Source organism: Neltuma alba, unplaced genomic scaffold (genome assembly GCF_004799145.2).
Source record: "Neltuma alba isolate B1F8T4 unplaced genomic scaffold, ASM479914v2 tig00007123_pilon, whole genome shotgun sequence".
In the NCBI taxonomy this organism is placed as follows: Eukaryota; Viridiplantae; Streptophyta; class Magnoliopsida; order Fabales; family Fabaceae; genus Neltuma; species Neltuma alba.
Genome location: NW_021634680.1, coordinates 1 through 51,730, shown reverse-complemented (window position 1 = coordinate 51,730; position 51,730 = coordinate 1). Strand labels below are relative to the sequence as shown.

The following is a 51,730-nucleotide window of genomic DNA, read 5'->3' as shown; positions in this document are numbered from 1 at the left end:
TTATATATATAGCCAGCTGTTTGGTAATAGACAATCAAGGGAGCTAATGAAGACTATATAATGAAATGAGGATCTTTTATGATCACTTGAACCTTAATTCGATTAAAACCTCATTTTAATTACATTAAAAAATTTTTGTATGTTTTTCAATTTTCATTCTCTAGACAATAATTAATGGTTTTTTGAATACCTAGTTATATTGATTAGCATACTTACAGATGATAATCTTAGACTAAAATATGTTTAAAAAAAATTATGTGACAAGTCATAAGGACGTACCCGTGTATTATAAAAAATAGAAAACAAGAATATGGATGGGACTCAAGTGCCTATACACGAGTAATTTTACATTTACATGTCAGCCACTATATATGCAGCACGCGAAGTTGTTGCCTAGTGACGTTGGCTTAATTAAAAAGAAAGAAAGAAAAGAAAAATTGCATAAACAAAGCATGTGCAAGAAATGACCAGTGACAAAGAATTGAAGAAAAAACAACAACATAAATACGCCACTATTTTTTACCCCTGAGCTGACTGTAGATGAGGCCACATGTTCATATAGATGTGTGTGTGTATATTATCTTGATGCTTATAATATATAAGAATTAGATAACTAATTTTTTAATATTAAAAAAATTAAATTAGTTATTTATAACAAATATGTGTTAATTTTTCTAAAGCACTTTCTTCAATCATATATGTTGAAACTCACATTGATAAAGGGGAGAATGGTCATGAAATCCCAATGAAAGAATATAATTATTAAAAAGTTTCAATGACAACAAAGCAGCCTGCAAAGACAAGCTTCAATATAGAAAATGACAATTGCTCACTTGTTATTGAGACTTACCGGTAATTTTTTTTCTTGAGATCTCATTGTAATTCTTTCTTAATAAAAACTCTTTAATATGTGCAATTAATGAGGATATTCTTAAAAAATAATTATGAATTTGAAAAAGAAAATGGATTGAGGTCTTTTATATACATATATACATATATGTTTGTGTGTGTGAAGAAAGTAAACTCCTTGTCTAGATTTCATATTTATGATTGGAAAGAATATTATTTTAATTGATATGTTTTACGCAATAAATTATATTTATCATTATCATAAAAAATAGTTACACGTCTCATTATTGAATTAAAAATAAAAATAAAAAGGTTAATATAATTTTTGACCCTTTAAGTTTGCTCTCATTTTGGTTTTAATCCCTGAAATTTCAAATTATAGGTTTTGGTCCCTCAAATTTCTTTTCACTTATAATATTAGTATCTATAATCTAATAAAAACAATGACTATTTTGCCTTTTAAAAGACCAAAACCTATGATTTAAAACTTGAGAGACTAAAACCAAAATAAGAAAAAATTTAAAGAAGTAAAGATTATATTTATTCAAAATAAAAAATAAAGAAGGTGGGCCCATTCGGCTCATCAACCCACCACTAAAAGGGTGGCAGGTTAAGAAAATTTCAACCCACGCTCCTTGTGGGCCATCCCTTTTGTGACGGGCTGGATCACTTTCTATGGCTAGTGTGAACTTTCAAAACAAAATTTGAGAATTTTGGAATTTAAGAGATACACGCAAAATGTGACATGTTTAAAATTGCGCCAGTCAAAGATGTGAAGCTCGATTCAAAATAAAGTCTACTCAATTGAGTTATATCCTTAATTATTTACTTAGCATGAACAGAAGTGAAAACATGAAATTCCAGATTGCTTTTATATTTTATTCTTGCCTTTTGGCTAGTACTAATATCCTAGCTTCGGCTTGAAAAAAAAAAAAGTACTAATATGCTAGTGGGTTGTTAAAGATGGACTATAAGCCGGTGAACAGTGAAGAGGGACGTATAGATAATCATGTGAAAAAACAAGCGAAAAAAAAAAAGAACAAAAGAAAGAAACAAACGCAGGTTTAATATGAAACAATTTATTAAAAAAAAACCCACAAATTTCTGCGATTCTGTCTTTAAGATTAGAACCACTGCAGTTCTGCAAAATGTATATAATTTTGAATTTTTTTTTAAAAAAAAGATGATCAATAATCACAGATTGAAATGTGATTTTTTTTTTTATGTTCATACTTTTGTTATCCCCATTTTAAGTACATAAATACATGTACCTTAGAAGTTTTATTTGAAAAAAGGTGGTTGTATTGCAATATCACATGGAAAAATTTATGTATTAGTTTATAAGAAAACCAAATAGAGTGGGATTTAGTTAAAGAAATTAAAAAAAAATGGGAACTGAAAAAAAAAGTAAAAATATAAAAGAAACAGAGTAATAATAATAGATTAATAGTTACGGATTGGTAACAAATTGTAACACAACAAAAAGTTGATATTATTTTTAAGCCATTCTAGAATAACTGAGACTTCCTGTTGACCTCTGCAGTATAAGTATTGGAACTTGGCAACCTTCTTTATAGAGTTATCAGCTGTATCCCAGTCTACGAGTTTTTCAAAAGTTTTATTTTATTACAACTAAAAAGAATTTCTACCACCAATTACTTTTGTCAGGTCAAAAAAAATATCAATTACTTTTGTCTTTTGTTGACTATCGATTGTTCTTTTGGTGACAAAACCTATAGTCTATTATAGACTATTGACCTTTTTTTTGGGCCACATTTTGTTAATTAGTGAGCAGTAGTGTGACTAATGCTGGCTACTTCTAGTGAACTTTTTGAGTCACCCTTATAAGAAAATTTAATCCTTTACTATTTATTTATTTGTATATCCTTGCATTTTATATCGATTTTTAAGTTCTATACTTCAGCCAATTAATGATCAATCACTACAAAAAAATTGACTTTCAGCGGCGACAAAAGTCGCCGCTGAAAGTACAAAAGTCGCCGCCGAAAGTTTTTTGCGGCGACAAGTCGCCGTTGAAAAGTCGTTGCCGTAGCAGCTGTGGCTGAAAACTTTCAGTGGCGACTAAAAAGGTCGCCGCTAAAAGATACTTTCAGCGGCGACTTTTAGAAGTTTCAGCGGCGACTAGTGTTGCCGCCGAAAACACTTTCAGCGGCGTCAGTGGCGACAAAAAAGTCGCCGTAGAAAACACTTTCGGCGGCGACAAATGTCGCCGCAGAAAACACTTTCGGCGGCGACAAATGTCGCCGCAGAAAACACTTTCGGCGGCGACAAATGTCGCCGCCGAAAGTGTTTTCTGCGGCGACTTTTTTGTCGCCGCTGAAAGTAATGCCTAAGAAGAATTGGCTTTACCAATGCCACGTCATCGCCGTCGGTGCCACGTCATCGTCTCCGGCCACCACGTCATCACCGTCGACCTCCACGTCATCGCCATCGGCGGCCACATAAATGTGTCTTCTTCCAGATTCGAACTCGTGACCGCCTCCTTTCGTGTCCAACCTTCTTGCCGCTGAGCCAGATTGAATTTGTTTATTAATATTGTAAAATAAAATATATATTATTATATTATACTTTCAGCAGCGACAAAAAAAGTCGCTGCTGAAGGTCCACTTTCAGCGGCGACAAAAAAAGTCGCCGCTGAAAGTCTTGGTTTCAATGGCGAACTTTCAGTGGCAACAAAAAAAGTCGCCGCTGAAGGTCCACTTTCGGCGGCGACCAAAAAAGTCGCCGCTAAAAGCCTTGGTTTCAATGGCGAACTTTCGGCGGCGACCAAAAAAGTCGCCGCTGAAAGTCTTGGTTTCAATGGCAAACTTCTAGCGGCGACTTTTTTTGTTGCCGCCGAAAGTCGTTGCCTAAAGTCTGTTTTTTTGTAGTGAATAATGCCCTCTCTCACAATATTTTTGGTAGGTTAAATGGGCAACACATGTTCTTAAGTGGGGTTTAATTTTTGTTATAATCAGAAGAATAAAAACGGTAACGAAACTTTCATCAGTCTTTTAAGTTAGGAACTGGATTGAAACCTTATTAATGGGCATGTGTCGGCAAGCAATTTATAATTACTTATTTGACCCTCTTCCTCTAGGTAGCATTTGAACCAATAACATTATATTCAACTATCAAGGGCTCACAATGGACATCCCAACTTTGTCAATATTTTTAGATGTTTCTTTTTATCTAAATAATTAGTCAACGGATCCAAATTCAACTAAATATTCCGACATATAAAAAGTTTAATTTAATTGTAAGTAAGTGGGTGGAAATTTATATAGTCTAATGTGTGATCAATTAAGATGATAATAATGTGAGCACAACGATGAGAGGCTGATCTGATTTGGCCACTACATACACACACGTATGTGGTCAATGCAGATTCTGATCCATGCACAGTTAGTGCCACGTTCATTCTCTATCATTGTTTGTGTTTCCAAAACAATGTATATATGGATTAGACAAATTAAAGAAGATGAATTAAGCCAATCAAATGATCTCATGTAACAACCAAATTAAATTACTGTACTCAGAAGACTCCTGAAAAATGACCAGATTCAATGTTTCATGTGGCAAAATGAAAACGTGTCTCCTTGTGGATCGTGTTAATTGCTCACCATATATACACTTCATTAATTAATATTCTCATTTAAAAAAGAAAGTTGGAATTTTACCTTAAATATTGCAAAAGAAGCAATGATCTATGAGCCCATTCAGCTTAACGCACAAGATAATTAATCAGAATAAGTTGAACAAATATTTTCTTTTTGAATTTTCTAAAAGATTATTTAGTGACCTTCAAATAGAATTAAAGACTACTTTTGGAAGTTATATACGAATTATTATTCAGATAAGAAAAGAAAAAGAGAGAGAGAGAGAGAGAAAATGGTCAGAAAAAGAATAATTTCAAGATAATGATGACTACTCACTGTAGTACCTCGGGTCTCTTGATAAGAGCAACATCTCCTCTTAGAATTTGTTTGTCTTTCTTGTTTAAGAATAATGCATAATTTGTATGGATAGATAAAAAGTGTAAATTTTTAAATCAGTCATGGGAAGATAATTTAATTTTGATTTGAAACTCCGCGAAGGCATTTCTGAAGTTAAATTAAAATTAAAATTACATCCGTCCTATTACAAATAATATTTAGAAAACTAGGGATTCTTAATTATCATTACATATATATATAGAAAAAACAAATGGATAACAATAATCTGTTAGGCGAAATGGTAAGTAATCTCACCCTATAAAAAGAAAAACATAAATTCAAATCCTAAAAAGCGCATTAGTTGGGAAGGTTTTAACATTAACGCTCCCAACCCGATAAAGATTAGTCTCAAGCCAAAATAACTTAAGGGTACTTTGAGTTATATCAAAAAAGAAAAAAAAAAAACAAGAGAAAACACAAATGGGTTATCAATTATTCCAATATATATATATATATTGGATTCAGGTTGAAGAGTCATAACGCACAAGGTTCGCCACAAAAACTCCACCTTTCCACTTTGTGATGATGAGATTCTTTAATTAAATAAATGAAAGAGACAAGAAATCAGTAGTTAAAGTTAAGTCTCTGTTTTTTACATACTTTTTTAGGATAAACTACCAGTTTAATTAATTTGGAATATATACTATTTCCATTGCACTTATCTCCATTCAACAGCAGGATATGGCTGTCAAATTAATCCACCAAAGATATATATTGCATACCCTGTTAACTTATTTGTCTTTTTCATTATTTGTCTTTTTCATTATTTGCCCCCTTAAATCATACGAAGTTCATTATCAAGTTTACAAGTTAAACAGCGCGCGCACATATACATGACATGAAATTAAAGAAATTTTTTCTAATTTAATTAAATTTATTATTATATGCTCTCTGGGAAGATTTTCTGCTTCGAATGTTGGGGGAAAAAGTGGCAGCCTACTATTGTTATTTGAGCTAATTAACGGTGCCATGAACACAAATGCAAGAGAGCCCATTTTACAAGAAAGCTTGATGAAAAGAACAACTTTTTAAATTCATAAACCCCACCTTTTTTGTGAGGTTTTTTAACGTAGGACTTATAATAAAGCTGACGCATAGGATAATTAGACTTTTCAAATAATACTTTTTTTAATAGTAATTATTATCAAAACTAACGTGCTTCTAATTTTCTTTTGGTTGGTATGGATATATATAATAAATAGCCGCCTAGCTTTGCTTTCCTAGGATCCACAGTATATCATGAAACAACAACAATAATAATAAAAAAGCTGATTATATAAATATATATATTTATATATCTGCAAATCATTGAGTCCCCAACTTCACTTTAAGCAATAGCCTAGAGACGGACAAATTCAGGATCTTATCTATGCATTGAGTTCCATTTTGAAAAGGCAGGAAACTAATTTTTTGTATTAAATTTAAATGGCAATGAAAAAGAAACCTAGTTGCATTGCATCTAAAAAAGAATTACAAAAAATCATGATTGAGTCTGAGCTTTAAAAATTGTTTTAGGATCGATCCTATTCTCAACAATGGAACATATGAATAATTCTCTCACTCACTCACTCTAGTATATATCGACGGGCTTGTCCCCCATAATTAAACGCTGTTTCCTACACCATGTAATTAAGCTGCAAAATTTAGGGGGGGAAATGTAAGAAGGCAAAGAATATTTTGAAAATCATTTGACGGAATTGATTGCCGAATAATAATAATAATAATAATAATAATAATAATAAACAGAAATAAAAGATGGATGACGATATATATAACCACAACATTAGTTTTTACTATTAAGTATTCATCATAGATTTAGATTTTTCTTTTTCAAGACCTTCTCCTAGTTCTCTTATATTTCATATCTTTTGAAGTGTTTCCCATAAAAAATCAAAACATTTCATCTATTACTTCTCAGGATTTGAAATATAAGGGTGGTTCTAAATTTTTGTTTAGTTTCAAAATTCAAACTGTGGCAGCACTATTATATTCAAATACTAAAAAAATAATTCCTTGTTTTTTAGTGCCAAAAAGTTTTGGGTAAGTTAAGTTCTAAGATCTTATCAGCTTAGTATAAGATTTTTGCAGGTCTTATTGTTAGAAAACATTTATAAACATACTTACATACTATTCCACTAATAATCTGTATAAATCTGTTTTATACATAATGGACTTACACACACGTATATGTGGGCAGTTCTTATCCAAGTCTAAACGAATCTTGAGCAGTATAGGGAGAGGACAATCAATCGTATCATATTCGGTCCGAATAACTTTAAATTTCTCTGCCCTGAACGGTTCAACGGAATGTGTAAACACGAATTTTTTTTTCCCCCGGTTGAAGGTAAAACGTTTCCTAAAATCATATTTATATATATATATATATATATATATATTCATGTGATAACACAATTGGAAAACTCCACTACACAAATCATGTTCATGCAGGAACTGATCTAGAAGTTACCTAACATTCGTGACAGATGTCACAGCATTTGAACAAACAGAAGAGAGAGATAGAGATCGATAGAGAGAGAGAGAGAATTGCCAGGTAGGATTCTTATCCAAATCTACTTTTATAAATCTTCTACCCACAATGGGGTACAGTGGAAGCAAATTTTCAGTATAAAAAGGGCACGCAGGCCTCTGGTTCTTAACATCTAGTAATCCAAGTGTCTCTCTCTGAGACTTGTAATATGGATATTCTATTAAAAGTGAAAATTTTCTGCACATTGGCTATTGTTCTTGGGCTAATATGTGCGAAGCATGTTGCATGTTCGAGGCACAGGCAATATCATCCTGGAAGGAAAATGAGTTCTGGGGATAATAATAACGAGGATCTTGTAACCAGCTTTCCTGGTCAGCCTCATGCAGATTTCCAGCACTTTGCTGGCTATGTCACTGTGAACGAAACTAATGGAAGAGCACTCTTTTACTGGTTCTACGAGGCCATCACCAACCCTCAGGAGAAACCCTTAGTCCTTTGGCTTAATGGAGGTAAGAGGTAGTCCTTCATTAATCCTTTTTCTTGCCCCAGATTTGGATCGCCCCGTCATATATAGTCTCGTGAAGAAAGAGATAATATCATATCCCTCTCTTTTCGTGATAATCATGTCACATGAGATATGCGAGGCGTAACAGTATTGGAGTTGTGTCTCTGGCTAGAGATTGGAGTTCGAATCAGAGTTAGAGCCGAACTAATAGACCAAATTAAGAAAACATAATGACAAAGATGCTTTTCCTTAAAGAGAGACTCGTTGGTTGCTTTTTCTCATGTGTGTTCTTGGCTGAGGTGACAAGATGCCTTTTTGTTGCAGGACCTGGGTGCTCTTCTGTGGGATATGGAGCAACGCAGGAGATTGGTCCTTTTTTAGTGGACAGTGATGGCCAGGGTCTTAAATATAATAACTTCTCATGGAACAGAGGTATTATGACTTGTGAGGACCACCACACACACAACATAATTAACACAATTCACACTTTCTGGTGCAGACCCATCTCACTACTTTCCATGTAAAATTCTGATGATGCACCACGTTGTTAATTATTGTATATAGTGCTCCATTATTTGTCCCCACAACAATTATTAACATTTGGTGCTGCTGAGTATTCTTGACGTGTGTGTTGATGCAGAAGCCAATGTTTTATTCGTGGAATCTCCTGTTGGTGTCGGCTTTTCCTACTCAAACACAACCAGTGATTATGAACATCTCGGAGATGACTTAACAGGTTACAAATCAATTAACCTTAACATTACATATTTTGTTCCGTCCATTAATTAAGCTTCCGTCTTATCATTCACTTCTAATTAATGAAGGTTGACATTTCATTTGTCTCTGAGACAGCGAATGATGCTTACAATTTTCTGCACAAGTGGTTTCTCAAGTTTCCATCTTACAGAACCAGGACATTTTACATAGCAGGAGAGAGTTATGCAGGTATATATATTTATCTACATTGAAATCTTTAAACTACGCAACACTCATTATTCTTAAGTTTGATATATGTGGATTATCTGATAATTAATGGAATATATTTTCAGGAAAGTATGTTCCTGAGCTTGCTGAGCTCATCGTTGATAGGAATATGGAGCCTTCGCTTCATATTGATCTTAAGGGTATCCTGGTATGGTCCTACATAATTTGAAAAGTATTCTCTGGCTAGTCAGGTGCTAGCTAATTAACATAAGCTAAAGCAAAAGGAATCTTTCTTTAAGAGATACATGACTGTTAGTATAGTTCCTATATGTAGGTTTTAAATATTATATCTGTTACGCACACATCACATCCCACTAACACAATCAAACTAGCTTGAGTTCTAAATTGCAAGGCAAAGTTTCCACATTTCATCATTATTTTCTTTCAAGAAAAATCTTAAATCTTATGGACTTTTTCAGAGGCGTAATTTGTCAAAAGTACTAAAATATGTATATTATTTGTTGACAGCTGGGTAATCCAGAAACATCTGACGCTGAGGATTGGATGGGTATTGTGGATTATGCTTGGAGCCACGCCGTGATATCAGATGAGACACACAGAGAAATCAGAGAAAGTTGTGACTTCAAAAGCAGTAACCCATGGATTAACCAAACTTGTTGTGATGCTGTGGATGAATTGCTTGCTCAGTACCACAAGATTGATATGTATAGTCTCTATACTCCTGTCTGCTTTGCCACTGCTGCTCGTTCCAATGATCAATCTACAAAAAGCGTCATGAGTTATAAGCGCACATTGAAAATGGTGAGTGAAGAAAAATTTTTAAATAGGCCATCAACTTTTTCTATATCTACTGTCTAGAGATTATTACTTGTCAGATTTTAAAAACATGCGGACCAGTTTTAAAAGCTCAAGTGGATTTGCTTGAGCAGATGCCTAGGATCATGGGTGGTTTCGATCCATGTTTGGATGATTATGCCACAGCTTTCTATAACAGACCAGATGTTCAGAAGGCGCTTCATGCCAGCGATGGTCATAGCCTTAAGAATTGGAGTATTTGCAAGTATATAAAATATGCTGTTCCTCTAATAATTGATGATCACTTTCTTTTCCCATGCTATTATCGTTTATTAGATATAATACTGTAATTATTACATGCATGCAGCTACAAGATATTCAACAACTGGGAAGATTCAAAGCCATCTGTTATCCCAATTTACAAGAAGCTTATTTCGGCAGGACTTAGAATCTGGGTTTACAGGTAACTAATAATTACTCTTAAAGGTGGTGGTGTTTACTGTTTAGAGTTGATAAACATAATATCTTGCATATATGGGTCCCACTCTTAGACATTTTCTATATTTCTTGGATCAAAATCTATGCCTCAGCGGAGACACCGATGGTAGAGTGCCGGTACTGTCCACAAGATACAGCTTAAGCACTCTGAATTTGCGTATCACCAAGCCATGGAGACCATGGTATCACGAGAAAGAGGTGATTAACCTTGAGAATATCAGGAGTAATTAATTACCATATGCTATTCATATATATATAAACTACTTCCTTATGCCCTTAATATGAGAGCTAGTTAACTAATTTGAGTAGATTAAAAAAATTAGTTAAGTTAGTCATTTGTAATAAATAGGTGTTGTCTTTTCTAAAGTATCCTTACTAATCAAGTGTATTGGCTATAATTACTATTATTACAAGGATTATCATGGGAAAAAATGAATAAATATAATAAGGTCTTATATTTAGGATCAAAATAAAGTCAAACGAACTCTTATATCAAGGACCGGATATAGTATTTCATAATTAATTGACATGGGCTTGTTTGTGTGGTTGGAACAGGTAAGCGGGTGGTTTCAAGAATACGAGGGGCTTACTTTTGCCACATTTCGAGGAGCTGGACATGATGTGCCTAGTTTCAAACCAAGCGGTTCGCTTGCATTCTTCTCCTCCTTTCTGCTCGGACAGTCCCCGCCAGAAACTAAATAAGACCCAACACTGATCCATAATTACATACATATATATATTTATATGGAGCGGATGACTATATATATAGGTTTTGTAACTTCATATAAGAAGATTTTGGCCCATAATTATATAGAACTAGCATGCTAGCAGGACGTCTTGAGTATCCCATATACATGGACTTGGAATTTATATGGCTTCAATTTTGAGAACAAGTCTTTATTACGAGGAAGGAGAAAGAAGCAGAGAGGAGAGGCGGCGGGAATGAAATTCATCAGCTTTTGAATCTTGGAATTAGCCAAAGGAAAGCCCATAGCCGTTTTCCAAACAAAAGATAGATGAAATATATATATACATATATCAATTCTCATGAAATTAAACCCAATTGACAACGGTAAGTCGGTAATTATTATATTTACATTGCAAGTACATGGCTAAAACTCACAATACAGATTTATCTCCATAACTAGTTAAAATTTAAAATATACACCTTCACACCTTATCTCAAGTATAATCCATACTTCAACTTTGTCTAGCACAGAAAAAAATGACAACACATCACTTCCCAAGAACGTACGTTTATGCATATGCTGATAAGCAAGTACACAAATATATATCAGATATGGGCACACATGATATATAGACACACATGATATGCAACTTTGTTTAGCCTTCTCTATATGAAGCCTCCCACCAGTTTTGGTGCCATCCCAAATATTCCATTTCTGAAGGTATACTGAGGAACTTGGTTAGCAACAACTCTTAAGCACTTGGATCTACGACGCCATTTGAGGTTGGAGTTTAACTTTATTGTTGCATATTTCTTGTTTAGCCCCGAATGAACAGTTTCAACGTTGATGTGCTTCTTCAACGAATTTCTGCTCAAAGGAAGATAGATTGCTTTATCAATATCTTCCAGCAGGTCTGTGTTTGAGTCATAACTATTGCTCGAGTTGAAGAACATCTGAAAGGCTTTCAAGCATGACAGATGAAATTGCTTGAGAGGCTTAGGCCAATCACACATTTCATCCATTAGAACATACTCCATGAACTCTTTCTTCTTTTTCCCTATTATCTCTCTCACAAAAGCTATTGAATCTTCTATATCCACTTCAGGATTCTCGATCAAGTTTATCAGAACAGAGTTCACTTTCCCCTCCATCTTTTCCTTCTGCACTTATACAGCAAGTCAGTAGCAATGTGTTAGCTAGGTTCCCTCAAATTGGCTATATAAATACGGTTTTTTTTAAATACCTGGTAGCTTTGTAAATCATTCAAAAAACGACAAATAACCATAAGCAATTTTGTTATGGTTTCGTAATTGGGTGGCCTGAGCTTGTCAATAGGTAAATTGGGCTTCAGAAAGCACAAAGCTGCTGGAAGAACAATGGTGTGTACGGCAATGGAGATCATGCCAGTCTTAATATAATCATCAATGGAGGGTGTCTGTCCGTTTCTGCTCCACTTTGCTTCCTCCAGCCACGAACTAAATGTTTCGCACCACTTTACAGATTTCATTAATTAACACAATGAGATATGTTATGTTTTGCTCCTCGATTCAGCTGGATATTAAACTCTTAAAATTGACTCATTGATTTATGTAACTTACTATCTGTCGGAGATTACTAGTTATATCAGATCCTTCTTGTTGACGATATCTTTGAGCAGCTTCACTCATAAGATCATCAAGAGCTTCGAATATTACCTTGCTGTGGCTGCTTAAGCCCCCACTATCCCATCTATAAAGTATATATGAATTAATCAGTAAAAAGAACACTTTTTTAGTCAAAACTGATAGTTATGGTCTCCCAAAAAAAAAAGACACCCACTTCTTCTTTTTTTTAATTGGGTTTTACCTTCCTATTGCATCTACGAGGTATTCGAGTTCAGGAAGAGAAGCTTCCATGTCAAAGAAATCATCAGCTACAGTGACGATGATGGCACTTTTTGCAACTAACATTCTGACCCAAGAATCATGGGGTAGAGACGATGCGGTGGCTGCAGCAACAGCGAAGTAACAGTATATGGTTTTCTCTCTGCCAAATCCCATACTTCTCAAGCCAAAGTCTTCAGACCACCTATTAATTAATTACATACTAATTATTAGTGCTAAGATGAAGCAATTATGAAAGTTTGTATTCGTGTGGTCTTTAAAAAAAAAAAGAAGAAGAAGAAGAAAACCTTTTCAGCTCCTCCAACTCATTTTTGAACAGCGATTGCCTGAACTCAAAGTCTTGCGCAGCAAGTTGTAGCAGTTCGTCGCTGCAAACGCATGACATTCTGCGTATATAAGAGAATAGCCGCCAGAGTATATAAGCCAATCATTCAATTTCATATGGAAAGCAAACAAAACGAATTATCTTTATTTTATTAGCAGAAATTATAAGAAGAACAGAGTGAACAAATCAAATACCTATTATATGAGGCCTTTCCTTTCCACAGAGCATTGGCTTCATTCTCTTCTATAAACTTTCGATGTTCCAAATGATCCAGGCGAGCAAGCCATGGAAGATTCAACTCGTGCTCAATCTACAAGGCAAACAAAATAAAAGTGCGAATAGTCAATGCCTTTTCCGAAAGAAACCTGGTACATACAATGAGTACGAATGGGCGGATTTGGGGCACATTTTAAGAGACATGCACCATACACATCTCACCAAGATCCAGATGAGATGTGTGACTGGCGATGTTGACAGTTTGACCTGTCGGTTATTTCATTAGTTGATAGTGATAAGACCTCATATGATTATTATAGACAACGTTAAAATACTTTCTGTCAATCTTAGATATTCTATATCCATGGGAACGTTGACAGTTTGACCTGTGGCCGGTGGTCTCTATCAGCGGAAGTCATTTTCTCAAGCTGTTTCCAAGCAAAGGACCTTGCTTCCTCAAGTTGATCCTCTCCACAGAAGATAACGTCTGTGGCTCTGTACACACTTATCATCGCAAATGTGAAATACTCAGGATGTTTCTCTACATGACCTCGGATCTCTTTGTTATGTAAAAACCAGCAAAAGCTTACTGCAGTAATAATTAATTAGGTGGGAAAAAAAGTTAATAAGTAATTACAAAATAAAACCCTGTGACGGAGGTCAATTAGTCAGCAATTAGCCATATATCAAAATAATTAATCAATCTATATATTATATAATGACGTACATGGCGATACTTTATATCCGTGCATCCGAAGAAGCTGAAATGCCAGAGAGTCTTTGTGAAGTTGTGATGCAATCATATTGTGTGATCTCACCCACGATTCTGGATCTACGAAATTCCTGCAAATCAAATCAAGTAGGAAGCTTATCTGTTATGTATACCCATTGGTAGCGACAATTATTTATATCTTATTGATCTTGGGGTAAGATTTTACTTGTTAATTTGAGCCAAGGTCTCTTTGATCTCGTCTACAAAATACTGAGCCAAGCCTAACTTCTCTATCTGATTCACCATGCACAGCTTTATGAGGTCCTCATCCATGGGAAATGTTTGTGGAACTATACCAGTTAAATCCAATTATTTGTAAAGATCGAAAAGAAATATAATAGAAAGTTGGTTTGGTTATTAATTATTAAAAAATAATCGGGAACCTCCATTGGGGCATCTTTGAGCTAAAGACTGCAAGTAAACGAGGCACTCTTTCTTTCCTGTAACTATAAATGCTTTTGCTGTAGCAGAAGGTGATTGGAATAATGATCCATCAACACTCAAGTTTTTTGATATCTCTTCTGTGCTTATGGCAAATGACGGAGGCAAAGCTTCAAGATATAACAACAGTGGAGGGAAATGGTGTCCCACAAGCCTCTCCCTGCATTTTCATTCAACCACAAGGTTCTTTTAGTGAATTCTTCAAATTGAAAAAAACTTATAAAAAGATTCGTGCGTGTGTGTGAAATCATATACGATAAAAAGAGTACTTGTTAATAAACTTTTGCCGACAGCTAAAGATGTACGATATTGTCTCGTTCACTGATTCTGGGAGGACGTCATGTAAACCATTTGTCTCTGCAAGCTCAAGCATGGCAGGTAGAACAATGGCAAACCAATGAGGACAATAGCTTTTCACGTCCTTCAGTAGTTTCTCAGCATTTGCTTCAATAAATGACAAGCCTGAAACCGAAGAAGCCAATAGTTCGTTGTCAAATCTTAATTTAACCGAAATCGGAGAAGCCAGTAGTTCATTGTCAGATCCTTTAAACTACATATTAGCAACTATGTAATATATTTAGGGATGGAGAGAGTGTATGTATTAAGACTTATTCGCTCTATTTTTGTCTAAATATTATATTTATATATATAATAATTTCTTGCAGATATCAAAATATAAGAGATTGATGTCTTTATATATGTATATATATAAACTAGTATAATCTACTTGCGTTACATGAATCTGAAAAACGAGCGGCATTATTCAGAACTTATAAATAGCAGCATATCTTGCTAATCAGATCTTACATCTATAAATAGATAAGAAGAAGGGGAAAAAAAGTATGGATAAACCAAAAATGCTTGGGATACCTTTATCTACAAGCAGCGGTCCAGAATTCCACATTTTGAGGGCAACAATGGAAGAAAGAGTTGCAGGAAGGGCTTCAATGGTGGGGTTGCCAAATGCATCACAGTCTCCCCAGAACCCTTGTTCTTTCTGATTGTTCATCAGCCAGTTCAAGCAATTCCTGAACTTGGGCTTCGAACTTTGATCATCAGATTCATCAGAAAAAGAATCAGGGATCATAGCTAACCATGCAGTGTCGTACGCAGAAGGGCTCACAAACGAGTAAGGATCAAAGTTTGGTGAGAACATCGTCCCCTTAATCTTTTGGGCTCTGCGATTCATCACGCCGGATAAAGAGGAATCCATCATTGAATTTAAAATCAATAGATGTGATAATGAGAGGGAAGAAGAAAGCAATGTGAGATGATATTGTCTTTGTTGCTGTGATAAGTTCACGAAGCGAACTACTTTATTTATAGTACTTTGCATGAAAGTCACTGTAACATTGCCTCGTGTTTTACGTTCGTACGGAATCTGACGCACCACCCGTGTGGATTAGTTTGACAAAGACTATAATTTGTGTCTCTGGACGTGGAAATTGGAAAAAGCAACTATTTATAATTTTGATTAATTAGTATTTGACCTTGACTTAGGTTTAAATGAGAAATCTAGGCACTAGCAAGCATGCCGTATAAAGAGAGGGAGAAGGCCAAAAAAAAAAAAAAAAAGAAGGGTTGTACTCACTCTTATCCGCAAAATATGTTTTTTTAACTATCTCACACACACAATATTCTCTATGATCCTTAATATATAAGTTAAATGATGAATTGAATTTGGTTATAAATATAATATTTCAATCTATTCTATCTTCTATATTTATAAATTTTAAGAAAGTTTTCTTCAAAATTCAATGCAAATAATAAAATAGAATATTTTAGAAACACAACATTTAGTTTTTTTATAAATAACTAGATTAATTATTTTTTTAGGATTTATTTGGGATCACAATTATAAGCATTTATAAACATATTTCACGTAAGTCGAGACCAAATTTTTTTTACATACTTACTTTGTATCTGTAAGTAAAAAAATTGCTTATAAACTATTCTAAACGAACCATTAATCTTTCTAAAATAGTTACCAAACTCTTATATTGATTATATTATTGTATCTGGCAAACAATTTCAACAGCTTTTACAATTATCTTTATCAGTTACGCCAATTGCAAACTGATAAGGAAAGAAATGAAAACAAAAAATAATTAATGTAACGGAATAACTTTTCAAAGTATTTTTTATTTGAGACAGAGAAAAAGGAAACTTTCATGAAACATGTAGGACTAAGGACCACAGGAAACCCGGAAGGAGAAGGACCATCTCCAGTGTGTACTCCAATTTTTTGCGGCTGGGAGAAATTTCATAGGAAAATTCCTAGATAGCTACATCTTTCCATCGCGTGGCTGTGTTTCCCTCCCTTGATTCAATAATTCATCACCAAATCATAAAACCCGAATTACTATGTATGATTGTGTGATTATATTTATACGTTGCAGATTATTATGTATGATTGTGTGATTATATTTACATGTTGCAGATTATCATTTTTGTTGGAAAAAACGAGTTTTTGGTCATTTATTTCTATATCAGCTGTAAGTTATGACTGTATGGATAGCAATTTCAGTTTACTTAAAAATTTAAAATGAGTCCATTTTTATTTTTGCAAAAAAAAAGAAGGTGAGTTGGCAAATTCGGTCCACAAGTCTCCCCTGGTGGGCTGGATTGAGAAAATTCTAGCCCTAATAATAATAATAAATGCTCTGAGACTTGTAGCCGAAAATAAATACTCTGAGACAATTTTTAAAATTCCAGAACACTTTAGAAATATAAATTCGGATTTTATTGCCAGTCAAAACATTCTTTAATTTAGTTGGCCGGTCTTAAGGCTTGTGATGTTAAGTAGCAAAATAAAACGAAACAAGGTGGCAAAAAAGCCCTGAACATTTCATTTCCAAGTCTTCTTATACTTTATTTCAATATTATTCCTTCATTTATTTGATTTTATTTTTATTATAAATTATAGGTACGTGTATCTTAATAGGTAAAATAAAAACTATATTTGTCTTGGTTTAATCTGCTGTGACATATTTCTGTTTGTGTGACTTTTTGCCTTTGTTTTGTGCCTTCATGCTTACAGCCGTTTCTGCAACAATACACATTTAATGTAGATCTAGATGAGGTAAGAAAAAATTTTGATACTGCAAACTTGTGGGGCATGACTTATCAACTACATGATCATAATTCACAAGTGGGCCTTTGGACATGATACAAGGTACTGTTCAACTACTGTATATAAGGTAACTGTTCAGATACTGTATACCCTACTCCTCTAGTCCTAAATGTAAGACCCTTATACACACTAGTATAAGGGTCTTACATTTAGGACCGGAGGAGTACAATGTAGCTGATCGATAAATGGATGGTTATCGGTGTGCTTGTGCAAAATGAGGTTGACAGTTTCAATGAAGTCACAATGTATACATCGAACTAAGATAAATTATGTCAAATTTGAATCAGCCTGATTTAATTAATTAGGTTGAACTTAGATAAATTGTGTCCACTTTGAACCAGCCTGGTTTAATTAATTAGGCTGAACTTAGATAAATTGCGTCCAATCTGAACCAGCCTGGTTTAATTAATTAGGTGGCCACTATCGAATCTGGAGTGCATATTCCCTACATACCTTGGAGAATTAAGTTAATCGATCATCCTTGCCTTCAATTTAATATTATTGATGATAAAACTCAAGTGTAACCTATTACCAATCGGTATAACTCTTCTTGAACATGTAGCTAAAAATGAATTACACAAAATTAAAGAAAAGTACTTAACACATTTTTTTACAGAATTGATTTTTTAATAAGAGACTGAATTTTTTCTGAAGTATATTATTGTTGTTTTTGTTATTAATATTGATGATTATATCACAATACGTGCATGGTGTAGGTCAACCGAAGCACCGGCTTTTTCCGGAGGGGTAGTACGGGTTGGCTCCACTACGCTGGATAAGACCTGCGGGAGAGAACAAAACAAATTGGATTCTTTTTCAGACGTTTTTTTTTTTTTTGGTGGTGGATAATACGCTTTCATACGTTTTTCATTATATAAGCCAAACCAGAATTTTGTTGGAATGATGTGTCTTTGTGGTCGGTCATATGCACGTCAGATTAAAAGTATTATTTCTAACTGAATATTTATTTATTATCATGTAAAACATTAATTTTTGAAATAAAACTCAACATTTGAGGAGATGCGTGTAAATATTGACAATGTATGGCTGTATATTTTTTAATTAAGCATAAATAAAGTAACCTATTTGAAATTAAAACTTTATAAGGTTGATGGATGTAATTGTATTGAAATTAATATGTAAAAATTGGGATCATATTTGCAATTTGGGAGAATCCCAATTAAATCTAACTAAAGTACTTAAATCTAAATTCAGGCATACACTTTTATCAAATTTCTAATTTAGCTATGAAGCCTTATTAGAGATTTTTAGATGATCATTGAATGACCAAAATAACCTCTTTGATTAAAAAGAAAAATTAATTATTTTATTCATTCTAATGATCTCTTGTGATTATTTTTTAGGACTAAAAAATATATATAAGTAATTTCATAGTATTTAAATTTGTATATATAACTAATAACCTCTCAAAATTCCTACTAAGTTAAGCTGCTTTAGTGCTCTTTTATTGGGTTTGAAAGTTAATTTTGCAGGAAACAAAGCTTGAGGAGAGTAAAGAAAGGACAAAAGCTGAAAAGAAGTCATGTGCTACGGCATCTGGGAGAAAACGCCGTGGCGGCTCAAACAGAAAGGGAGGAGTGCGTCTCTGTAAAAGGCGCCACGGCACCTTACTGAATCCGCCGCGGCGCCTGGCCCCTCGCAGCTGTGCGTTTTACTTGGTAACTTAAAAAATTAGGGCATATAGAGGTGGATACTAGGTTTTTCTGTGGGGACTTCGACTTTGGAGCAATTTTGGAGGCTGGCTCTACTAGGGTTTGGAGTTTTAGAAGCTTGGAACCTTTGGGCTTGAAGCTAGAAGAGATTCGAAGCTTGTAACTTGAATTTTCTGGGTTTTCTTCTTTGCTTCTTGTTTCTGCTATGACTACTAGCTACTCATATAGTTGTAGTTCTTTACTCGATATGTATAGCTAAATCCGTTTTTCTAGGGTTATTTTGATCTATTGTATGGATTGAGACTTGGTTTTACTATCTCTTGAGTGTTAATGATAATATTCAGTTGTTTTTACTTTGAGCTTAATGCTTCTTTTTGTCTGGCCATCATTTGGATTGATTAATTGATTAGTCTAACTTGAGAAAGTTAAACTAATTCGTAAACTTTGGTAAAAACATGCTAGTCCAGAAATTTAATTGAGTAAACAGATGGTTTGTCGATAGAGCATAGATGTATTTGTTGACCTAGCATAGACTAAATGGGTTTTGGTTTTTAAAGTGCAACATTTTCAAACAAGTGCAAGATATTGCTGTGTTTTAATCGTGATTGCAAACATTTGGTTTTGACTTGAGAAAGCTTAATCAATTCTGCAAACCCGGGCTAACTGAACTTATTGTAAAGCACTACTTGAGAAGTAATTAATTCAGTTTCATGAAGTACTTTAGTGAAGAATAACCCTAGTCTCTTAATTGTTTCAAGGTCAGGTTGATTTTATACTGCTTTAAATTATTGTTTTTCCTAATTTCATTTCACAAACTCTTTTACAACAATTGTTTCACTTAACCTAATCAAGTACACAATTATGATTTTCAACTCATCTAGCCTTAGTCTCTGAGGGAACGATACTTTTTATATTACTTGCGACCCGTCCACTTGCGGTTAAGATATTCAGTGAACAATAACTAAAACCTTTAAATGAAAATACAAAAGATTTAGCTAAAGAGTACTTATAATGTTATAATGTACTTTAAAATATTTTATTGGAATATTTTTTTAAGCTTTTAATTATGCATACAAATTTTAACCACTATAAAATGACTTGTGTTTTTTTGTGTCCTAAAAATAATCATAAGAGATAAGATATTATCTGAGAGGAGTAAAATAATCAATTTTTATTTTTAGTCAAAGAAGATTATTTTAGTCATTTAACAACACCAAAAAAATTCTAAATCAGGCCTCATAGCCTAATCAAGAATTTATTAAAAGTGTAGAAATTAATTTAAATTTAAGTATTCTAACCAGATTTTATTGGGATTTTTCCTTGTAACTTTGTTAAGAAGGTTAAATTGAAAATATCACAAACTTAAATTTATAAATAGCGATTGTAGCTCCCAAATTGAAATGAATGGATTACTAGAAACGTTCTCTAACCCCTTTCTTAAAAATATTTGATGTGAGTAATAATTTAATTTAAAAGCCATGTATTGAAACCCGGACCAGATCTACCGGTTCAGACCAGAAACCAGTGAACCAGCCTGATAACAAGTCCAGTCAAGCATTTTATCTGGAAATGAACCAACTCGGTGTGACCCAGATCAACCCAGGGCAAACCGATAATAACTCAGGTAACCCACCGGGTTTGGTGGGTTAACCTGGTTGCTTTTTTCTTTAAAAAAAATATTTTAATGATTTTTTTTAAAGCTATTGATAATTAGGACTTAGTGATTAAATAACTATAGGGAAGAATATTTTATTATCATATATTTATTTTGATATTTTGTTGCAATGAATATTTAGTTATTTTAATAGTGTGATACTATAAGAAATTGTAAGTATATAATTATTTTATTAGTGATTCAAGATATTAAATTGATCTCTAGTTCTTAGTGAAAATTGAAATTATTTTTTATTGTTTTTTATTTCTCATCAGTTTGACTCCCGGTTTGACTCTGGTTTGATTCGCGAATCTTTGACCCACTAGTACCTTGACCATTCAATTGCCGGTCCAGTTTTAATACCTTGTTTAAAAGAGCATAGCTGTTCAAGATTTCAAAGATAGTTACGAAACGATATATTTAGATAGATATCATTATTTCATCTTTATTTCTTAAAATTAATATAGCTATATAGGAGTGATGTATTGAGATTCTAACTTTGATTCCTGTGACTAGCAAACGTATTTAGTGATTCTGAGTAACTATCCATCAATAATTTCATATATCGTTTACCTCTTGATTCCTTTTCTTAGTGAATAATTTTTGCAAAGCAAACACGTCATATATTCATTGGGCAAGACTGTATAAATATAAATATATACTGTTAAATCTGATAAATCACAAGTTATTTTTTATTTTCAGTAACAAATTTCTTGTTTACAAATCATGTTAAATTGCCAAAAGTATCACGGTTTCATAATTGAAACCACAGTGATAATCACTGTGTGCTTCACTGTAGTAGTGAAATCTGGCTATTCATATCTAATATGGATAGTTCAGATTTAAAATTTTAATTTTTTATCCTTAATAATAAATTTATTCTTTTTAAGAATTTCTAATCATGATATTATCTTTATTTTAAATTATATGAATCTATTAAAATAAAAAAGTTTAAAACACAAAAAAAAATTGAATCTAGACTAACTAAAATCAATCCCTAATTAATAACAAGCCTTCCAAGACTTGCTCCATAAATATGTCAAAAATATGTGTTTTTGAGCTAAATCCTCAGGTTTAATTTAGAACGCTAAAATAGCAACCAAAAAAAAAAGAAAAAGATGATGCATGTGTAAAAAAGGAAAAGAAAAAAAGAATTTAAATCTGTATGTACGTATGATGTAAAAGTTTGACGCGTATGGATGGGGCTAACCATGTAGACTTATGACTCTAAATTAAAAACTTTGAGATGGAAGAAATTCAAAATTGATAATTGACAATTAAATTAGTGCAATGAACTAACTGAATTGGCAAGTTACGTGTCTGATATGTCGCTAAATAGAAGGCGATGACTCAGCGTATAGTCATTAAATTATACGACTTCGTGTCACATCGTTCCATTCTGCTTTCACTCGTTTAAATACGTGCGTACGTATGCAATGACCTCAATTTTAATTTACACACATTACACAAAACACGAACAAAATTAAATTTGCGTGCATATACATAGATTTTTTGGCAGTCCCATAACACATATAAGATTTGCCTAAAAGTAACAATTTTATTACTATTCACAAAATGTTATTTTGATGATAGTGTGTGTATAAGATAGTGTTTGGACTGTGAGGTCTCTCAGCGACATAAATAGTTCAATATGCCTATCGGCACCCTGACTCTGAGATGTGGATTATCCAAGACACATTAACATAGCATATTTCTCCTATTCGAATCGGGGTTTGAAACCAAACTTCTCCTCCTATACATGAACTTACTATCAGCTTAGTACTTGCCTCATATTTTACAAATTATAATTAAAAAACTGCTTTTAAATAACCCTATGGCCAAGAGCTTGTTTGAAATGGTAGTAATATCTTTAAATAGTATCTTTTTAATTGAGATTTACGAAATACTCCCTCCATCCCCTTTTATAAGTAATATTGGACTCAATCACCTAGGTCAAAAGGTTAGTTAAAATTGGTTAAAGACAATGAATATGTGTAAATTGAAAGTTCTTTTTTTTTTAAAATATCCTTTATTTATGGGGAGAGGGTAAAAGAAAGAGAATGAGAGAATTATTTTAATGAAAAGAATTATGAAAGAGAGAAAATATGTGATAAAGAGGGATAATAAATATATTAAATATTAAAATGAGTTATTAATAGGAACAAAATAGAAAGTTTGCTACAAAAATTTAAGACAACTTGCAAATATTACTTATATTTAAAGACAAAAGGAAATGATATCATTATTTAAAAATATTTGATGTGAGTAATGATTTAATTTAAAAGAGCATACCTATTCAAGATTTCAAAGATATTTTCGAAATGATATACTACCTCCGATCCTTAATATAAGATCCTATTTGATTTTTATTTTGGTCCTAAATATAAGACCCCAATCCACTTTGTCTCTCATATTTATACATTTTTTTCAAAGTAGCCCTTCTAATAATGATAGTTTTAGTCAATACATTTGATTAGTAAAGATATTTTAGGAAAGACAACACCTATTTAGGATAAATAACGAACTCAACTTACTTCCTTAATCTCCTCAAATTAGTCAACTGGCTCTTATAATTAGGACCGGAGGTAGTATTTAGATAGATATCATTATTTCACCTTTTATTTCTTAAAATTAATATAGCCGTATAGCAGTGATGTATTGAGATTGATTCTTTTGACTAGGAAACGTATTTAGTGATTTTGATTAACCAAATCCATCAATAATTTCATATTATTTACTTTTGATGCCTTTTCTTACTAAATAATTTTTGCAAAGCATGCAAACACATCATATATTCATTGGGATTGAAGACTGTATAAATATAAATATATATATTGTTAAATCTGATAAATCACATGCTATTTTTTATTTTCAATAATAAATTTCTTGTTTACAAATCATGTTAAATTGCCAAAAATATCATGGTTTCATAATTGAAACTACACTAATAAACACCGTATGCTCATTAATGTTGTAGTGAAATTTGGACAATTCAGATATAATATAGACAATTCAGATTTAAAAATTTTAATTTTCAATTCTTTAATAATAAATTTATTTTTTTAAGAATTGTTAATTATGAGATCATCTTTGTCTTAAATTATATGAATCTATTAGAATAAAAAAGTTTAAAACATTAAAAAATTAAATTGAATCTAGACTAACTAAAATCAATCCCTAACTATTAATAACAAGCCTTCCAAGACTTCCTCCATAATTACGTCATAAATATGTGTTTTTGGCTAAATCCTCAGGTTTAATTTATAACCATGAAATAGCAACCAAAAAGAAAGAGAGACGCTGTATGTGTGCGCAAAAAATGGAAAAGAAAACATATGAATATATATATTTGACGGGAAAATGGGGTAGTAATTTGACGCAAGGGGATGAAGCATAGTGACGCTGATAATAGTATAATTTTCTTATTTTAATTTTTTTTTCTGGTGAAATAGTATAATAGTTATAGGTAGATTTGATGGGGTGATAGCTGCGTGTGCTTAATTTCTGAAAAAAATAATTCAAGTTTCGAAATTTTAAATTTCAGAACTGAGGCAAAAAAAAATTGTGAAATCTAAGTTTAATAGACATATATGTAATTTTGAAACAATCCTGAAAACATTATAAATTCTTCTATCCTTGATTAGTCGCATTATGGACAAGTAACCCCTTTCACTTAATCAACCTGTTGATAATTCAAGTGTATGTAATAATAAAGATAACTCGAGAAAAATTATAAATTTAAAAAGTAAAATGAATTGTGATTTTATATCTAGCAATAAAAATTTTTTTCCAACATCAACTTGATCATTAACTGCAGTGAAATCCGGCGGTAGCTATAGCAATTTCAATTTACTTTAAAGAAAATGTGTTAATTTGATCCTTTCCTTAGGTAGGTTAGAGCTAAACCATCCAACATTATCAAACTCACGAGTTATAAGCTTGTAATGAGGATATAAACTCGGATCATAACGTCATAAAAGTTTACTTTTATTAACAGATTAGCATTAACAGCATGCAATTAAATAATTAAAATATAAAAAGAACAACAATTTTATTTAAATATATTTCAAATTCAAGTAATTGAAATTAAATCTATTAATATCCTTAAGTTACCATATTCAAAATAATTTTTTATGAATTCCTAATAAAAAGTCATTAAACATAATTAAATAAAAAATTATAGCACATGTTTTAAGAGTAAGTCAATATATTTTTATAACCTAAAAACATAAGAACATGCACCGACAACTCAACACAGGCGTAGTACAAATACTAGTAGGTGAGCCCACTTTTGTGATAACAACCATTTTGCTTTCACACTACAACTACAAGAAAAACAAAGAATATTGATTTTTTTTTTTTTGGGTTTGTGAACAAAAAAGAATTCACATAATTTTTATATCACAATTTGTTTTCTTAAATCAGGAGTATTGATTATTATAAAATGTTGTTGTCTGGTGTTATTGTCTCTCATTTAATAGTCCCACATTGATCATATTAAGTAATGGATAATTTCTGTGATCCACGTTGGCACCAGGTCGTAGCATTTTGCCGGTTTGCCTTCTTTAGTAATCAGTTGTCCCACCATATTTATACATTTCTATGGCCGCCAATTCGACAAGCTGCAATAGATATGGACCTCTTTCATGTGGTCCCAATATAAAAGTTTAAGGATTTAATCACTCCTAATATAACATTAACAATAAACAACCAATGAATAAATTCATTGGTTTAATACTAGAAAGAGTAAATTCAGATTTTTACTGCCAGTCAATTTTTCTCTCTAAGAAATCAACTTTAATATTTATAATTTGTGATTAGTATATATCTTGTCATAAGTTGTGTATTTACATGCACATTAAAAAATATATATTCTCAATATAAAAACACAGTTACTAATTTGAAAAGATTAAATAAGCTAAATAAATGAATTAATTATAAGATGATCTCTCAAAAAATACGTATACATAATTGTTATTAGATTGTATATCAGTTTATAAGTCAGTCAATTAAATTAGTTTTAAAAAATAATAAATATAAATATTTTGAAGTAATTTATTTAATTATCTGAAATAATCCCTGGCATGGATGTAATCAAATAATCTCACAGCCGTTTCTTTCTTCAGGCACAATGACATCATGAGTGACAATTATCGTTAACTGACAAAACATTTTGAAGGATTCGTGCATGACTTAATTATCAACTAAGCTACTAACTTTATAATTTTCTGTACCACAAAGTTGTATATAAAAAATAATTTGAAGAAAGAGAGCCGGCCATTAGAATGGTCTTAACCCAAAACATTTTTGCGTTCGAGTTGTACGTGTAAATGAAAAAAAAAATATTGAAAGAACAAATTATAAAATATATACTACTTCTGCTTCTTGACACAAGAGCTTGACAACCAATTTGATAATATTAAAAAAAATTAGTTAAGTTAATTATATATATAATGTGTAATAACTTTTTAAAACTATTTTTTTAGTCCCATAGATTGAAACTATATCTTGATGGTAAAAACTAACCATTTACAGTCAATAGGATATTATGGCAAAAAAATAATAAATTTAAGAGATAAAGAGGATTAAAATTTTACATTTAATATCAAATCTAAGTTCCAGTTAATTCTTACTATATTAATATCCAGAAGTAGTATTTCTCTAATTTTAAATATAGGTTTGTAATGTAAATTATTAGGACAAGAGTAGCATTTGGAAACTTGTACTACTACTAACATTAAGGGTATGTTTGGATTCTCATTACAAACACTAAAAGCACATGGGAAAGGCTGTAACGGAGGTTGGTGGCTTATTTGAGGCAAAATGATTGTTTGGATGAGTTGCTTTTGAAACTGACTTGTAACAAAAAGCAACTTATTTTCGGACGCCCCCAACTCCAGCTTTTCCACCGTTCATAATGCATTTTACCGTTACCAAGGCAATTAATGGGTATTATTTCTCTCACCTATCATTTTCACCCAACCCGAAGCCTCAGAACACTCGACCCTCAACACTCGACCGAGCTCTCTTCCTCTGCATTCGGCCTTGGAGATCACTCTCGGCACTCTCTCGCCTTCTCCCGTGGGTCTCCGTCCGTCGCTCTCTCCGGCGTCTCCGTCCGTGGATCTCGGCGGCTGTTCTCCCTCCATCACTGTTGCGACAGATCTGTGTCATCCTTCCTTACCATCACCGACGTGTGTGCGCAAGGAATCGCGGCTGTCTTCCTCCGCCGGTCAAGGTACCATGGTTGCCTTTCTGTTATTTTTCCTGTTCGACTGCAAATCCTCCGTTCTCCTTGTCAGTGTTAACCGTGGCTGAAGGAGGCGGGTGATTTTTTTTTTCCCTTTCTCCTCTGGTTGTAGCTGCTGTTGTGTGTGCAAAGAATCATGTCCTGTGTTTTTTTTCCCCTTCTCCTGCGCACGTTTAGTTTGACCAAAGTGAACCAGTGCCGGTGTGCCCCTGTCGAAGTGAACCAGTTTCTGATCTGTGGATATAATATTTAGCTAGGATATGTGCAATTTTTGATCTCCAGTGCAAACATATGCTTCGGTCAAAATAGATCTGTGGATATAATATTTAGCTAGGATATGTGCAATTTCTGATCTCCAGTACAAACATATGCTTCGGTCAAAATAGATATGTGGATATATTTAGCTAGGATATGTCCAATTTCTGATCTCCAGTGCAAACATATGCTTCGGTCAAAATAGATATGTGGATATATTTAGCTAGAATATGTTCAATTTCTGATCTCAAGTGCAAACATATACTTCGGTCAAAATAGATATGTGGATATATTTAGGTAGGATATGTCCAATTTCTGATCTCCAATCTTTACGTGCAAACATATGCTTCGGTCAAAATAGATATGTGGATATATTTAGCTACGATATGTGGATGTATTCCAGCTTGGTTGAAGCTTTTGATTCACACGGTATATTTGGAATGTGGATATATTTAGCATGTATGAACAATCTGAATATTGGAAAAAGAAATACTGCTTGATTATATTGAGAGTTTGGCAAATCTATTGTGTTTTGTGATTCTGTGTTTTTTGCTTGAATTAAGGCACTTTTGGTGATAAATTGATTTACATAATATGTGGATTTATACTGCTTCATTATACTGTTTGATTCTTGACTAATTGTGGGTTTGATATATATGTAATTTCAACAAGAACTATGAGTAACGATAAAGGCAAAGCACATTGGGACGTGAGTACCACAGGTGTTTTTCTCAAAATATGTGTTGACCAGATTTATGGCAAACTGCGTCAAGGATCTTCATTTACAAAACAAGGTTGGGACAACATTCACAAAACTTTCAATGAAAAGACAGGGAGAGGATATGAAAAAAAGCAGCTGAAAAATAGGTTAGATAATTTGAGAAAAGAGTGGAAGACATTTGATAAACTAATTGCTAAGGAGACCGGTATAGGGTGGGACCCTGAAAGGAACACAGTGGTGGCATCTGATGAGTGGTGGGAGAGGAAATTACGGGTATGAACTAGCTTGTGTTAATTTAGAAGCAGTATTATACTTTTGGAACATATTTAACTTTGGTTTACTTTTGACTTTGCAGGAAAATCCAGCATATGAAAAGTTTAGGCACTATGGGTTAAGGTTCGCACTGAATTGGAAACTATATTCAAGGACACTATGGCATCAGGAGATGATATGTGGGCACCATCTTGGACCGGGCCTGAGCCACAGAGGGGTGATCAGCCAAATGACTACCAACCAACAATGGATTGGCAAGAAGGTTTAGGGGATAGGCAAGAAGGTTCAGGGGATAGTGAAGACGACACTGGGCGCCGTGCAGGAGTTTCGGACTATTTGGATGGCATCAATTTAACTGCAAACACATCGAACACTGCACCCACTGGACCTAGTGCTTCAGGGAGTCAAGGGAAGAGGAAGAGAGGTGAAGGGTTGGACAAGTACAAGAAGCAAAAGATGCCAGCGACAAGAAGAATAGCAGATTCAGTAAGTTCGATTGAGAAGGCTTCAATTAGTACAGCAGAGGCAATAAACAAAATCTGCAACAGTGATAACACTACTGAGCTTACTGCTGATCTACTGAGTATGCCTGAAATTGTCAATGACTTACAAATTTGTGTGACATGTTGTAATCTGCTGGCTAACAAGACATTCAGGGACATATATGCTGGTTTGAGAGAAAATCGGGAGGTATTAGTAGCTTGGTTGAAGCACAATGCTGCAAACCCCCCGCCATATGCTGCACCGAAGAACCCCCCGCCATAGCTTGGTTGAGTTGTGCCTAGTGACTTGTTATGATTTCTGTTTATCTATCATAATGTATTTGGTTATTGTGTGTCATGACGATATGTTTAATGGTTGTGTTTAATGACTCTGTGTAATGTTGTGTTTTATGACTATGTTTAATGTTGTGTTTCATGACTATGTTTAATTATTATGTTATAGTTTAATAGCTATTTATCACTTATCTTTTCTCTCTCTCTCTCTCTTTTGTGAGAATGTTACTCACATTTAGTATTTAACTACTCACAGGTAACATAATCCATGTCTGATTCAACGGCGGGTTGGGACGAGGGTTGGGGCGAGGGTTGGGACGACGAACGGTCTCAATTACTTCCTGCTTTACATGAACACACAACACAGGTATCACAGCTAAGTGTGTTAATGGGTCAGTATGTGACACCTTTTCTATGCAAACAGCCATGTAGAACTAGTGAACAAACGGGTTATTTATGGGTTCAAGAACTTTTGCATGGGCATGAAGGACGGTCTAAAGAAATGTTTCGAATGGAAATAGAGACATTCCATCGGTTATGTTCTAAATTGGTTGAACATGGGTTGCAAAATTCTAAGTACATAGGTGTCCATGAATCTGTTGCCATGTTCTTGAATACAATTGCGCATGGTCAGTGTAATAGGATGATTCAAGAAAGGTTTCAGCGTTCAGGAGAAACTGTTAGTCGACATTTTCATAGAGTGTTGGATGCTTGCCTCAATTTATCTCGAGAAAATATCAAGCCCACTGATCCTACATTCTCCTATTGCCACCCAAAAATAGCAAATGATCCACGATACTTCCCATTTTTTAAGGATGCAATTGGCGTAATTGATGGCACCCACATAAAATGTCAGGTTAGTCAAGCTAGGCAAGACAAATATTTTGGGAGGAAGGGATTCCCGAGTCAGAATGTCATGGCCGTATGCGATTGGGATATGTGCTTCACGTTCGTGTTGGCGGGCTGGGAAGGTAGTGCACATGATGCTCGTGTCTTTCAATCTGCTATTTCAACTCCATCCATGAATTTCCCTCATCCACCTGAAGGTATATTTCTGTAAATTTCAAATCAATTATTTTAAAATTAAGCTTCAATTGTATTATTTTCACCTCAACATAATTGAATCATGATTTTCTAGGAAAATTTTATTTGGTTGATGCTGGCTATTCATCACAAGTGGGATATCTTGGCCCGTACAGACGTGAGCGCTATCACCTCCCAGACTTTAATCGTCAGCCAGGATTTAGAAATGAGAATGAGGCCTTCAATTATTATCATTCAAGTTTGAGATGCACTATTGAAAGAACTTTCGGGGTTTGGAAGAATAGGTTTGCAATCTTAAGAGACATGCCCAGATTCAAGTTTCAAGCACAGGTCCGCATAGTTTGTGCAACAATGGCTGTCCATAATTTTATCAGGCAAAGTTCTCCAACTGATGACCGCTTTATACAAGCTGAGCGTGGAAGTATAATAGATGAAGACAATAATCATCCAGCTGGTGAGGCATCCTCGTCAAGTTTAACATCTACCGCACAAATGAATCGTGTTCGTGACTCAATTAGAGATCAAATTGTGGAAAGCTTACGATCTAATTAGTTATGTGATTTTATTTACTTTAATTAGAGACCAAATGAATTTTAATTTAATTTATGTTTATGTTCGTCCATTATATATATTTAATTAAGTACGATCTAATTACTTATGTAATTTTATTTACTTTAATTAGAGACGGAATGAATTTTAATTTATGTTCATGTTTGTCCATTATATATATTTAATTAATTATCTAAAATGTGTTTTTAAATTTTTTTATCTTATAATCTCACAAATAAACTATTTTTATTTTATCATAATAATTTTAGATATTTTTTAACAATTATCACATTAAAAATATCAAACACTACTATTTAATAAAATATATGTCCTTTTTAGTCATTTTACAACTAAACTAACTTTTTTATTCATCCAAACAACTTTTAACTTTTCCAACTGACTTTTTAAAAGCACCTATCCAAACATACCATAACTGACTTTTACTCTAACTTCAGTTACAAAAGTCAGTTGAACTAAAAGTCAGTTTTGCCCAACGCCAATCCAAACATACCCTAATACAGCGAAAAGGACATAAAGCATGCACGCACTGCTGTTGTCTGTGGACTGGTGTGGATGCAATCAAGTGTCTCAGCCGTTTTTTTTTTTTTTTTCCGACCAGCAAAATGTCTCAGCCGTTTCTACAACTGCAAAAATAGCATTTGCATTTTAGCGCAGCGACATGAGACGCAAACATCGTAAGCGACAAAAGATTTTGAAACCTTGAAACATGCGTACTGCCGTGCAAATGACTTATCAACTACTAGGTTTTATAATTTATAAATAATAAATATAATTTTTGATTTCTTAAATTTATTTTTATTTTAGTTTTGATCTCTCAAACTTTTTTTTTATTTAAAACATTTGTCTATATAATTTAATAAAAATTTAAACTATTTTGATTTTTGAAGATCAAAACTTATGATTTGAAATTTGAGAGACTAAAACCAAAATTAAGATAGATTTGAAAACAAAAAATTATATTAATCTGAATCAGTTTTATTTATATAGATTATTAAGAAAATATGGGCAGAGATTCAGAAATGAAAAATGAGGGACGTTTGCAAATCTTAAGCGAGCCAATATGCCGTACTCAGCCTAGCTTGGCCCCACTATGTTTCATAAACGATATTGTTTATCTATTCATTATTTATTCTATTCAATTCTAGATGCTGGAGTATGGTTTCGGAAAAATTAGTAAAAAAAATCCCTATTTAAAATTTTAATTGGCCAGGAGGGCCTGAAATTACACAAGTGGAAGTATGATCCGTGAGTGCAACATATCATCTGCTGTGTGCGAATTGCACACAGCGGATGATATGTTGCATATAGTGGATGACATGTTGCACTCACGGATCATACTTGCACTTGTATAATTTCAAGTCCTCCTGGCCAATTAAAATTTCAAATAGGAATTTTTTACCAATTTTTCCTATAATTTACAGGGATTAATTTAAAAAATTAATTAGTTATTTGTAAAAAAAATGTTGATTTTTTTAAAATATGTCTTTCATATATATCACTTTAATGAAAAAAATCCTTTAACATACGTAAATTATTGTAATTAATAGGAAGAGCTTGAAGGAAAAAAGTTATAAACTTTAAAAATAAAGTAAATTTTGATCTTGTATTTAATTAGCACCAAATTAAATGGCTCTATTCACTCTTGCGATTAGAAGGGACTAATTTTCAGCTCAAAAAGAAGGAACCAATTTATTTTTATAGTTTCTCTTTTCTTTGTTCTTGGGCCCAGCCTAATCAAACCCGTCGGGGTAGCAAAGCAACTATTTCTACGGGAAAAAGAATTTGCTAAAAAATTAGTTAATGTTTTTACAATTTGCATTTCTTCTTAAAAAATACCCTTAATTAAATGTAATAAGCTGTAACCCAATCTTATTAATTTCTTTTAATTCTTCGTTCTCTCCACGATAATCGCTCAACAAAAATTGGTGTCAATGGTATTATTAGGGGAAAAATTACTACATCTTATTCTTATTACAAGACATTCCCCATATCATCCTTAATATTAAAATTCTCTGTCTAAGAGATTAATTTTTTTTCCGTAAATGTCCTTTGCTTTGATATTTCCTAATCAACTAAGTAGCCCTTTAGCTATATAAACAACCTCCTCTCTCGTGTTTTCACTACACCAGCTGACACACACACATTTTTCATTGTTGGTTTCGATTTGAAGGAGCCCATTACAATACGGATCATATCAACCCAGGCCCATATGGGCCCAGATAGAGATTCCCATTGCATCTACTGGCCCGTTATTTTGTTGTGAACTCCTGGCCCAGTTATCTGTTCTTTTCCCTTCTATCCATTTTCTTTTTGGACTGATTTTCCCTTCTATCCATGGTTGGAGAGAGATTTCTTTTTCTTTTTTTTTGACCAGCGGAGAGAGATTTCAAATCTTCAACAGAAGGAACGGGACATATAATAGGATGAAAAATCTGTGATTTGCATCCTCTATTTTTATATACAAAAAATTAGTGTACCAAAAAAAAAAAATAAAAATTGATGTAAACATTAAATGCGAATTTAATACTATATCGTTCTGTTTTTTTTTTTTTTTTGCCTGAATGTATAAATATATGAATATAACAAAACTAATTTACGGAGAAAGGGGCCTTCTGCAAAGTGGGATATTATAAAATATTAACGATAACGCAAAGCTCGTTATCAGTATTATTATTTTTTTTTGTCAACATAAAAAATGTTAAATTTTATTTAATTTAAGAAAATGAAGACCGACTTTTCTATTATAAATATTGAGCACCAAATTATAAGCCAATCGCTATCACTCACCGCATTGAAACAAAGCAACCTCTTGCAATCATCGCCACTGATCAGACCAAATTTATAATGCGTTTTCAATGATTTAAGTCATTCTCTTGTAAAATTATTATATAAAACATTTATAAATAAAGGTTAAAGAAGAATCCAAATCTAAATCTTTAAAATTATCTATTAGAAGTTTTTTTTATTTAAGTTATAAAAGAGATAGGCATAGACATATATAACTCAAAAGATATTAAATCACACATACTCTCATTCTCCGACTTATTATTATTACTACTACTATTACTATTATTATTATTTTTATTGTTATTATTATTATAATTATTCAGGTACAAGGGACGAACGAAGATGACAAGGAGTGGTATTTAAAATCGATATATGTGATGACGAAGTTATTCTAGATGACAACGTTGATGAAAACAACTCTTTTAGAAAGCTGGTTTGTTTTGATTCTGGAAAAGGAGGCTAAGTGCTTATCAACTAAGGAGTCTAACTAATTAATTAGGTTTGAGTCAAGTTCTATCCTAATGATGATGAGTCATACACACACGTATATATATAATTAAGGTCCCATAGTAAGTCAGCCTGGGCAAAACCATTATTTACGTGGGAACTCTCACTCTCAGTTCTTATCCAGATTATGTATGTAATTGATTAATTATGCCCTAGTTTCGTCATCAATATAATTCTATACAATCCATCTGTTGCCTCACTAATTAACTACTTCATATGGGTCCTATATTCAGCACATAGTTTCATTCTCAGCACGGCCTCTACTTGCAATATAATAATATGATTTGACTCCCTATTAAAATTTCAGTCTTTTCAAGTTCCGTACCTAATTGTTTAATTTATTCTTTTATGTCCATTTTATTTTATTATGTTAGAATGTTTTAAAAAATTAAAACATGTTTATCCTTAACTATAAGAGCTACTTAATTAATTTGTATAGATTAATAAAGTTAAATAAATTAGTTAATTATAATTAACAAATAGAACCATGTCTTTTTTAAAGCTATAATTCCCTGTGTTCAAACATCTTGTGCTTTTTTCCCCTCATACAATGACCATGACAATTTCATCACAAAATTAAAGCATTAAAAGCAATACATATATGATATAATTGTCACAATCATCAACATAAATTTTAAAAACTTGTCCATAAATTAATTTGATGTTTCCATTACATAAACTAAATTGTCTTAGAAGTAAAGAATATAACTAATGGAAGCTGGGTCTAGCAGAAGGAGTTATTCCCTTATAATATGATGAACCAAATAAAAACTTGAATCATTACTGAGAGAATTGCTCATATTTAGTGCTGGCATTGCCTCTAATTTGCAAAGGTTATGAGGGTTTGGTGGGAGCCAATAATTCGGCGATACATAAGAGGGAAGCACTTAATTTTCAACGAAGAAGATAAGGCGACGACAACATGGGTGCTTTCTTGAGAGCCAATACGATGGCGATACATTAAACCTCATCGTACAAAATTTCTCATTATAAAATCTAACGTGCTTTCATTCATTCATTTTTTTATAATCAAAACTTGGATTGATTATGATTCCCAATTACTACTCATGCCTCATTCCATCCAAAGCTGAGCCATTAATTCCCCACTAATCCCTTACTCTCTCTGTCCCTAATTATAAGATCTTTTTTTTTTTAATGGATTTGTCTCTTTTTATAAGGTCTCTTTTGAGTTTGTCTAAACATTTAATGTATTATTACCTATTTTATCCCTAGTAAATTCTCATGTAATTCTCTCTCCATACATTCTCTCTTTATTTATCTCATTATTATTCTCTTACATTTATTAGGGGTATATTTGGGAAAAAATTACATTTGTTATATATCGATTGCTTTTAACTAATTTTAACTGTTTTCTTAAAAAGCACAATTTAGCCAAAAGGTTCTTGTAATTAGGGACGGAATAGTATTCTTTTCATCTCGTGTGTGTGTATTACGTTCCTTTTCCTTCTTCACAACACCTAAAATCTTTTCTGCTAATCATTTTTATTTTGATTTCTAAACCATACCCCCCACTTCGCATAAAAAGTTTTGACATCTTTAATAATCTTTGTCGTCACCCATCGACCATCTAGTTTCAACTAATTAATTAACCAGCTGGCTAAAAATTTTAATTATCATTTTCTATATTAATCATTACGATGATTTGAATATTATTGTTGAATTTTAAATGAGAGTAGATTTTTAACATGATTTCATTTTCGGCCTTTTCAAGGGAAGCTGAATCGATATGGTTTCTTATATATTTAAAAAAAAAAAAGGAAAGTCAAGTTCTTTGTCAGATACTTCAAATAAAATTTGAAAAAAAGACTTCCATTACAACCTTAAAAAAGGGTTAAAATCTAATGAAATATTGTTTTAAATGAGGCCTTTTTAAAAATATCGATTTTTATTTGACATTGTTAAATATCGAAAAAATTTTAAATATCATAATTAATTTGTAATTCGTAAAATGGATTAAAAGAGCAACAATCTGTGTTGTTCCGAAAACACACAGCCGAAATATTCATTTCTGACAATTGATATGGTGGCCTCCGTAGAAGTAGAGCCATGAAAAGATTCCCACTTATGTAAACTATACGATTTAAGCAAATCTGATTCCAATTTTATGTACTTTAGATCTTTAATTAGGAAAGAGCTTTCAGTTTCATCTTCATTTTGTGCTGCAACTAATTTATTTATAGTCAAAACCCCATACTGCTTTAGACATGCTGTTGACATTTTCATGAAATTTGACAATATTGTTGCTTCCACAGACAGCAACCAATTAAAAGGGCTCGCACAAGGATTTAAGATTTTATATATATATATATATATATATATATATATATATGTATGTGTGTGTATTAATATATTATATAGAGTCGTCTCTGCCTTTCTTATGGTTACAGTGAAAAGAGGAACTAATTATTCATGAATAACATACCAACATTAATGGCGGCAACCTTAAAGGGGAAGCACATTATTATGAGGTCCAATTCAGGCTTGGGAGTTGAAATTGCGGCCTCAAAACACCGTCGCCGACGGAGCCCAGAAGGGCATTTGGGTGATGAAACGTCGCCGTATTCTGAGGAGGAAGCTGGCTTAGCAGAGAAATGAAGGAACTGTTGTCGTCAGCTGAGGTAGTGGTACTAGTCACCCCAGTTCTGTTAAGATCGCCATGGAATCTCTTGCTTGACGAAGACGACCCTGACGGAGACCCAGCCGTGGTCTCGTTCCAAAACGGCGATGGGAGGGGTCGTTTCACAGGAGGGAAACTATTGGCCTTTGATGAGTTTGACGACAACAAGTGGTGATTATCATGAGGATCACCACCGCCGCCGCCGCCACCGCCGATGCCCAGAATTCCATCGAACAAGGTGTCATCATTCTCGAGTCCTAATGGAGGGTTGGAGATTTGGTGAGCGGCGTTAGCAGTATTATTAACCATTGATAAACTTGATATGGTGGGAAGCATAGCCTCCATGCAAATCTCCCTCTCCTGCTCCATCAATGGCGGCCTCTGCAGACTAGTATTCATATTACTGTTGTTTTTCTTGTATATCCGACACAAAACCCAATTGTCAAGCTACAAAACAAAACCAGAAACATTCCAGAATCACAAATCCTTGTCAGAAAAACGAAGACCAAACACGTACACATATATGTAACCCTCAGAGATAAAACTATAGTACCCTTAAGGAGTTTTTCTTGGTCGATTGTGACGCAGGATCGGAAGGCAGAGGAGGAGGCTTAGGGGTAGAATTCCTGTAAGAATTGTTGTCGGTGAGCCTATATTCATGCATGATCCAGTTGGTTTTAACGCCTTTTGGAGGCTTCCCGCCGTAGAAAACCAGAGCTTTCTTCACCCCGACTTTCTGGTTTCGTCCGTCCGACGACAATATCGGCTTGTCCGTTCCGGTGGCCTTCCAATACCCCGAAGTGGCTGCCCTGTTTGGCCTCGCTCCATTTGGATACTTCCGATCTCTCGGGCTGAAGAAGTACCACTCTTGCTCCCCAAACGCCGCCTTACCTGTAAAATTTACGGAGTGGGTATTGACGAGCGGAAAGGAAATTAAAGAAGAAATGGGGTGTGGTGAAAGAGATTACCGGGAAGCTCCCAGGGATCGAACTTGTAGAGATCGACGTCGGCAATGATGGCGACGGGAAGCGGAGCAGAGGCGGCTTTTCGCTTGAGGTAGTGAACGACGAGCTCTTCGTCGGTGGGATGGAATCGGAAACCAGGAGGAAGCTGAGGATGCTGACACCCTGAAGATGAATCGGTGCTATCCATAACTTCCACCACCAAGCTTCACCAATCTATATATCCAATCAATCTCTCATGCACACACAAAAACTCTTCTTTCTCAATTTTTTTTTTAAAATTTCTCTTCCTTACCTGTGGAATTGAAAATCGAAGCCTCCCTGTGCGAGTAAGGGAAGAGTTGAGGGAGAGAGGAGGTTGGGGGCGGGGGAGGGATAAATGTACTGCAGCGGAAGGTGACACGTGGGAAAGAGAGGAAGGATCATGTGACACGCGTCAGGGGGACCACAGGATCGCAAGAAGAATGAGGATGGAGTGGGGCCCTGGGATTGTGGGAGGGCTGTGAGCTTAATTTGGGAACTGCCTATTTCGCTTTTGATGTCACGCTTTTCATACATACATGCACACACATTCCTGACTCACACACAACGCGCTTTCATCACAAAACGGAGAGCGCACACAACTTTTTTTTTTTTCTCTCTTTAAAAAAAAAAAAAAACTTCCCACGAGTTGCACGTCATTCTCAAAAGTTCGGCGAAATCAAGATAGATCCAACAACCAAAAAAACGCTTCCAAAAAGAAAAAATAAAAAAGATAACTAATAAAATATTACATTAATCATAAGATTCTTGAAACCGAAATCATTATATAAATATGATGACCCTGATCCTTATTTCCTGAATTAATTTACTTAAGAGGGTGCATAGAAACGAGAAAATTACTATTTTGTCTCACACCATAGGTAATATAATCACTAAAATGTAACAGTAAGACTTCGAACAAACAAAATTAATTAAAAGGGAAAATTTTACTGTAGGACCGCAGAAGATAATTAATTTTAAAGAGCCCCTAAAACTTTCTGAAATTTCACTACAGGACCAAGGGGGCAAACTGATGTTAATTCCACAAAGAAAATGACCATATTGCCCCTCATGTGAACAAGTATGGGAGAACCCATTTGCAAGTGAGGTTAGATAATTTACAACATGCATAGATATATTTACAATTAAAATTAGTCCATTTACATATTACCTTCTTCACCTGAAAAATGTGTCTGGGTGAACAAGTGTAGGACAGCCCATTTGCAAGTGGGATTAGACAATTTGCAACATACATATATTTATTTACAACTGGAATTAATCCATTTACATGTCACTTCCTTCACCTAAAAAAGGTCTCCGTGAGTGAACAAGTGTGGAAACGCCCATTTGCAAGTGGAATTAGTCAATTTGTAACATACATACATTTATTTACAATTAGAATTAGTCCATTTACATATCACCTCATTCACCTGAAAAAGGTGCCTGTGAGTGAATAAGTGTGAGAAAGCCCATTTGCAAGTGAAACTAGTCAATTTGCAGCATACATACTTTTATTTACAACTGAAATTAGTCCATTTACATGTCACCCTGCAATAAGTATTATGAGGGGCAATAGCGTCATTTTCTTTGTGGAATTAATATCAGTTTGCCCCCTTGGTCCTGCAGTGAAGTTTCAGAAAGTTTTGGAGGCTCTTTGAAATTAATTGTCTTCTGCGGTCCTACAGTGAAATTTTCCCTAATTAAAAAGAGGGAAGATGGACGGCACGTGCGCGTTATTTGGCTTGATTTGCAAAAGTCAAAACTTGCGGGGCCTATATTATTTGTCTGGAAGGACGTGGATGATTAGAGGGCAAGAAACTAATTGAAGGATATATATGGCGGGTGGATGATGTAAGGTTTCACTATCATATTTTGATGAGTACGATGATATACATATATATAAATATATATAATGGGTGAATAATTATCAGCCTTTTTATTACTTTGGTTCCTTTTCTTGTCTTTGTTTCGTCAAATTAATGAATCAATTCAAGAGCGTGCATTTATGTTCAGTTGATAAAAATCAGAATTTTAGTATCCTTTTATTTCATATATGTGTGTGTATCTTTCATACATTACATTATTAATTAAGTGTCAACTTGATGATTTAAGGATAATAACGTGACGTGTCTAGAGAGTCTTCCAACAATGAGAACTTGTATTTGCACTTACAATTCATAATACAGTTGAGATTTATCAAAATGTCACATCAAATTCTATTTATATACATACACCCACTATAGACATAATACAATTTACACTACAAATTAAATCTTATATTTAAAATCGGAAGTAATGAATATATGACACAATTTGTTCTTAACGAGTCATTATACATATATGGATAATTTTCATGGAGTAGAATAAGATTATGTGAAAATTTTCATCGCATATATAATTCTCTTTTGTAAATTCATTTCCCTAATTAAGAGACAAAAACTAATTAAGGGGATGTTTGGATGAAACCAAACCATGATTTGGAGAATAACTTCTGGATAATAGATTATGGGGAGAATAGATTCTGTGAAGAATAGATGTTGTAAAAAAGTGATTATGAAAAGTGAGAGTGTTTGGATAGTTGTTATCAGAAGCACTTTTTATATATACAAATTACTAAAAAAGACATAAGTTAATATGATAATTACATAAAAGATAGATTTTATGATATATTTTAATTTGAAGAATAAAAATGTTAATAATATATTTTTTACTAACATAATTAATAATACATAAGATAATATAATTAATGAATAATTAATATGTGTATATATATTTACAAGATATAAGATCAATATGTTTATAAAAAATTAATTGAGAGATGTTAAAGTCATATTATTGTTAAAATTTACTCTGACAGGCACAATCATACTCTCCAATTTGAGCCAGAAGCAGAATGGATTCACTTCTCCTGAAAACCATGGTTTTGGCCCAAACCATGGTTTCAGATTATGGCATCAAAATTGATGCAGTTTGGGTGACATTCCACCCAAACCATGGTTTTGGGAGTCACCCAAACAGGCCCTTAGCTCTTTTCTTTTTTTCTCAAATAATTAATGATTGTAAATCTGATTTCCTAGTACTTGGACGTGAAACAGGAAATAAATATACATGTAATTAAATTCAGGAAAAGTTTAGGTGAAATACTACTTGAAGATGTATGTTATACTCAGTGCCTTTGTAACCAATTGTCCACGTTAAATGGTACTACATCCGGTCCTAATTATAAAAACTAGTTGACCAATTTAAGGAGATTAAAAAAATAAGTTAAGTTAGTTATTTGTAATAAATAGATGTTGTCTTTCCTAAAATATCCTTGATAACCAAATGTGTTGGCTATAACTATTATTATTAGAAGGACTACCTTAGAAAAAATGTATAAATATTAGAGACAAAGTAGATTGGGGTCTTATATTTAGGATCAAAATAAAAGTCAAATAAAGTTTTATATTAAGAACCGGAAGCGGTAAGTGTTTGGATTTAATTTGACTAGTATGACTCATGAAAAAAATATATTGAATGCAAATTAAGTGGACATAACCCCAAGTGCCAAACTAAACTAAGAGTTGGGTGATAATCTTTGTTGTTTAGTTGTCCAGATAATATTAACGCGTAATCCATGTGCCTTAATCTCAATGATCTGCATTATTTTGTTAAGAAAAAAATACTTAAATTTAAGTGTATGTGCGCGTGTGTATTATCAACAATAATTTCATGATATTTTTAAAGCGGATATGCTAATTGAAGAAGCCTAATTAATTAGCAATTAATTATTTTTTCTTCGGAAATAGAATGAGAAACACAAGTTGAGAGGATTACTTTGTAGAGAAATGCAAGTAGCGCCACCACTTGGGTTTAATCTCGAATTGGTGCCCAACCACTCTGCCATCAATGTAATATCTCATCTTATTAACTTTTATATTCATATGGTATGATATTAATTCAACCTTTCTTCTTCTTCTTCTTGTTTTGTTTTCTGTATTTAGATGAATACAAATCAACACAACTTTCATATTATGATTACAAACTTATTAATGGAGGTTCTGAAATGAATATTATATAAAAAAACTGTGTTGTTGATTAATTAGGGAGTTAATGTTGAATTGTTGATCGTCATAAACCCTTAAGCTTTAGCACTAAAGCTACTTGAAGAAATCTACAGTGCCAGAGGATTAGTTACTGTTACCATCGGGCCTCAACAAAATTTTTTTTATTAAATTTATTGTTAAAAAATGGTATAGAAAACATGTGAGGTTACGTTACATTTGTTTGGCTTGTCAACATTATGCATTAGAATCGGAAGTAATGGATATATGACACAATTTGTTCTTAACGAGTCATTATACATATATGGATAATTTTCATGGAGTAGAATAAGATTATGTGAAAATTTTCATCGCATATATAATTCTTTTCTGTAAATCCATTTCCCTAATTAAGAGACAAAAACTGATTAAATTGTTAGTGTGTTTCAGTAACTATTAATAAAACTTCTCTAGCCTCAACTCTTTTTTTTTCCCATCAAATAATTAATGATTGTAAATCTGATTTCTTAGTGCTTGGACATGAAACAGGAAATAAATATACATATACTGTTAATTAAATTCAGGAAAAGTTGAGGTAAAATACTACTTGAAGATGTATGTTGTACTCAGTGCCTTTGTAACCAATTGTCCACGTTAAATGGTAAGTGTTTGGATTTAATTTGACTGGTATGACTCATGAAAATTAAGTGGACATAACCCCAAGTGCCAAACTAAGAGTTGGGTGATAATCTTTCTTGTTTAGTTGTCCAGATAATATTAACGCGTAATCCATGTGCTTTAATCTCAATGATCTACATTATTTTGTTAAGGAAAAAAATACTAAAGTTAAGTGTATATGCGCGTGTGTATTATCAACAATAATTTCATGATATTTTTAACGCCGATATGCTAATTGAAGAAGCCTAATTAATTAGCAATTAATTATTTTTTCTCCGGAAATAGAATGAGAAACAAAAGTTGAGAGGATTACTTTGTAGAGAAATGCAATTACCGCCACCACTTGGGTTTAATCTCGAATCAGTGCCCAACCACTCTGCCATCAAAGTAATATCTCATCTGATTAACTTTTATATCCGTGTATATATATATATATATGGTATAATATTAATTCAACCCTTCTTCTTCTTCTTCTTTTCTTTTGTTTTCTGTATTTAGATGAATACAAATCAACACAATTTTCATATTATGATTACAAACTTATTAGTGGAGGTTCTGAAATGAATATTATATAAAAAAACTGTGTTGCTGATTAATTAGGGAGTTAATGTTGAAATGTTGATCATCATAAACCCTTAAGTTCTAGCACTAAAGCTCCTTGAAGAAATCTATAGTGTGAGAAGATTAGTTACTGTTACCATTGATGGATACTTTGGGCTCAACAAAATTTTTTTAATTAAATTTATTGTTAAAAAATGGTATAGAAAACATGTGAGGTTACATTTTTTTTTTGGCGCTTGTCAACATTATGCATTTTTTGAAAATGTAATTATAGTCCTGAATTCCAGTACTTTTCCAAGTGGATCTCAATCTCTCTTGTAATTTAACCAAAAAGAGAGAACAATTCCTTGGCATACAAAGTTATCGGATACTCCTCATCCCGCAATAATATTATTGATACATCATTTTCCTTTTTCTTCATTTGTTGAATAAAATGATATATCATATCAGATTCTCCAACGTTTTTTTTCTCTCTAATTTTCTCTGCAAGGATGTGGACGAATTAGAAGAGCTATTCATATTTGGCATAACCTTAATTTTGTTAGTTTGACATATAAATTCCAATGAGTCATATAAGCCATCTCTTATCTCACCATACTCACATGCTTAAACCCAATAGTATTGCAAATAGTTTTGACATCTATATATATAACATAAAATATAGAAAATCCCATAAAAACCTTTAATTATATATTAAATCATAATTAGTTGTAAGGAGGAATAATCTCATCAGAGATAACACCCAGATATTTTAAAATTTTTAATAATTTCCCTGAAATTCTTACAAAATTAAACATTAAATTGGTCTTATATTTTAAATCTTTTGATTCAAATTGTGTGACATCATTGGGATTATAAATATAATTTTTCCAATATTATTAATTACTCCCATCACAATCAACAAAATACTAAAAGGAGAGGCCATATGTTATTTTTTCAATAATGTATTATGTAGATGTACAAATTGGTTTTGCACTCAAGTTATATATGACATTTCTTATTAACTTAGCCTCCTACCAAATCTCTTTTAAGCGGTGACGTTAACGCATCATTGGCCACATGTTGATGGAACTTATTAGGGATACAAATACTAGCTTCTTATATATATTATTGGCGTCCTTTGAATTATTAAATTCATATATTCTGATACTAATGCTAGAAAGAACCGAGATGTATATATTATTAGCTTTAAATGATATATTAATATTACCTGGGAGAGACTTATTGTGATTGTTGACAGAAAACTCCGTGGAGGACCATGTGTTATGCAAGCATATATAGCCTTAATGACAAGACGAAATTAGGCTAAATGCCTACTTTGAAAAAGAGTGATACTTGTCTTTGACAAAATTTATTATATTTCAAACCGATCTAACATGTGTCTTTCATCATTTTCTGTATATATTCAAAGGCCCTTCTAAATTTTAACTGATAATGGGCAAGCTCTTATCTGTCACTATATATATATATATATTATACTACCTCTTGTCTTTAATATAAAAGCTAATTGACTAATTTGAATATATTAAAAAAATTAGTAACTTGCTATCCTCTTGCCTAACAGGCAAAGATTTACCTCCGTGGAAAGGATGATTCATTCGGATCGACATGAGAGTCTAACCACATTGCATTGCCAGAACCTATGTTGTATATTTGAAAGAGGTTGACCTCCTTACTTCTCTCATGTTACAATCCTCTTCCCGAGACAAAAGGCTGATATTTGAATAGGAAAAAGAGTGGATCCGCAGGGTCCAAATGAATTGGTTTATTCGAAAAAAGCCTTGTTCTAAGTTAGTTAATTGTAATAAATAAGTATTATCTTTTCTAAAATATCTTTATTAATCATATGTGTTAACGGGAAATATTTAACATGTGCAACTACTACAATGATTACCTTGAGAAAAATGAATAAATATAAAAAGACAAAATGAATTGGGGTCTTATATTTAAAACTAATTAAAAGTCAAACTAGTTCTTATGTTAAGTAACGGAGATAGTATATATACATGCTGAGTTGTGCAAGCGAGAACTCTTAAAAGAATCAACAAGAAGGGGTTGAACTACGTATATTAGTTTACTTCACCCTGTATAAATGCCTCAGTTTGACATCTGAATATTGCTTGTTCCGTTGTTCAGAAGAAATTCCTTTAAAGAGTTAACGAAAATCAGTTTCTCTCACATCTTCAGTCACCACACTCAAATCTGTCACCATGGTACTGGGGAGAGTTTCGTAATATAGTTTCACTACTCACTGGCCTGTAATATTTAGAGATAGAACCGTACAGCTTTTTTAATCTGCGGATACCAATTAATTACTTGAATCCTCTTCATCATTTAATCTGAGTTTTTCTGGGAATCCAACACCAAAACTTCTGGACTCACTTCTTGCTATAGAACAAGGAAGAAAGAGTAGTTGAGATCACAATACAAAGACCTTGCTTATCCAGAGACCTGCATGCTTAATCACAGGATTGCTTCCAACTAAAGAGGTCACATCATCACCAGGTCCTCCGCAAGGGTAAGTTCCACTATTCTTGACTGGTGACCCTAGTAAGAGCTTGAAATTTGTTCTTTATCCAAACAAAAATCAAAGGTATGTTCTGAACATAGAAGCCACTGGCGCGAACAAATAGGGTCATCCCAACTGTTGCAGCAGCCCTCTCATTATAAACCAGTGAACCCATGGCTAGTCCAAGACCTTATGCTACCAATACATAGAGAAGAGGCACAGTTAGAGTGTGGAAGATGATCATGGCATTCACTTTTAGCCCTCCCATCCAATAAGTGATAGTAACAAAAGTTCCTGGGAGGGATAGCTACATTGGAAGGTCCACGATATTGAAAGCCATGAAGTAAGATGAGAGTCTGTACATGCGTGAAGACCTTTCCTTTATTAGCATATCATGATCACGAGGAAAAGTAAAGATGAAATGAGCCATGGGGTAGAATCCACAGAACTGGATATAAAAGAATAGCAGTGAGACCTGCACAAGAACAGAGTTAATATGCCAAACTACTTTACTGATTCAATATTACGTAGACGACCTAAAAATTGTATTGCCATACAGAACAAGTAACAGGCACCCAGAGTTTTTGACTCTTTGGCTATAGTTTCTAGATGTTGTTAGAAGACAAAAATGTTGTGGTGTGCAATATGGAAATGGAAAGGGGTTGCATCAGAATACCTGATCTCGCATTTATGAAATCTGGAGTCACACCAAAGAAGGCCTGAAACTAGAGAAATGGCCAAGATTTGGCAGATTTTGAGGACTGAAAAGGACTCATGCCTTCTTTCCTTGAATCCTCTTACTAGTAACACAGTGAACTGCTGCCACAAAGCTGTGCACCATTGGCTATATCTATTATAACTCTCTTGTTGAACCTGGAATCTCGAAGTTCCATCTTCACTTGGTGGCTAAGGTTAAGCTGATAACAATGCTTGTTTTACACCTCTTGTATCCTCGTTATGATACCCCCAAGATATACCTTGGAAGTTATAGATAATAATCTTAGATGGCCTCAAATTACTCAGAAGCTTCCTCTTAATGCAAAATTCTTGAACCAGCAAAGGTTAAGCTTAATTTCAATGTTCATTTCCCCAAGTAGTCCACTTCAGTAAAACCTATCTCTATCAAGTTTACATGTATATTCATGATTGACTTGGATATCTGTCATTGTAGACTAAATCTAGTTGAAGAAAGAAAACATCCTTCCATGGTTAAAAATTTGAAATATACTTATCATTTGCTAGATCAAGTATGAAATTCGAAGGATTCATGGCTACATATCCAATGTTGGAGAAGTAATCCATCACATGTTCTCTCTTCCCAAAGTAAAGGCTATAACCATCAGATAACAGCAAAACCTTCTGAAACATGTAAAATAGCTTGCTAGAAGGTTGGTGGATAGTCAGGACGATAGTCCTTCCACCTTTTGCTAACTCACACAGTGATAACACTATCTTTTTGGCTGTAGTTGAGTCAAGACCTGAAGTAGGCTCATCAACCAGTAACAGACTTGGGTTAGTCAAAAGCTCTTGAGCTATACGTACCCTCTTCCTTTCTCCGCATGAAACAACTCTTAAAGATGGCCCTCCCATTATAGTGTCCTTAAAATGGGTCAGGTCAAGCTCTTCCATAATGGCCTCAACATGTGAGTCTTTTTCTTCTTTGGAGAGGTTATTCGGCAAGCTAAGAAGAACGGTAAAAACAAGGGTCTCACTGACTGTTAGATGAGGGTAGAAGACATCATTCTGATGAACGTAACCCATATTTTGCTTCACTTGTTTTGAGAAGGGTTTTCCGTTGCAGGTTATGCTTCCACTGGTGACACTTTCTTGGAGTCTACCTCTTAAAGCAGCAAGAAAAGTTGTTTTGCCACTTCCAGAGGGCCCTAAAATAGCTAATAATTCTAGTGGTAAAACAATAACAGTGACACCTTTCAGATCAGCTCTCCGCAGAACTAGCCTTTTGTTGGAAAAGCTTTCCCTTTCCTGGTTTTCGTTTTATGCATGACATCTTCAAACTTTCCAGAGCACTAGAGGATGAACGGTTTAGTTTTGACAGTTAGTTCGAGAACCAAATGAAAGACAAGAGCTTGTGAATGGGCATGCACCTTGAGAGTAACCGGTTGGTTAACTTTCATATATATTTTCCTCAGTATTGTTTTTTTGTGACTGCATTTTCTGGGATTCAGAGTTCAGTATCTCACAAGCCATTTCCTGTAACTATATTGCAGAGTGTTAGGATCTTGCTACATGACCATATTGATATCAAGTTTCACAAGCTCTTTTATGCGCTAGCTTCACTTGGTTCCAAGCATGGTGCCAAAGCAGAGCAAGAAAAAGGATATTTCATTTATTGACGATTTCCTACTTCTTCGTATCTTTCCAATATTAGAAGTTGTGCTCTGCATTGAAGAGGCCCTCAAGTCTCATACTTTCAAGAGAGCAAGGGAAAAAGTCAAAAAAGAAAACCCTCAATATACTTAGCTTGATTACTAATTCATGCTTCAGAATCTTGGAATGAGTCACCGTTGATCATCATTTTTAGAGGTTAAAAGGCATTCCAATATGGGCATTAATCGAATATTACTAGTTAGCATGACATGACAGGGCAGTGCCTTATTGTTCGTTCTGTATATATCAGATATTTTAAGAATGGATTTGAATATATGATTCAAAGTAACAAACTTGTAATGTATAATTCTCATTCCTTTCGCTACATAGGTACTCTTATTATTTTGGACTTTCACTGTTTCTTGGCTTATTTTGGACTTCCACTGTTTCTTGGCTCTGTTTGTATTGGCATCACGGTGAGTTCGAATTTCGAAACCAGTTTTCTGAAACTCTGTGGATGATAATGATCTTACTTGTTAGATTGGAGAGGGGAAATTTGAGCAAGTCAGATCAGCTACACTTCTCCTCGTAAAGTGTGATGAAGAAAGAATTTTTCCCCTCTTCATTAAAAAATTAATCTGCATTTAATTAGATTACTCCATAGCCTGATTGAACTTCGGGTGAAACTATGAGAACATGATTAAAAAAAAAAGGATCTAATTAAAAATCAGGTGAAATTATAAAAACCTGATTAAAAAGGGGGAAAACTATTAAAAAAAAAGCTAATTAAAATAAGGTGAAAGATATAGGGACTTGCAAATTCATTGTTCCTAATAATTAGTAGTGTTTATTTTTATTGTTTCTGAACAGAAGATAATGGAATGTTTATTATTTTAAATTATTTTATTCGACATTTTTCTGAGAATATATTTATGTTTCATGAGTCACGAGGGAAAGATAGAAAAACAACAAAATCAGTCTTTTTCACTGTGGGATCTGATGAGTCAGCGGATTATAATCATGCTGCATGCTTTGTTTCTTGCAAATCCATAAAGATGAAACACAGAATTATTTTTTTAAAAGAAAAAGAACAAAGGGTTAAATTTTGAAGTATTATAATAAGGGGGCATAAATTTTCCAGGTTGAAGTCAAAAGGTCAAATATATTGGAGAGACCAACAGAGATTTGCTTGTTGACAACTTTTGATTGGTCAAAGGAGTCCAGGCTTCTTTTGTGGCGTGTTTTTTGTTTTGTTTTGGTCATCGTAAGGAATAGGAGAATGGAAACTAAAAACCAAAAAGGAAAAAAACACGGTTTGGGCCAGAATTGGGCCTTTACCAAATCAAACAGAGTCGTCTAACACTCTAACCTCGAATACCGTTTACAGGGTCTTCCGCCGCGGGTTGGTATCCCTGGTCTCTCTCTCTCTCTCTCTCTCTCTCATTAGAATTAGTATGGGATTTTATTCTATAAAGACACATACTTTATACTACTTCCGGTTCTTAATATAAGATCCTGTTTAACTATTATTTTGGTCCTAAATATAAGACTCCAATCTATTTTTTCTCTTATATTTATACCTTTTTTTTTCTAAAGTAACCCTTCTAACAATGATAGTTCTAGTCAATACACTTGATTAGCAAGGATATTTTAGGAAAGACAACACCTATTTAGGACAAATAACTAACTTAATTTACTTTCTTAATCTCCTCAAATTAGTCAACTAGCTCTTATAATTAGGACCGGAGGTAGTATATATTATATATATATATATATGAAGGGTTTATTTGAAATAACAATTGGATCTTTCAAAAATAATTTTTCAATCATGATTTACGGAATATAAAATAAATATGTGATGTGAGTTTTATCTCGACTTGTATAATTATTTGTAAGTAATTATCAAAATGGCTCAAACAAGCCTAAATCAAATTGTCCGGACTATTTTGTTTTTCTTTTGGACAAATAAACAAGTGCCCATGGTATAGTTAATTGATCAAAATGAATTTAATCTTCAAAGTTATGAAAAATACTGTTATCTCTGAAAAATAAGAAATAAAAACATATTCTAGCCTACTTCTGTTTTTTATTTAATTTTGTAGCAATTTTTAATGAAAATTTGCAAAATGCGAAAATTTTAATTTACTGAATATTTTTGTCTGGAATCTTCCATCATGTTCGTATAGTGGAGATTGATGGTTAGTGAGAGACCAAGATAATGCACTTCTTGAAATCAATGACTGAGTCTTTATTTTGCAAGCCCCACCATGAAACATATATTTCAGCACATTCAATGAAGCCTTAGAACATGAGAGAAACTTATACATTTGACGGGCTAATTAAATGACATTTATATGAAAAAATTTTAAAATGACCCAAGATTTAAATCCTTATAACTGCTTTGAAAAAATTTCTCTCAATCATCACATACGTAATCCGTTACGCATATATTAAAGAATTGAGATGCTGAGAAACATGAGAGAAAATTACATTTGAGAGCTGATTTAATGTAATGACTTTTAATTTATATGAAATTTCTAAGCAAAATCCTGTCATCAGGATACAAAAATTAAAAAATTTATAATTATCAGATCATCTCAATATTCTGGCCAAAAAAATCATTTGAATATAATATTTTTGAATTTTTGAATTTAAAATCTTTAAATACAAATATTTAGAATTTAGGGTTCTTAAATGCAATAAATTTTGAAAACATCTGAACAAACAAAAATGGTTTCACATGTGTAGGCCGTTAAGCATACATCAAATCATAAAGAAGCATGAAATGCCTGAAAATAAAGTTCTCTGCTGTTGTAAACTTTGAAACCTTCTTAATTACTTACATTACAGTCAATTCTATTAATAACAGCGTGTTATATATTATTAATAGTAAACTCTTGAAATTAGTTAGATGGACTAATGCATTAATTATGAATTCTCTGAACTTGTGAGACACTTCGACATGCTTTAATTTAATTTCAAAATTCGCACTTTGTGCTGACAAGTCCTCTGTAGTAAGAATTATTGAATTATTTAACAGCCACATATATACAGTCCATTTTTGCCTGCTCTGCTGTTATAGAATTATTTTATTACGCATATATATAAAATAAAAAAATAAAATAAAATTTCTGGGAGTTTCACCTAACATTTGAATGCCAAGCTACGTACATACAGGAACATAACTTTGAATATTGAATCAAAATTCGTATACCCATACATATATTTATATATATGGCCATAAAGAGGGGTCAAGTTTGAAGCTTGAACATGAGATAGACTGGATTGTCATGAAGACCATGAAATTTAAAAAGAAAAAGGACTAATTAATGTATCAAGAATATTACAAGTAACATCCAAGCATATGCGCATGAAATAACGTTGAAAGGAATTATAATTAATTAAGACATATACATATAAATCATAAAAGCCCAAATATTGGTTTTGAAAAATGCGTCTCTCTCATCAGCCGATTTCATTTGGTCAGTTTGACTGATTCGCAAGGGAAGAACAGTATGCGAAAGATCTTGTTAGTTCTGATTAGTCTATATTTTAGTAAAAGACTTGCGCTTTATTTTATATATACTCCTCCAATCCTTAATATTAAATCTAATTAAAGAGTTGATATTAGTCCTATATATAATATCTATTTTAAATATATATTTTTTTTTCAAATTAATCTTATTGATATTTTCTAAACAATGCGAATTCCTTCTTATTCTAAAACTTTCCAAGGTCTGCCGTCAATCAGGTAAAGAGAAGAAGAAAAGAAATTAAGAAAGATACTTAGAGTGTTTCAGAAAAAATATATCATATTAACTAATTTAACTAACATGCTTAATTTAATCAAATTACTTAATTAAATTTTATATTAAGGATCGTAAGAGTATATACTACACACACAATAACAAACATTTATTGTGAAATATACCACTCCGGTTCTTATTATTTTGATACTTGTAAAGAA

General features: G+C 33.1%; 4 protein-coding genes and 1 pseudogene across 4 annotated transcripts; 2 read left to right on the top strand and 3 right to left on the bottom strand.

The window, feature by feature from the left end:
* Positions 1 to 7,540: 7,540 nt before the first annotated feature.
* Positions 7,541 to 10,777, top strand: LOC114751825 (serine carboxypeptidase-like 31). Its single transcript, XM_028940509.1, has 10 exons — positions 7,541 to 7,841; positions 8,162 to 8,269; positions 8,478 to 8,573; positions 8,690 to 8,782; positions 8,887 to 8,969; positions 9,290 to 9,583; positions 9,712 to 9,842; positions 9,945 to 10,040; positions 10,168 to 10,273; positions 10,631 to 10,777. Exons 1-10 carry the CDS (start codon positions 7,541 to 7,543, stop codon positions 10,775 to 10,777), a joined length of 1,455 nt encoding a protein of 484 aa, XP_028796342.1.
* Positions 10,778 to 11,429: 652 nt separating this feature from the next.
* On the bottom strand, positions 11,430 to 15,614 carry LOC114751827 ((E,E)-geranyllinalool synthase-like). The gene is made up of 12 exons (XM_028940512.1): positions 15,272 to 15,614; positions 14,671 to 14,863; positions 14,344 to 14,561; positions 14,127 to 14,250; positions 13,916 to 14,031; positions 13,575 to 13,777; positions 13,167 to 13,282; positions 12,935 to 13,033; positions 12,610 to 12,831; positions 12,363 to 12,492; positions 12,008 to 12,256; positions 11,430 to 11,924 (listed from the first exon to the last, which is right to left on the bottom strand). The coding sequence occupies exons 1-12, from the start codon at positions 15,612 to 15,614 to the stop codon at positions 11,430 to 11,432; spliced, it is 2,508 nt and encodes an 835-aa protein (XP_028796345.1).
* A 12,905-nt stretch (positions 15,615 to 28,519) lies between these two features.
* Positions 28,520 to 29,125, top strand: LOC114751826 (uncharacterized). Its single transcript, XM_028940511.1, has one exon. It carries the CDS (start codon positions 28,520 to 28,522, stop codon positions 29,123 to 29,125), a length of 606 nt encoding a protein of 201 aa, XP_028796344.1.
* A 7,333-nt stretch (positions 29,126 to 36,458) lies between these two features.
* On the bottom strand, positions 36,459 to 37,906 carry LOC114751829 (NAC transcription factor 25-like). Its single transcript, XM_028940513.1, has 3 exons — positions 37,651 to 37,906; positions 37,236 to 37,573; positions 36,459 to 37,129 (listed from the first exon to the last, which is right to left on the bottom strand). The coding sequence occupies exons 1-3, from the start codon at positions 37,832 to 37,834 to the stop codon at positions 36,527 to 36,529; spliced, it is 1,125 nt and encodes a 374-aa protein (XP_028796346.1). The 5' UTR covers positions 37,835 to 37,906; the 3' UTR covers positions 36,459 to 36,526.
* A 7,548-nt stretch (positions 37,907 to 45,454) lies between these two features.
* LOC114751828 (ABC transporter G family member 9-like) lies at positions 45,455 to 47,418 on the bottom strand (annotated as a pseudogene).
* Between the last annotated feature and the right edge of the window lie 4,312 nt (positions 47,419 to 51,730).

Bases quoted from the DNA above. Each gene is read 5' to 3' on its own strand.
- LOC114751829 (XM_028940513.1), bottom strand. From the start codon at position 37,834: ATGGATAGCACCGATTCATCTTCAGGGTGTCAGCATCCTCAGCTTCCT. The intron at 37,574-37,650 runs GTAATCTCTTTC...TAAATTTTACAG, and splicing joins CGATCCCTGGGAGCTTCCCG to GTAAGGCGGCGTTTGGGGAG. The intron at 37,130-37,235 runs GTACTATAGTTT...TTTGTTTTGTAG, and splicing joins CCAAGAAAAACTCCTTAAGG to CTTGACAATTGGGTTTTGTG.
- LOC114751827 (XM_028940512.1), bottom strand. From the start codon at position 15,614: ATGGATTCCTCTTTATCCGGCGTGATGAATCGCAGAGCCCAAAAGATT. The intron at 14,032-14,126 runs GTAAAATCTTAC...TTTGATTTGCAG, and splicing joins ACCTTGGCTCAAATTAACAA to GAATTTCGTAGATCCAGAAT. The intron at 13,283-13,574 runs GTCAAACTGTCA...TTTGCCTTGTAG, and splicing joins ATAGAGACCACCGGCCACAG to ATTGAGCACGAGTTGAATCT.
- LOC114751825 (XM_028940509.1), top strand. From the start codon at position 7,541: ATGGATATTCTATTAAAAGTGAAAATTTTCTGCACATTGGCTATTGTT. The intron at 8,270-8,477 runs GTATTATGACTT...GTGTTGATGCAG, and splicing joins TAACTTCTCATGGAACAGAG to AAGCCAATGTTTTATTCGTG. The intron at 8,970-9,289 runs GTATGGTCCTAC...ATTTGTTGACAG, and splicing joins TTGATCTTAAGGGTATCCTG to CTGGGTAATCCAGAAACATC.
- LOC114751826 (XM_028940511.1), top strand. From the start codon at position 28,520: ATGGCATCAGGAGATGATATGTGGGCACCATCTTGGACCGGGCCTGAG.